This window comes from Gossypium raimondii, chromosome 9, assembly GCF_025698545.1.
Source record: "Gossypium raimondii isolate GPD5lz chromosome 9, ASM2569854v1, whole genome shotgun sequence".
Taxonomy (NCBI): Eukaryota; Viridiplantae; Streptophyta; class Magnoliopsida; order Malvales; family Malvaceae; genus Gossypium; species Gossypium raimondii.
In genome coordinates, this window is record NC_068573.1 from 207428 (window position 1) to 279516 (window position 72089).

Genomic DNA, 72089 nt, shown 5'->3' on the forward strand with positions numbered 1-72089 from the left:
TCATGCTTCCTTTGCCAAATCCCGTCATGGGCCTATCTCGAACTTTGTAGGATTCTAACCTTAAAATCAGAGGACTTCTAGTCTTCGTCTTGTGCACTGCCAAATTGAAATTAACTGAGTTTTATTCCGATGAATGCAACACTCTGTTTTCCCAACTCTTGTACATGAAAGAGAACCTCTCTTGTCCAAGATGGTCATACCTTTTTTGCTTGTATGACCAATTCGTTTATGCCTCAACTGAGTCGAATCTGACTCTTTAACAAACGAGGAACTTGCGGTTTTATCATTTACCATTGATCTTTACAAAACATAAAGATTGTCTGTCTTTCAACCTCTCATCACAACTAGAGCACCATGAAACACCTTAATGTCGTTTGACTCGATGTTGATTCTACAACTTTCTAAATCCAAATTTCCCAAAGAGATGAGATTTCTTTTTAAATTAGACATATGCTTGACATCTAATAGTGTCCTAATTGTCTTGTCGTGCATCCTAATCTGAATGATACCAACACAAATTACCTTATAGGATGAGTCATTCCCCATATGCACAACTCCACCTTCAACTGAACTGTATATGGAGAACTAGTCCCTGTTGGGACACATGTGAGAAGAGCACCTTGAATTAAGGATCCACTCGGACGTAAGTTTGGAGCTTTTGGTTGTTAACACCAATAAAAAATCATCACCATTTTCTTCGACTACAGTAGCATTGGTTACCTCAGCATTCTGCTCTTTATCCTCGTTACTCTCAATAGCCCTCCTGGTTTTAATTTTCAAATTATAACATTCTACCTTTATGTGACCCAGCTTTTTATAGTGGTTGCATCTTTTGTCACAGTTCCTCGATTTTGACCTTGACCTAGATTGTTGCCTGCCTTTGGCAACCAAAATCGAGGCTCTTTCATTAGATTTACTGCTTGAGCCTAATTCATTGTCGAGTTTTTCTTTGTTCAACAAATTTCCCTTCACATCCTCAAATGAGAGTTTATCTCTGCCATAAATTAGAGTCTCCCTAAAAGTTTTATATAAAGGGGAAAAAGAGCACAACAATAACATAGTCTGATCTTCGTCACCTATGTTAACCTCGACGTCTTCCGGTCATTTAGAAGTGTAATAAAATCACTAATGTGAACCCTAATGGACGTTCTTTTACGAAACGTGTACAAGCATTGCTTCAATACCAATCGATTGACCAACGATTTCGTCAAATAAAGTGTTTCTAATTTCATCCATAAAGCAACCACTACATTTTTTTCTAAGTACTTCATGTAGTACATCATTCGTGAGGCATAACTATATCATAGACAAAGCTTTTTCATCAAGCTCTTTCCATTCTAATTTTTCCATACCTTTGGGATTTTTACCGGTAATGACCTTCTTTATGTCGTTCTGAACTAGAAGTGCTATCATTCAAACCTACCATAAACTGAAGTTTGTGATCCTATTAAACTTCTCAATATTGAATCTCTTTGTTGTCATCCTAAATGAATCAATCTGTGGAAGCTGAACTTAGCTCTGATACCAGTTTGTTGGGGATCGACCTGTATGAACAACGAGACAGTGAAAGTAAAGAAGATTGAACACAAGTATTTACGTGAAAAACCCTCACTGAAGGATAAAAAACCACAGGCAAATGAGGCTTCGACTTTTCACTAAACAACAAACAAAGAGTATAATGATGGAGAGTATCTAAAACATGAATACAAAGAGCAAATCCAAAAGAAACCCTAATATCCCAAATACAAAAGCTATCTAAAAAACTCTCCCTAAAAACTCTTTAACAAATCTCACACAAGAGATATTTAATGCAAATATGATTCTCTGAATCTAATGTCTCTAAACAGGGTTCCAAAGGCCCTTTAAATTGGCTTGGGATGTAGGTCCAATATGACCAAAATAACTTAGTAGGAAATAGAGTTCGACTAGGAGAAGAAACCCTGTTGAGAGTAAAAAATTGTAGTTGTATTTGTGCAGGAAACATTGTCTTGTCATGACGTCGCCTACCTACTCATCACGACGTCGTAACTTTGCTCGGTTGCCAAAAGCGTCGCATCGTCCGGATGTCCGAGACCTCCTTGTCCTGACGTCACATAACTTTCTGCTCCCCTTCGATTTCTCGTCTTAGGTGCCCATAATGTATCTGATAAATGTAAGGCACACCCCACAGATTTGTTATTTATATCATTTTTTTGTGTGTAAGTATATTTGTTGCATAATTCTATTTTTCGTCCATATTTTGGATGTGCCATAATTTAGTTATGTAAGGGATTCATTAAGTTAGTGTCATTCATCAACTGAGTCCAAAATCAATTGAGTAATTACCAAAAATCCTTCCTTTTATAAATAAATAAACATTATTATGAGAGTATTTTTGTCAACTTAAGTCATATAAAATCTAAAAAGTGCACTTGATGGAATTCAATCCTAAAACATCATAGTTGTCTATGCCTTAACTTTATCAGTTCTTCCTTTTCTTAAAACACCATAGTTGTCAATGCCTTAACTTTACCATTTCTTCCTTTTCTTTTTGGACTTAAACTTCAATCCTAAAACATCATAGTTGTCAATGCCTTAACTTTACCATTTCTTCCTTTTCTTTTTGGACTTAAACTTCACCATTTCAACTCGTTTGTTCTTAATATCAATTTTAACAAAATATATATTTGGTACATAAATTTTTTTCATCTTTATTGTAAGTGTCATAATTTAATTATAATAAAACCTCTTATAAATCTAGTATCACTCAAATGAAAATTTTTCAAAAATTCTTTTAATAAAATAAATTATACTATTATGAAAGTATTATTTTGTTTTTGTACTTTTATAAATTAATAAAATTTACAATTTTTAATAAGAATATTGGATATATAATTTTTTGCCAGGTACTACAAATCTAATAGATAGATAAAACTCTTCAATCACAAGTCAAAATGACAAAAAATACTAATTTTGGAATAGAAGCAAATTAATAAGATCATAAGTATTTTACTCAAAAAAAAAAAAACTTACTATCGATTTCTTTTTAATATTTTCAACATCCACATTCACTTTTCACATATTATCTTTAAAAATTATTCATTTATCTTTAAAAAAGTATTAGAATTCCCAATCAAACAAATATAATTTCAAACCCACATTGATCCTTTACTAGCTCATCCATATAGCAGGCTTTGTAGTTGTAGATCCAGAGACCAACACCCCTTGCCCCAGCCATTTCAAATTAGTCCCATCAGATGAAATATGGGGGGGGGGGGGACGGTGTCTTGGTCGCCATTACTAGATTACCAGTGTTAAGACAATAAAAAGGGCATTGTACAAGAACATATGTTTAAACCGCAGGCCATTCCCCTCGTAACGATTACAACTGCAAAATGAGATACGATGTCGCTGTCACATGCAGGCATGCTGATAGAGTTTTGTCCTAAATCCCCTACGATACAAGTGATGTGTACGTAGCATGAAATGAAATCATGCTCCTAAGTACTATCCATTAGCTGTTTCAATCAAGTGTAGACACAACCAAAGACCCTATTTTAACTGCAAACAGAAACAAGGAAAGAAAGGATGTTGTGCATTAAGTGGAGACACTCTATTTTAGCGCTTCTTCTTGCTTGCTTTGGATGGGGTTATTATCAGGTAGATGAACAGAACCACAATTGATATCACGGAGATTTGAGACCCATACTTAGCCATCAACCTCTGCATAAACCGAAGGTTCATATTTATTCGAAAGTCAGTAAGTAGTTTATGGGATCTGTAAATCAAACTATGAGAGACAAAAGTTAAGAATGGCCGATACTATGAATTTATCCAAATTGCAAATAATTCCAACAAATAGGCACATGCATGATTAGCTTAGCATACGTAGTAACATTTCATACCTTAGCCTTCAAGTTCCATCATGAACAGAGGGAGTTCCCAAAAAAAAATAAACAGAAAGGCTTTAGTGACGTGAGAAACAGGGAAAAGACACCGAATACTGAATAGCTTGATTGTTGGTTACTGTTAGTCCAAACAAAACTTACCCACTCAAACTTCTTCTCAGGCGGTCTTTCCTCAAGGATATCTAAGGGAAAGATTGGAGTTGAATACGCCTCCTAAAAACAAAATAATGAGTTAGATCATCAAACTCTTTTCACCCTCTTATCCCTTATATCTTGAGGGAGGGAAATAGAACTCTGTTATGAATCTCAAACCTGTTGAACAGACTTGGTGGGAATTCGGAAATATATGACTGCTGGAGCACCATGAAACATTCCTTTCCTTTTGGCCTCTAATTCAAATGAATGTGATAGATGACCACCGCTGCGGTTCATAAAGTTTTTGCAATTTAATTAATTCAATCAACACAGAACATATCAAATAGAATTAGAGGAGGGAAATACTAACGCATCAAGCTTCTGCCATGAATGTGAAGTGTTGCCATTGACAATATCAAAAGCATCTTGAGGCCAGCTATTATCAATGAGACTCAAATCATATGCCGCCCTGAAATTTTTTCCCCCACAGATAATTTCTCAAGTAAGGTAATATCCCACAACATAAAATGCACAAGAAAAAAATTCACATTTGAGTTCAAAGGAACACAGGCAGAAAAGGGGAAAATATACAATGCTAGGTCTTCATATTTACCACAGCAGAAGTCCATGAAATCTTTCATCAATATTATTCAAGCATCATATGGATCATACTCATAGAGTAAATTAACCTCCAAGTAAAATCATATAATCAACGGGGTTAGTAAACGAATTGACAGTAAAATTTGAAAATTTAAGAAACAGGCAAACTGCTAGAGCAGGAAAATTATACAAAGAAAGAAAGAAAATTTAACCATGCACGCTGAAGAAGAGTAGCAAAATTCTCTAGTCATAAAGGTTAAAAACAATGAAAATTTTTGTAAATCTTCTTCTATTTATTAAAATAATTGTAATTTGATCCCTTTTCTGTCAGAACACAATACCTATAAAATGAATTACGCTTCAAATTTGCTTCTTGTCAATTTACGTTTAATTTGAATCACCTAAAAAGAAGAATCTCTTCTCTCATGTAAATCAGCTGCTTATCAGTATCATGCAGTGTCTAAAACCACATTGTAAGTGTTGACACCATTTTTTGATAAAACGGGGTCGACTTGAGTTTTAAAAAATGAAGACAAAAATGGGAGTCGCCACCAATCCTTTTTTTAATAAGGTGTGATCGGATCACCTTGAAAAGTGGTTGTTTTTAATAAAATGATTTAATTTTATTAAAACAACAAGTTTGGTCCACGAAATTCAGAAAAACGGGTTCGGGAGTCGGTTACGCACGAGGAAGGATTAGCACCCTCGATACGCCCAAAATTGGTACCTAATTGATTACATAATGTCTTAATGTCGAAAATAAAAAATTTAAAGAAATTTAAAATACGATCCTTTATTTTAAAATGACTTGTATAAAATAGGTTGCTTGTATAAAAAAAACTCCTACGATAAAAATTAAAAAAGGATATTCAATTATTCGAATTAGATGAGGAAATTGTAACCCAATACGTTAGGGCACAATTTCTCAACATTTCAAACATTGAACATTGCCTTGGTTGTTTTTAAGAAAATCCTCATCTCGAAAAAGCAACATGTCACATCCAAAACGTTAGGACACGACATATTGAATTCCCGATAATGAGCTTTTATTTTTTTTTTAAAAGTAACCTCGATTATTTAGATTCAGCAAAGAAAATCGGAACCCAATACGTTAAGGCTTGATTCTCTTGAAGATCTCAAATACCGAGTGTTGCTTTTATTTTGAAAATTTTTTGTTCTTAATAAATTCGAGTAAAATGGATGTAAAATAATAATGGTGACAATGTAAATAAAATGATACAAGCCAAACAATAAATAATAAAAATAATCAGGCAAGATAACAAATAATTAGGAACTAAAGAAAGAGAACAAACAATAATAAACGTGCAAATAAATCAACAAAATTAACAACATTATGCAAATATGAAATATATATAAACACATATATATAAATAAAATAATGAGAATATGAAAAAATGTGTGTAAGTGTACATGTTTCGAATTATTATATATTTAAAAGTCATGTAAATGTATGTACATACATATATACATATATAATAATCATTAAATATATAAAAATACATATGTGTAGGTATATATGAGTCATAAAACGTAAAGAATATGTACAAGATATATTTTGGACGATAAAGTGTATGTAAATGTATATATTTAATAAAGGTGTATGAAAGTATATTTTATATACGTGTATTTATAAAATGTATAGAAAATATATATTGATTTACCAATACATATGGATATATAATTATAGAATATATATAAAATATTTACATATATACGTTTATGCATATATAAAAGTAAGCTATTATAAAATATGAGCAAGCATAATACATAAATATATATATAAAAAATAAAATGAAGTTGAAAATAATATAAACTACTTAATATATTAATATAATAGTAACAAATTAAATAAACAGAAAATAAAGCCAATAATAATTAATAATAGCAGTAATGATAATAATAATAATAATAATAATAATAATAATAATAATAACACTAAAATAATTATTAAACAATAAAATTGCTAAAAGAGATTAAATTGAAATAAAAACATAAATGGCGATTTCAAATAAATAAACACTAAAAGGATTAAATTGCAACACGCGCCAAACATAGAGGGACCAAAACAAGAATAAACCAAAGCCCCAAAACGCAGCGTTGAAGTGGACCAGATTGAAGCAAAAATAAAATTATGGGGCTAAATTAAAATAACAAAAAGGCAAAGACGATCGAATTGCAATGCGCTTCAAAGTCGGAGGATCACAGAAAATAGACCCTTAAACGAAAACACGCGGATCCTTGGTAGGGTCGGTCGACGCACGGATTCCTATTACTCAAAACGGTGCCGTTTTAAAATTACTATAAATACAAAAAAACACTAAAATACAATTTTAAAATCATTTTCAAAAAAAAGAGAAACTCTCTCTGTTTTCTCTCCTCAGCTCGGCCCGAGATAGCCCTACCAAAGCTTCATGAGTCTCCACCGCAGAGCCACAAGATGTGGCGGCCGGAGGTCCCAAAATGGACCCTTTCGTCCCTTTTTTGAAGCCGATCGTCCCTAGAGTATAGATCTAAGGCCAAAACTCGCGAAAGACGGACCAAAGACGCAAAAATGGGGGCTAAACCATTCGGCTTCCCCTCCTCCTGCGGCACTGGTAAGGTTTTCTTCTTCTTTTATTTTTCATTTCCCTTTATTTTTATTTATGTATATAAAACAAAAAAAAGATGAAAAACGAAAAGAAAAGAAAGAAAAATAAAAGGATTCACTTTAAATCTTTTTTTGTTTCTATATTTCTCTGCTAATATGAGTTACAAAGGTCGGAAAAAGAAGAAAAAAAAAGAGCCCCTAAAATTGAGTTACAATCGGCTTTTATAGCCCATTTTTGTTACTGTTTTTGATATATATTTTTTCCTTGCTTCTTTCTCCTTTGCAGATGCCAGTGGTGATGGGAGCAGGTGGTGGTAGGTGCGGCGTGGAGTGGCGATGGCAGAGACCAAAGGTCAAAGAGGGCGGCGCCTAGGGTTTCATCTCAAACCCTAGGCGATTTTTTATGAAATTGGGCTTGGGTGTTTTGGGCTTCGGGTTTTGGGCTGTATTTGGGTTAGTTTTAGGTTAATTATTGTTTTATTTGTTGGGCCCAGGTTTGGGCAAAATTGGGTTGTACAGCTGCCCCTCTTTGCTCGTTGTCGTGTAACGGGAATGAAGCAAAGACTAAGAAAGACCAATTTTGCCTGGTCTCACCGAGTTTTGACTTCTTTTGACGCTTCTCCTCTTCAAGTAGCTTTATCCTAGTCCACTGTGTCTCGTCGCTTGACTCCACTCCACTGCACTTCAAGGAGACCTGACTTGTAGCTTCAATCAACTTCGGGGACGAGATTCGTGGTTTTAGTCTATTCCACTGCAACGTCAGGGAGATAAGACTTGCCATGATCTGTTCTACTGCAGTTTCAGAGTGATACAGTTTGCCATCTTCAATCTGTTTAAAATGTCAGGGAAGCGAGATTCGCCATTGTAGCTTCAATCTGTTCCACTGTACCTGCTTAGGAATAAGATTTGCCGTTGTGGCCTCAATCTTTTAATTGCAATGTCAGGGGAGTGAGATTCGCCATTGTAGCTTCAATTTGTTCCGCTGCATTGCTTGGAAGTAAGATCTGCCGTCGTGGCCTCAATCTTTTAAATTACAATGTCGAGGGAGTGAGATCCGCCATTGTAGCTTCAATTTGTTCCTCTAGATCGCTTGGAAGTAAGATCCGCCGTCGTGGCCTCAATCTTTTAAATTGTAATGTCGGGGAAGTGAGATTCGCCGTTGTAGCTTCAATCTGTTTCGCTGCATCGCTAAGTAAGTAAGATCCGCCGTCGTGGCCTCAATCTTTTAAATTACAATGTCGGGGAAGTGAGATTCACCGTTGTAGCTTCAATCTGTTTCGCTGCATCGCCTGAAAGTAAGATTCGCCGTTGTGGCTTCGATCTTTTTAATTGCAATGTTAGGGAAGTAAGATCCGCTGTTGTAGCTTCAATCTGTTCCGTTGCATCGCCAATGATGTGAGACTCGCTGTTGTAGCTTCAATCTATTTGACTGCAATGTTGGGGAAGTGAGACTCGCTGTTGTAGCTTCAATCTGTTTCATTGCATTGCCTGGAAGTAAGATTCGTTGTTGTGGCTTCGATCTTTTAAATTGCAATGGGGAAGTGAGACTCGCCGTTGTAGCTTCAATCTGTTCCGCTGCATCGCCTGAAAGTAAGATTCGCCGTTGTGGCTTCGATCTTTTAAATTGCAATGGGGAAGTCAGACTCGCTGTTGTAGCTTCAATCTGTTCCGTTGCATCGCCTGGAAGTAAAATTCACCGTTGTGGCTTCGATCTTTTAAATTGCAATGGGGAAGTGAGACTCGCCATTGTAGCTTCAATCTATTTTGCTGCATCGCCTGAAAGTAAGATTCGCTGTTGTGGCTTCGATCTTTTAAATTGCAATGGGGAAGTGAGACTCGCCGTTGTAGCTTCAATCTGCTCACAGATCGCTGGAAGTAAGATTCGCCAGGCTTCGATCTTTAAATTGCAATGGGAAGTGAGAATCGATCTTTAAATTGCAATGGGAAGTGAGACTCGCCGTTGTAGCTTCAATCTGCTCTATTGCATCGCTCGAAGTAAGATTCGCCATTGTGGCTTCGATCTTTAAATTGCAATGGGAAGTGAGACTCGCCGTTGTAGCTTCAACTGTTCACCGCATCACTTGAAAGTAAGATTCGCTGCTCGCTTCGATCTTTTAAATTGCAATGGGAAGTGAGACTCGCCGTTGTAGCTTCAACTGTTCCGTTGCATCGCTCGAAAGTAAGATTCGCCGTTGTGGCTTCGATCTTTTAATTGCAATGGGAAGTGAGACTCGCCGTTGTAGCTTCAATCTGCTCATTGATCGCTCGAAAGTAAGATTCGCCGCTCGCTTCGATCTTTTAAATTGCAATGGGAAGTGAGACTCGCCATTGTAGCTTCAACTGCTTCGTTGCATCGCTGGAAGTAAGATTCGCCGCCAGGCTTCGATCTTTTAAATTGCAATGGGAAGTGAGATTCGCCGTTGTAGCTTCAACTGCTCCACGATCGCTCGAAAGTAAGATTTGCCGTTGTGGCTTCGATCTTTTAAATTGCAATGGGAAGTGAGACTCGCCGTTGTAGCTTTAACTGCTTCGATCGCTCGAAAGTAAGATTCGCCGTTGTGGCTTCAAACATCGCTCGAAAGTAAGATTCGCCGTTGTGGCTTCGATCTTTTTAATTGCAATCTATGGTTACTTCGATCTGCTCCTGTCAACTCAGGAAAGCAAGATCTGCCATCTTCATTGATCTGTTCTTTGGGGAACATGACCTATATGAACCTATTTATGCCTAGTGATTATGATAAAAATGAATCAAAATACCCTGGCTAAATGCATATGCATGAATGCAAAATGATCTTTCAATGTTTGAGTTGTTATTGCTCCTTGCTCAATAAGTCCTTATTGCCAACGCGCCCGAATGCTATCTTGTCCGGTTGGTAATGTTCATCTCTTACTTGGTCGGATTGCCCCCACTATATTCTTCAAAGTTCAACTCATTGTGATTTTCAAGGTTAAGCCCATCGTAATTTGGGACATAAAATTGAAAACCATCATCCTCCTACTGTAAATTAGGAGTACAGGATCTGAATTTTCCTGGCTATTTACACCATTTCTAGGGCGTCGCACCAAAAGTTTATGCATAATTGCAAAATTTCATTTTCCGAAGAACCTCTTCTTATCATTCGGTAATCATTGAAGCCTTGTCACCAACATGACATCTCCTCATTTTGTTCAATCATTGTTTGGACAACAAAGTTTGAAAGGATAGTCCTGACTTAGACTTTTCCCTTGTAGGCACTTTGAATTTGGTGTGCTCTAAACAACAGTCCTGTTCCAGGTTCCTTCATCATTTAGAAATTTCTAGAGTAATATGTAAAACTCCATTTGCTTAAACATTCAGTTCATTAATAGTTGTTATTTCAAATGTTTGAAAAAGATTATCGTAATGGACAAACAAAATTTTATTGGGAACAAATCTCGAAATGAATAAGTTAATCAAGATAGCAAATTTTGCTAAGATAAAATGAGAAAAGACGATGGACAAGATGGAATTTTATTAGGAGCAAAGCTTGAGATGAATACATTAATCGAGACAACAACTTTTCCCAAGATTCAAAATGAATAAGATGACGACAGGTGCCCAGGATATCGCAGCACGAGTTTCCCTGCATAAGCTTTCTGAAAACCATTCTGAATTTGATATGTGTTTAGGAATCTCTGTGGTTTTGTCGATACCCCAAGATGTCGTCTACCCTTTCCTTGTTGATTTAGGTATATCGAGACCACCACATACCCCAGATCTTGATCAAAATTTGAGCTGCTTCGATCACCATATGTCTTCTCAAAATTTGAGCCGCCTTTTTAGGTTTTCAACTCAAATCCCCTTTGGTCTCAAGGCGCCCTTTACGGGTTTTCACCTTGGCCTCTCCTTTTTTTTTTGAATGCCCTTTACAGGTTTTCACTTTGGTCCTCCTCCTTCAAGTGAAGTATTTCTTGACTGAATCTGAGTTCACAGGATTTGGCAAGTTTTACCATCCATCTCGCTCAAGATCAAAGCTCCTCCGTAAAAGGCCTTCTTTACAACATAAGGACCTTCCCAATTTGGCATCAATTTTCCTCTAAAATCTTTTGTAGAGGAAGAATCTTTTCAACACTAGGTCCCCCTCGTGAAATTCTCCGGGACAAACTTTTTGTTATAGGCTTGCATCATTCGCTTTTGATACATCCGACCGTGACGAATAACTTTTAGTCTCTTTTCTTCTATCAAGTTCAATGATCATATCGAGATTGAACCCATTCGGCCTCATCCAACTTTAGTTCAGTTAATACCTGGAGAGAAGGGATTTCAACTTCTATGGGTAAAACTGCCTCCATCCCGTAGACTAAAGAAAATGGTGTTGCCCCAGTAGAAGTCCTAACAGAGGTACGACACGCCAAGAGAGCGAAAGGTAGTTTCTCGTGCCAGTCCTTGTAGGTTTCAGTCATTTTCCCTACAATCTTCTTGATATTTTTGTTTGCTGCTTCCACGGCCTCATTCATTTTTGGGAGGTATGGTGATGAATTATGGTGTCTGATCTTGAGCTGACTACAAACTTCCGCTATTAAGTTGTTGTTCAAGTTTAGCGCATTGTCAGATATGATCCTTTCTGGCATCCCATACCGACATATAATCTCTTTTTTTAAGAATTTACTAACTGCTGACTTTGTAACATTAGCATATGAAGCAGCCTCCACCCATTTAGTGAAGTAATCAATAACCACAAAGATAAACCGATGCCCATTAGAAGCCTTTGGAGATATTGGCCCGATGACATCCATTCCCCACATGGAAAACGGCCATGGAGAAACCATAACGTGAAGGGGTGAAGGTGGTGCATGCATTTTGTCACCATAAATTTGACATTTATGACACTTTTTGGCATAACTAATGCAATCCCCTTCCATGGTGGACCAATAGTACCCAAATCTCATAATTTGTCTGGCCATTGTGAAGCCGTTGGCATGCGTTCCGCAGATACCTTCATGCACTTCTTCCAAAATTTCTTTTGCCTCGACAGCATCCACACACCTCAACAATACTTGATCTTTTCCCTTTTTATACAAAATTTCCCCATTTAGGACATAGTCAATGGCTAATCTCCTTCATGTCTTCTTATCATTTTCTGTCGCATGATCAGAGTACTCACGACTCTTCACATATCGTAATATGTCATGGTACCAAGGGTGATCATCCTTTTCCTCTTCATTGTCAATGTTGCAACAATGGGCTGGAGCCTCATAGAAGCTGATCTGGGTAGGCTTCATATCTTCTAATTTGTTCACTTTAAACATGAAGGCTAAAGTGGCCAAAGCATCTGCCATCTGGTTTTCATCTCGTGGGAGGTAACTAAAGGTGACATTATCAAATTCTCAATCAACTCCATAATCAATTTTCGGTAGCGGACCAACTTCGGGTCTCTTGTTTCCCATTCCCCTTTGAGTTGGTAAATTACTAATGTAGAGTCCCCGTATACCTCTAGCACCTTAATTTTCCGCTCTATGGCTGCCCAGATGCCCATAATGCAAGCTTCATACTCAGCCATGTTATTTGTGCAGTCAAAGTCCAATTTGCTAGTGAAATATTATCTCCACTAGGAGACACGAGTATTGCCCCAATTCCGTTGCCTATAGCATTTGAAGCTCCGTCAAAACTTAACTTCCAAGGACCATCTTCTTGGAAATCTTTCTCTACAATTGCAACATACATCAAATCCCATTTGGGAAATCGAAGTTCAATGGCTCATAATCATCCAGAGCCCTACTTGCTAGGAATTTCACTATTGCACTCCATTTGACCGCCTTCTGGTTCACATAGACTATGTCAAATTCAGATAGAAGAATTTGCCATCGGGCCATCCTTCTATTCAGAGCGGTTGACTCCATCAAGTATTTCAGAGGGTCCAATTTGGAGATTAACCAGGTCGTATGGTACAACATGTACTGTCTCAGTCTCCGAGTTGTCTAGATTAGGGCACAGCATAATTTCTCGATTGGTGAATATCTTGTTTCGCATTCGGTGAACTTCTTACTAAGATAGTAAATTGCTCTTTCCTTTCGTCCTGATTCATCATGTTGACCCAGCACGCATCCCATGGAATTTTCAAACACTGCCAAATACAGTATGAGCGGTTTGTCCAAGGTGGTGGAATCAAGATCGGAGCATTGGACAAGTAATACTTAATCTTGTCAAAGCTTTTGGCACTCCTCATCCCATACTCCCGGATTATGTTTCTTAAGGAGACGAAAGATGGGGTCGCATTTCTCCGTTAACTGTGAAATGAACCTGGCAGTATAGTTCAATCTTCCTAGAAAACCTCGAACTTCATTCTGAGTGCGCGGAGGAAGCAATTCTTGTATGGCCTTGACTTTATATGGGTCAATCTCAATCCCTCTTTCACTGACTACAAATCCTAGCAACTTTCCCGATCTAGCTCCGAAAGTACATTTGGCTGGGTTAAGCTTTAGTTGGAACTTTCTTAACCGTATAAAGAGTTTTCTTAAGACTTGTATATGCTTCTCATCTGTTCTAGATTTTGCAATTATGTCATCCACATAGATTTCTATTTCTCTATGCATCATATCATGGAAAAGGGTCACCATGGCTCTTTGGTATGTGGCTCCCGCATTTTTCAATCCAAATGGCATCACTTTATAGCAGAAAGTTCCCCATAGGGTTATGAATGTAGTTTTCTTCATATCGTCAGGATGCAGCTTAATTTGGTTATATCCCGAGAAGCCATCCATAAAAGAAAATAGTGAGTGTCCCGCCGTGTTATCTACCAGAGTGTCGATATGAGGCAAGGGAAAATTATCCTTTGGGCTAGCTTTATTTAAGTCTCTGTAATCTACACACATTCATACCTTCCCATCTTTCTTAGGGACGGGTACGATGTTGGCTACCCATTCGGAGTATTTAACTACTTGCAGGAATCCAGCATCGAATTGCTTTTGCACTTCCTCTTTTATTTTTAATACGACATCCGCCCATTCTTCGAAGTTTTTGCTGAATGGGCTTGCAATCCTCCTTTATAGGAAGACGGTGAACTACGATATCAGTACTTAATCCAGGCATATCTTGGTATGACCATGCAAAGACATCTTTTAACTCTCAAAGCAACTCAATAAGATCTTGTTTTACTTCTTCAGCTATGCATGTGCCAATCTTCACCACCTTTCCCTCTTCCAGGATCATCGTCTCTATCGTCTCTTCGTGAGGTAGGATTTGTTTCTCTTCCTGCTCTACCATCCTCAACAAGTCCGGAGATAGATTGCAATCTATGTTATCTTCAAAATCTTGAGATTCCTCTAAACACATATCTCGTTCAAAAGGGTTCTCTAAGTTCATAGTAGAGTCATTCATGTCATCGATATCTTGGAACCTGTTATAAGTACCAAAGAATGTACAAGGAATGTATGAATTTAAGGATTCTTATTTAGTATGGCCATGAATGAAAGAATGGTTTGGAATATAAGCATCCAAGATGACTATTCATACGAAAGAATGAAAAGAATTTTAAAAGAATATATACTTAAAAAGAAAATGCGAAGATATATTTCATTGAAGTCACAATGTTCAAATATAAGCTCATTTCAGTTCACAAAAGGTTTTCATTTTCTCTAGGCTTAAAATAATTAGTATGTTTTGAATATTACTCTGGAAAAGCTCTAAAAACTTCAGGTATTTCTTCTGCAGTCCAATTGTTTAAAACACTCCCAGGTTCAAAGGGATAAATGCCTGATGTACTTCCTTCTTCAGATTCTTCTTCAAATATGGCATTGATGTTAAGGTTTCCTAATATTTCCTTTGTGGTCTTCCTTCTTGGAGTCCTCAGTCCAGAATACATAGTTCCTCCAGATACGAAGGTCCTAGATATGTGGGGGAAAGACATAGGTTCCCAATCAACTTCTTCTCCATTCAAACGCGCCTTCCTCCTCTCTTGTCTTTTCTCTAACTCTTTCCTTCTTTGCTTAGCATTTGGTTTAAATCCTAAACCAAAGCGGTCCTGTTTGTCCTTCACCATTGGTGCCTCTATCCTTCCTTGAAGGCATTTTCCCAGTCCTCTTCCAAGCACAGCTCCTTTCCCAACTGTCATTTGTAATCCCATCTTCGTGGCTCTAGACACGCTGGGCATTGGGATCCTCTTTCCCTCAATATCAGAGGTCACATTTACAAACTCTAAGGATCGAAAGGAACATTCGATTGCCTCCTCATCTGTTCCCAAATATGGTGCGTCACTGGTTACCGATGCAATGATGTCTTCCTCAGCGTCGATCGTAATTAACCGGCCTTTTGTCACTAATTTCAACTTCTGGTGCAATGATGAAGGCACCGCCCCTGCTGAATGAATCCATGGTCTCCCCAGCAAGTAATTATACGAAGGCTTGATATCCATCACTAAGAAATCCACTTCGTATGTATTCGGGCCAATCAAGAGGGGTATTTCTATTCTTCCCATCACCTTCCTTTCGGTACCATCAAATGCTCTCACTATATTTTGGCATGATTTCATGTGGGAACTATCCACCGGTAACCTATTTAAGGTAGATAGGGGTAAAACATTCAAGGCTGATCCGTTATCAATTAGCACTCCTGCTAACGTATACTCCCCGCAGCGAGCAGTGATATGTAATGCTTTGGTGGCTCCTCTTTCTCCCGACGGTATTTCATCATCATTAAAGAAAATGAAATTGTCAGCACTGATATTGTTAACCAAACGGTCCAACTTATTCACTGAGATATTGCTAGCAACATAAGTTTCATTTAGCACCTTAACCAACGTATTACGATGTACCTCTGAACTTAGAAGCAATTCAAGCACCGAGATACGAGCTGGTTGCTTATGTAATTGTTCTACCACGCTGTACTCACTATGTTTTAAGAATTTTAGAAATTCTTTAGCCTCATTTTCAATTCAGTTGGTTGACACGTGTCTCAATTTTGTCTGCTTTTGCTTCTCCCAATTCAACCGCTAAGGCTTTTCCTTTTCCAGATTCCACTCTTGCGTTTGCCGGATCATAGCATTTTCCACTTCGTGTATAGAATCCTTCATCCTCTCCTGAAGCATTTACCAAGCTCTCCTCTCCTGGCATTGTTACATTGCAGTCGTAATTCCAAGGAACCTTTTTGCTATCCTTGTAGGGAAAGGATACAGGTTTCTGGATTATGACCTTTGGTGCTATTTGTATTCCATATTCTCTGCTCATTGGTTTTGCAATAATCACCACCGGGTGATTAGCCTTTTGGGCTTTCCCCGTATATCCTTCTTCTGTAGCATAAACCTCTCATTCTTCTAGTCCCTTAATCTCTTCATAAAATTCCAATTCTTTGTTATCCATTAAGTTTTGCACCATGGTTCTGAACTCGGTGCATTCTTGGATGTCATGGCTTTCTTCTGCATGGAATTCACAAAACTTCCTTGCTCCTTCAGGCCTTTCTATTGAACCTTGCTTGATGAGACCTCTTTTCATCATTTGTTTCCAAACCCATTCAAGGGGGGTCTTTATCTCTGCTATGTTGGCTTTGACTCTCCTTCCTTCATACTCAATTATTGTATTTACCCCTTTATTATCATGGTTGGGCAACGGATTCTCTGCTACATTCGGTTCTGATGAGTCACCTATCTTTACGATCCCCAAATTGATAAGTCTTTCAACTAACTTCTTGAATGCAGTGCAGTTTTCAATCAAATGCCCCTTGGTCCCCGAGTGATACTCGTATTGGGCGTTTGCATCATACCACTTAGGGTATGGGGGTTGCATTGGTTTCAGGTAATATGGAGATACCACATGTGCATCGAATAAGTTCTGGTACAATTCCCTATACGTCACTGGGATGGGTGTGAATTGAAGTCTCTCTACATTTGGCCTTGGATTAGATTCCTGTTTCAAAGAACCTTGCCGATTAGCGGTTACTGCCCTGGCTTGTCCCACCGTGATTGTGTTAGAATGGTCCTTGTTAAATATGCTTGTATTGTTTATCTCATGCTCTTTTTTTCTTGGTGCTGACCTTTTAGTACTTTCTCCCGCTTCTATCTTGCCGCATCTTATGGCATTCTCTATCATTTCTCCAGACACCACTATGTCTGAAAAGCTTTTAGTGGCACTGCCTAACATGTGGCCGAGGAATGGAGCCTTTAGAGTATTGGTAAAAAGCATAGTTATCTCTTTCTCTAACAGTGGTGGTTGAACTTGTGTAGCCACTTCCCTCCATCTCTGAGTATATTGCCGGAAAATCTCATTAGGATTCTTTTCCATGTTTTGCAATACAATTTGATCGGGTGCTATATCCATCACATGTCTATACTGCTTCATAAAGGCTTGTGCCAAATCCTTCCATGAATGAATGTTGGCCCGACTTAATTGGTTGTACCATCTAGCCGCTGACCCTATCAAACTGTCCCAGAAGCAATGAATCAGCAATGGGTCATTGTTGATGTATCCCGTCATCCTCCTACAAAACATAGTGATATGGGCTTCGGGGCAACTGGTCCCGTTGTATTTTTCAAACTCCGGCATTTTAAATTTAGGAGGGAGCACCAGATCAGGTACCAGGGTCAAATCTTTAGCGTCTACTCCTCGATGGTAATCGGTATTTTCCATGGCATGAAACTTCTCTTCTAACCATTTACAACGATCTTCTAATTGTTTTGGCAGGTCTACTCTTGTCTTCTCTATTTCTGCCGTGTCGTCGAGATCTGGAACCACAGGATTAATAGGATTATCCTCGAGATTAAAGCCTGAACCTGTTGGGAAGTTCATCGATGCTGGGGCACCAACTTGGTATTGGGATCTAATAGCGACAGGTACCCTCTGTGGGTACACCCCTGGTTGCGTCTGGACATTAGTTGGGGCGAAACTTGGAGGGTAGGCAGGGTCTTCGTGATCATCCCCAGAATTTACCGCGGGGCTCTTCCCCTTATCGTGCCCCCCAGCCGTTAACTGTTTTAATTGATTCAATAATTCTCTTTGGGATGCTTCCATATCTTGCTGCAGTTTGGCTAGTTTTTCTTGCATCTGAGCTTGCATCTGTTCTTACAATTGCTCTAATTTCTCTAGTCTTTGATCCATTTCTTTGGTTCTCCGACGAGTACCGTAATGATATCTAGTTGACAGATTTTCGTTGATTTCCAGGGTAGCTGTCATTAATTAGAGCTCTTATTATTATTATTATTTTTGAAACTTTAATGCATATGATAAAATGAAATGCAGATGAATGAATGCAAAGAAAAGGCATTGATTCTAATTCAATTTCATTAGAAAAACTTAGTTAGAAAACAAATTTCTTTACATAAAGTGGATTACATATACGTCTTTTCCTTTATGCTCAAAGCCTTAACCCTATTAAGGAGCCAAGCTAACTCTCGACCCCGACTTGACTCTGATTCATATTTCAAACTCAGTATATTGGCCTGAACCGCTAAGGTTTGCAGATGGTCAGCCACTTCCCGCACTTGAGTCACAGCTTCGCCCATAACGTAATCTCTATCTCTAATCTGACTTTGAAGATGATGGAGCTGCTCTTGGTACTGTTCATTACGTCTTTCAAGAAATTCTACTCGTAATTTAGAATTTCGCAATGCGTCTTCAAGTTCTTCTATCTTTTCCTTCAATTCTTCACTCTTGCTCAAACTTGCTCTCAGCTCGATCATAGAGTTACGACTACAGCACAAGTGAAGTGACCTTTCTAACTCAGCTATCTGGGCTTTTAATCTTGCTTCTTCATTTCGGCATTCTAACAAATTTTTCTCCAAAACGCTTTCTCGAGCTCGAGCGTCTTGAAATTTCTTTTCCCACTGAATAACTTTGGCCTTTTCTTCTTTGACCTCCTGTCGCCATTGCTCTGATGTTTTACCTAAACCCGCAGTTCTCAGTGACAAACGCAGCTTCTTATAATCTGTTTTTAGACTATCTAAATCCTGTTCAGCCTTGTTCTTCCCTTTCCTCAACTTTTCAGCTTCCAACTTGTGGATATCGACATCTAGTCCCAAACGCATCTTTTCCTCTTCTAGCTGCTTTATCTTCCTTTCCAATTCCAAACTTCATTTTTCAAAGTCCTGTTTGATGATCTCTAATTCTGATGGAACTATTTGCAAATGCTCCTCTATGGATCGAACGCAATCTTCTCTTGGCCCGGGGATATTATCATTAATCCTCTTACTTCACCATCCATGATACTCGAGGGTTGTCATCGCACCCACAGTAAATCGTTTCATCCGATGAGTTTGCCTCCAAGCATTGGTCATCTCTCGAATCTTCTTCTTGTAACCATCATCTTTATACGAAAACTCGCACTGAGCTAGTCCTTGGGTGGCAGGCACGAACTGTCTTGACCCATATTGTTTCAGTACCATCAATGGCACATAGCCAACAGCTCCCCAAATCCCAAGTAAAGGGACCCAGTCGAAATTCCCACATCGATACAAGATTTCATCGGGCACCATCCAAGGAGCTTTCCATTCAACATCTTCATCTTTGAGATTTTGAAGAATCGCTATCCATCTTTCCATGGTAATGTTGTCACGTCTTGGCATGGCTGCTAATTCCTTTAATGGAGAATAATTCTTAGAAAATACTCGGTAAGAGACTTTATCCACTTTCCAGAAGTGATTGTGGAACCATACTAACAAGAGCTGTGTACATCCAATGAATCTTCCTTCCCCCGCGCTTCGGCACGCACTTAAAGATCTAAATGTCTCGGCCAAAATTGCTGGAACAGGTGTGACCCTCTTGTCCAGTCGATCAAACAAATCAGTAACTGCCTCGTCTATATATCCCAACGCTCTAGGGAAAATCATCAGCCCATAAATGCTCAAAGCAAAAACATCGACTTTTTTCTTCGTATCAGGATGAGCTAAAATCAAATCACGCAGACTTCTCCAGGGAATACATTTGTTTTCTCCTTTTTGTTTGACCCGTGCTGAGACCCATTGCTCACTCATTCCCAAGATGTTCACTAGCTTCTTCACAAAAGTCGGGACATTGACGGCTTTAGAATAGACTTTATTTGCCTGAAACCTTGGGCAACGCAGTAAGGCTGTATATTCCTCTATGGTAGGCACCAAGTCTATCTCCCCAAAAGTAAAATAACTATAAGCGGGATTCCAAAATTGGGCCAGGGTTCGAAACAAATGCTCGTCCACGTTAATATCAAGCAAATAAAGCAAGTCACCATAATTAGAGTAAAACAATTGTTTGACTTCATCATCCCACTGGGCCCATATTTCTTTCAACTCCCGGAAATTATTCTAAGTTACATTGATATAAGTGAAGTCCGATAACTCTGATGTGTACCCTTCCGTCAAGCTGTCTCCTTTCTCGAGTTACATTTTTTCTGACCATATTCGGACAACCGCATTATCTTCCACTTTATCAAGAAATTCACTTTCCATGATTAGCTTTCTATCTAGTAACCGAATGTGAATCAACGGCTTTTATAATGAAATGCCATGTATGCCATACAGTCAAAACAAAACACAATAAATCAGTATAAGAATAAAATCCAATACAAGCAATAAATAATAAAGCACCTATTTAGGTATATACTAGGGGTTTGAAGTGATTCTACCTAGGGTGGATTCCTAGAGTTCACTATATGTGGTTTGACTTATAAAGTAAAGGTACCCGAACCAGCAGATTCCTCGATCCTCACCCATTATAGGCTTATATGGACCGAGTTCGGTTCAGGGGAATACATTTCCCTATGGCTGCACGGAGATGAAAATCTCATGAAGACATAGGTACGGATGTATCCCGAAAGCGATCCACTATCCTGCACGGAGGTGAAAACCTCACGAAGGACTAGCTTCTCACTCCCACTTAAAGGGTGTGACCAACGGTCATACAATGCAATGCAAAAGATGCCAAAATTTAAACAAACAGAGCAATTATAAACCACAATGATGAAAACTATAAAGAATGAAATGCAATGAAAGGATCGTAAATTTAAACCAAATTTTCAATTTTCGACAAAAAGACAAAAAATAATCAACTTGTGGCTTGACTCTCTTATTTAAAATCCCCAGCGGAGTCGCCAAGCTGTTGAAACCATTTTTTTTTGATAAAACGGGATCGACTTGGGTTTTGAAAAATGAAGACAAAAACGGGAGTCGCCACCAATCCTTTTTTAATAAGGTGTGATCGGATCACCTTGAAAAGTGGTTATTTTTAATAAAATGATTTGATTTTATTAAAACAACAAGTTTGGTCCACGAAATTTAGAAAAACGAGTTCGGGAGTCGGTTACGCACGAAGAAGGATTAGCACCCTCGATACGCATACGCCCAAAATTGGTACCTAATTGATTACATAATGTCTTAATGTCGAAAATAAAAAATTTAAAGAAATTTAAAATACGATCCTTTGTTTTAAAGTGACTTGTATAAAATAGGTTGCTCGTATAAAAAAAAACTCCTACGATAAAAATTAAAAAAGGATATTCAATTATTCGAATTAGATGAGGAAATTGCAACCCAATACGTTAGGGCACAATTTCTCAACATTTCAAACATTGAACATTGCCTTGGTTGTTTTTAAGAAAATCCTCATCTCGAAAAAGCAACATGTCACATCCAATACGTTAGGACACGACATATTGAATTCCCGATAATGAGCTTTTATTTTTTTAAAAAAAAAGTAACCTCGATTATTTAGATTCAGCAAAAGAAAATCGGAACCCAATACGTTAGGGCTTGATTCTCTTGAAGATCCCAAATACCGAGTGTTGCTTTTATTTTGAAAATTTTTTGTTCTTAATAAATTCGAGTAAAATGGATGTAAAATAATAATGGTGATAATGTAAATAAAATGATACAAGCCAAACAATAAATAATAAAAATAATCAGGGCAAGATAACAAATAATTAGGAACTAAAGAAAGAGAACAAACAATAATAGACATGCAAATAAATCAACAAAATTAACAACATTATGCAAATATGAAAGATATATAAACACATATATATATAAATAAAATAATGAGAATATGAAAAAATGTGTGTAAGTGTACATGTTTGAATTATTATATATTTAAAAGTCATGTAAATGTATGTACATACATATATACATATATAATAATCATTAAATATATAAAAATACATATGTGTAGGTATATATGAGTCATAAAACGTAAAGGATATGTACAAGATATATTTTGGACGTATAAAGTGTATGTAAATGTATATATATAATAAAGGTGTATGAAAGCATATTTTATATACGTGTATTTATAAAATGTATAGAAAATATATATATTGATTTACCAATACATATGGATATATAATTATAGAATATATATAAAATATTTACATATATACGTTTATGCATATATAAAAGTAAGCTATTATAAAATATGAGCAAGCATAATACATAAATATATATATATAAAAATAAAAATGAAGTTGAAACTAATATAAACTACTTAATATATTAATATAATAGTAACAAATTAAATAAACAGAAAATAAAGCCAATAATAATTAATAATAGCAGTAATGATAATAATAATAATAATAATAATAATAATAATGACACTAAAATAATTATTAAACAATAAAATTGCTAAAAAGAGATTAAATTGAAATAAAAACATAAATACTGGGCGATTTCAAAAAAAAAAACACTAAAAGGATTAAATTGCAACACGCGCCACACATAGAGGGACCAACACAGTAAATAAACCAAAGCCCCAAAACGCAGCGTTGAAGTGGACCAGATTGAAGCAAAAATAAAATTGTGGGGCTAAATTAAAAATAACAAAAAAGGCAAAGACGGCCGAATGGCAATGCGCTTCAAAGTCGGAGGGACTGCGCGCGCAAAATAGACCCTTAAACGAAAACACGCGGATCCTTCGGGTCGGGTCGGGTCGACGCGCGGATTCCCTATTACTCAAAACGGTGCCGTTTTAAAATTACTATAAATACAAAAAAAAACACTAAAATACAATTTTAAAATCATTTTCAAAAAAAAGAGAGAAACTCTCTGTTTTCTCTCCCTCAGGCTCCGGCTCCGGAGATAGCCCGGCCCAGGCTTCCGGCGAGTCTCCACCGTAGAGCCACCGTATGTTGCGGCCGGAGGTCCCAAAATGGACCCTTTCGGTCCCTTTTTTTGAAGCCGATCGTCCCTAGAGTATAGATCTAAGGCCAAAACTCGCGAAAGACGGACCAAAGAGGCAAAAATGGGGGCTAAACCATTCGGCTTCCCCTCCTCCGGCGGCACTGGTTAGGTTTTCTTCTTCTTTTATTTTTCGTTTCCCTTTATTTTTATTTATGTATATAAAACAAAAAAAAGAAGATGAAAAACGAAATAAAAAACGAAAAGAAAAGAAAGAAAAATAAAAGGATTCACCTTAAATCCTTTTTTGTTTCTATATTTCTCTACTAATATGCGTTACAAAGGTCGGAAAAGAAGAAAAAAACCCTGAAATTGAGTTACAATCGGCTTTTATAGCCCATTTTTGTTACTGTTTTTGATATATATTTTTTCCTTGCTTCTTTCTCCTTTGCAGATGCCAGTGGTGATGGGAGCAGGTGGTGGTAGGTGCGGCGCGGAGTGGCGATGGCAGAGACCAAAGGTCAAAGAGGGCGGCGCCTAGGGTTTCAGTCTCTGAAACCCTAGGCAGATTTTTTTATGAAATTGGGCTTGGGTGTTTTGGGCTTCGGGTTTTGGGTTGTATTTGGGTTAGTTTTAGGTTAATTATTGTTTTATTTGTTGGGCCCAGGTTTGGGCAAAATTGGGTTGTACAGTAAGCTACAAAGAGAAAGTGATAACTCGAAATCATACTCAAAATTAAAGATTATTCAAAATGTAGAATTTTCTCTTAGGTTGAAAAATCAGAGGTAGATCTGGATAAAAGCTATTAGGGAAGAAAGAAAAGATAGAAGAAAAAGGGAAAGGGAAAGAAAAACCCACGTGAAGCCTTGGTTGTAGATGTCGACGGAAACGGAGACGCGTTCGGCGCCGGATTTGAGTCTGTTCAGCGATGCCTTCTTGTGAGCGATGATGAAGGGGGCGTCGCCGGTGGCGGTGGCGGTGGCGGTGGCGGCTGAAACCAGGAAAATAATAAAGAAAGCCTTGATGAGTGGATTTCCGATAAGTGTCGCCATGAGTCTGCCGGAACTGGTTACATTTATGTTTTTCTCTTCAATAAGAAATGAAAAAATGAATTTAAACAGGCGACACCAGGGTTCGTTCATAACATTGAGCTGCCCAGAGAATGAGAATCAAAATGTCTGCGGGCCGGCGTTGTTTTATTTGCAGGGCCAAAGTCGAAAATTATTTTAGGGGAGGAAGTTAAATTCTATATGTTTACCATGGTAAAAATATAAATTTATCATTTTGATATTTATATTTTATAATTTTTAAAAAATTAAATTAAATTTTTATTAATTTTAGGAGGTCAAGTGTAATTTTACCTTTATTAATTTAAATTTTTATAAATTTTAAAGGAGTCTTAATGGAATTTTTTTATCTTAGGGGGTCGGGATGTAACAACCTGTTTTTTAGTGATGTTGGAAACAGTGGTTTCGGGGCCACCAAATTCATGAGAAAGTTTATAAGTATTATTATTTAATATTTACGAGTCAAATGTGGTTTTTAAAAAGGTTTTTGATTTGATAAATTATAGTTTATAAGCAATTTATTAAGTTTAAGCAGTATGACCCTAAGGTCAAGTGGTTTTAGAAAATGAGGTATTGGGACCTCGTTTCTATAAACCGAGCCGTAAATATTTTTATAAATATTTACGGAGTGTTATTAAGGTGGTATTAAATTTTCGTTGAAAAATTTTAACATTTCGATAGTTAATTAATTAAAAAGACTAAATTGTAAAATATATAAAATTTAATCACTATTTGATTTGAGTGATTAAATGGTTAATTGAATAAGGAAAAGGGACTTAAATGGTAATTAGACCATTCAAGGTGTTAGTGGACAATAATGGACATGAATTTGATGTTTTATTTAATTATTAACTAAGGTTAATATGGTAATTTGATAATTATATTAAATTAAAATAAAACAAAAGGTTAATTGGTTATCATCTTTTTAGTTTTCTTCTTCATCAACCGAACCTCCATGAATGTTTGAGCTGAAGCTTTAGGCCATGGACAAATTGCTTGCATGGTATGTGATTTTGGCTCCAATTTTAATAATTTTTATGTTTTTGAAATCGTTGCAACTAGGTCTAACTAGTTCGTACCTTTGATTTTGAAACTGTTAAAGATTTTGAATATTTCCATTGATGAACCTTGTGATTTTAGATGTTAAATGATGAATTTGAGATATTAGTTGTTATTTAAAAGTATTTTATTATGTGATTTGTGATGAATTTTCTGATTAGGGACTAAATTGTTAAAAATGTAAAAATAAAAGGATTTAATATGAAATTGTTGCATGAATAGGCTGTTTTAGATACCTTGAGTATTCGGCTAGACTCAATTTTGGGTAAAAATGGTTAATTTGCATGTTTTGGGATCAGGGATTAAATTGAATAAAAGTAAAACTTTAAGGGCAATTTTGTAAAATATTAAAAATGACTAAATTGCATAAAATGAAATTTTTTATTGTCTAAATTAATAGATTTAATGAAATTATTAATGTAGATCAAGATCGGGTGGAAAATCAAGGAAAATAAAAATTACCAAAATGCCCCTGAACTTTGGTATTTCTACAATTTAGCCAAGTAAGTTTGTATGAACTGTATTCTGTATAATCTTGATTAAATTGAATGTCAATATCTGATATATTGTGATTAAATCAATATATATATATGTTAGTATGCAATTTATTGTGTTATGAAACGACATAAATCTAATTATGTACGACGATTACCGAGCCCCATTTGAACCTTAGGAATTCGTAGGATACAAGTGACATGTCATTAGGATTTACATGATTCGGGTGCTGGTCCTGAACGTCTTACCGATGGTTGAGGTCCGGCATGTGTTGCGGATACTCCACAGCTCGTGTAAGCAACATCGTATAGCTACGTTTCGACCCACAGCTCGTGTGAGCATGCCCATTTTCACAGCTCATGTGAGCATTATGATTTGCAGCTCGTGTGAGCATTCTGATTTACAACTCATGTGAGCATATATGTATAGGAATTGACGGATTACAATTATATGAGTTAGCACACTATGTGTGAGCTATCTCGAGTATCTAACAGTATTCTAAATGGTTCAACGGGCATTATTCAGATAAGAAATGGTAAGAGAATGATGTGTATTATGACATGTACATATATGAACATCCTTGATATGATGATACATGGAAATTATGTAAGTTGAGATGAGTAATAAACTTAAGTGTTACATGTTGAATTTATATGAAATATGTTCAAGTATGCTAACATGTGTTGTTGTTTGATACTTAGGCATGTGCCAAGCTATTGGTTGAATGGTTTTATGTTTACTTATAAGTTGCATTGAAATGGTAAAAGCCCAAATGGAAATGTGCTTGTGTTCATGAAAGAGTGGTAAGATTTTAATTATGAAATTTCTTATGAAATGATTTATCATGTGGTTAATTCCCAAAAGAGCTATGTTTAAATGCACTAGCTTATGGCTATAGTTGATTATATGCTTATGTCTTCTGTGTTATGCATTTGAAACGGGTGTGGAAAGGTAATGAAATAGTAAGTTCATAGTTGAAGTGTAAAATGATAAAAAAAAAGGGAATGATGAGTTGAATTGATGTTGTTATTTAAGTTAAGGAAAGTAAATGAATGGAAAGTAATGAAATGCAAATGAAAATAAGAAAATTTGAAAGAGTTTAAAGTTATTTAAAATCCTACTTTGCTAGGGATGATATGTATATGTGATGCTGTGGGTTTAGTCACTTTGTGAGTTGTTGAATATGATTTCATGAATCTTGCGATATCGGTATAGGATTATTCTTGATATGTATAAATTTCGTATTTGAAATGGATTGATATGACTAAAGTTTATATGAGCTTACTAAGCATTCATTGCTTATGTAGTTTTCTTTCTTTTACTTTTTAGATTATCGGAAGCTCGATCGGGTTGGAAGCTAGTCAGAAATCCATCACACTATCCATCGTTTATATCAACAGATTTTGATGCTTTATTCATGGTTATAATGGCATGTATAGGTGGACTATGTTTAATGCTTAATTGATGAGTTTGGCATGTATATGTCATTTTGGTTTATGATTATGGCATGAAATGTTGCCTTGGGTTTGAGGTACTTAAAGTACTATTGATGTCTTATTGGTTGTGGTTAATATGGTCAAATTGATGCATGTTTTGAAATGACCAAATTTGGTATATGTTAATGTATCTTTAAATGGCCAAACTGGTATGTGATAAATTGATCTCAATATAGTCAAAATATAGTTTATTTTGGAAAGGTTTTGAACAAGATGTGCATAATGTAAATATGGTATTTAAATGTTGGTTGATTGGTACTATTGGGAAGTGGTTGGTTTATGTCATTTAGGTGGTTATGTTAACATGGATGGATGGTCTTTTAATGGTTGCTATTTTTGGCATTTTGGTGCTTAAGTGATGGTAGTTGGAATGGAGAATAAATATGGATGCTATGAAACGTCGTTTTGATATGCTTGAATGTTGTCATTAAGGTATGGTTTGATATGGAAATAGATAGTGAGTATTTAGTAGATAAATGGCTAATTTGATACATTTGGATGTGGTTGGCATATGACCAAGTTTGCTAAGGTTTAGTGATGATAGTTGTTGAATGGTCAATTTGGTATATTTGAGTATGATTGGTATGTGAACATTGTGGTAAATGTTGGTATAGAATTAGTACAAATGGTTCGTATGTGTGAGCATGTTTAAGGTGAAAGAAATGGCTTGAAATTGGCCTATTTCTCGCCCACACGGCCTAAGACACGGGTGTATGTCTCAGCCGTGTGTAAGACATGGTCACGCGACACAGCCGTGTGTCCCCTATAAGTTTTTATAGGCTGCATTTCGAGAGTTACACGGCCTGGCACGTGGGCGTCTGGCTTGGCCGCGTGAACCAAGTTAGAGAGTTACATGGGCACAGACACGGGTTGGGACACGGCCATGTGTCCCTACTTCAAATGCCCACACGGCTGTGTAACCCCTGCAGTATGAATTTTTCTATCTTTTGCCATGAAATTCTAATTGTTTTCAATTTAGTCCCGAACCGTTTCTAAAGGGTTTCTAAGGTCTCAAGGGTCGAAAAAGGGACGTTATGCATGTGTTTGAATGAATTATGATGTGTTCTATAAATGATTGTAATCAAATGTTTTAAGTTAAAAGTTTTTGGTAATACTCTGTAATCCTATTTCGGCGACAGATACGGGTTAAGGGTGTTACACGGAACCCTTACCACCCCATGGCTACGCTCCTGGTTTTGTGCTTTGATGAATATACAACTTAGCTAAATTGGATTAATATAACCTGTTCAACTGAAAACCAAATGGTTTGACTGTCTCTTACTATTTTTAAATTTCCTATATTTGGAATTTAAATTTTTTATTTTTTATTTTAAAGAAAATACTTTTTTATTTTTTCGATTTAAAATATAAATCTAAATGGTTAACTTAATTAAATTCTTTTGTTAAATTTAGTTTTATTATACTGTTGCATGTTTATCAAGTGACTATTAAATTTATGCATATTTTAACTTATTTAAATGAACTTTTCAAAATTACTCAAATCAATTAAAAAAAAAAGAGAGCGAGAAGGTGGGAATTGAAAAAAAGATTTTATCTATGTTTAATTTTGGAGGGTTTATTCATATTTTAAAATTTTGAAGGATTTAATGAGACTTTTCCAAAATTTTAAGAGAGTTTAATATTTTTTTTTAATTATAGTTGGATTTTTATTGAAGAAATACTAGAAAATAGGCTAATAGCCCAAAAACAAGAACAAACAGCTAACACAAAAAATTCCGCCAAACAAAAAAACAACGAAAACATAAACCCAAACAAACAAACAATTAAATGAAGTAAAAAACAACAAAAGAAGTCATAATCATAAATGGAAGTCATTTCTAGTAATTTGGAACAACGATTTCTTAGAAATCCCTTTTTCCATTTAGGTAGCTTTGTGTATCTTATCAGAAACTTCTTCCAATCAAGCTAACGGTTAGCCAGTCACTGGAAACCCTAGCATTCGTTCGTTGATCTCCACCGATTGTTCAGCATAACCAGGTATTGCGTTACTTAGATAAAATTCTTCCCGTCTTTTAAGACCTTTTGTAGCCAAAATATGGGTCGATTTGTTCTCCTGTCTCAATGCATGTTTAAAGACACATTTTTCAAATCTTTTGCTCATAGATCTGATGTCAGATATGCAAGGCCTGATTTCTGATTTGTCTTCTCTATCTCCTTTCATCTTCCTGATTACTGTCAAAGAATCACCTTCAATCTCCACCATAGGAAGATTCACAGAAAAACCTAGTTCCACAACCTGCAAACATGCAACAACTTTTGCCGCAAAGGAAGTCGGTATGTTTGCATGTAAGGAAACTTTTGAATGTAGGACTTTGACGTAGCCATTTCTGATGGTAATGCCTGAACTTGACATGCTCTCTTTTTTATTATAAGTTGCATCAAAATTAATTTTTACAGTATGTGCTTGTGAAACCTTCCACCATGTTTCCTCAACAATGGTATTGCTTTTCCTCATATGTATTCCATCAAGTTCTTGAATGTAAGAACTAATGAAATTGATTCTTTCTAATACTGGCCTCTGTTTTCCTTCATGTAGAAATTGGATCCTGTCAGTCCATGTTGCCCAAAGCATACATCCAATAACTCTACCCATCCAGTTGGAATGGTTGTAAAAGAATTGGCTCATCCAATCCTTAATGTTTGAATTAGGTGACATCGTTAGCCCTCTAAAATTCATTAACTGCCAAATCTCAGTTGATTTTTGACTGTCTCTGAAAACATGCTCCACCATTTCAACACCACCTGCACATCGAGGACATCCAGGATTGCCAGTTATTCTTTTGTAATGTAAATTAGCCAAAGTAGGCAGAATTTTTTTTTGTTATTGTAAACGAAAAAATATATAGGATTTTTCCTATATAATTTATCACATTTTTACTTAAATTCATTGTTAAAACTAATTAACTGTTTACTAGAGGTGCTCATGGGCCGGGCCGGGCCGATCCCAAAAAAAATTCAGCCCGATTGCTAGGCCCGGGCCTGGCCCGACCCGAAATATGGGCCTGAGATTTTGCCCAGGCCGGCCCGTGGAGAAAATATGAGGCCAGGGCCCGGCCCGACCCATTTTTTTTTACTTACTTAAAACTAATTGTTATTAAAATTATATCAAATATCAAATTATATTTCATACTCAATTTAATAAGTAAGACAAAAGTAGTTAAAAATTACTTATTTTGAGTACCAAATAAAATTAATTACCAAATCTGTTTGTACTCAATCTGTTTGTACCAAATTATATTTCATACTCACAATTTTATACTAAATCAGTTTGTTCTTGGCTATATTTTGTCTTAATTATTTCATTATTTTTTAATTAAAGTTGGTTTAATACAGTGATATGTAGTAAGGTCTTTCATTGCTTTTCATCAAAGGATAGATAAACAAATAAAGTCTGCCATTGCTTCATGTTAACATTATAATATAATGATTTAGCCATATGTTTGTTGTTAACCATAATAATCACAACAAAATCAAGCATTGAAAATTCCAATCTGTAATTTTGCTTCAGTGAAAATCCCAATATCTAATTTTGCTTCAAACTATCTTTGAGATAAGAAAACATAAGTTAAACCCCACAAGTACATATACCTCCAAAATGACTTTGGAAAATTAAGCAACAAACTATAATATTCATACATTAATCCATCAACATATTTAAGTTCATAACAAAATATAAATTGTAAGCTAAATTAAATTTTAAACATTTAGAAAGAAAGTATCTTAAAAAGCTACCGAAGAAACATCATCATCGTCATCGTCCTCATCGTCGTCATCGTCCTTTTTGCAACCAATTTCTAACATGAAATAAGAATAAATAATTAGATAATCAAATTGATGAAAAAATAAGAAAAAATTCAAACAATAATACGAGAATAATAATTACCTGTTGAAAATCCCTTAGCTCGCATCCAATCATCCAAGCAAATAATGACTTGAACCGTTTTTGGCTTAAGTGAACTCCTCAAAGGTGTGGTAACTTTCTTACCCATGCTAAAAGCCGATTCAGAAGCTACAGTCGATATTGGAATTGCCAAAAGATCACGAGCCAATAATGAAAGCTCATTGTATCGAACTGAACTTTTGCTCCAATAATCTAAAACATCTATTTGACTATTCAACTCAAGCTCCGGTTCTTCCAAATAAATGTCTAACTGTGACTTCTCACTCCTAGTTCTAGATTCATTTAAATACCGTTTATAATCATCACTCTCATCAAAATATCCCACAAAATCAGCACTATTATCATTGTGTTCATCCAAACTAGAATCAACAGGATTTTTATCTGAAACATTAGAACTCCCAGCCAAAGAGGAAGACGTGGATTTGGATTTCTTAACATACTCATCAAATAAGAGTCTAAGATTGCAAAGGATGGTCTCAACAAAATCTGAAGCATGAATACCATAGATTGTATTAAAGCAATACTGCACATAATTCAACTTGTAACGAGGATCTAAAATTGCAGCACATGACAATATCAACGAATACTCAGCCCAATACTTATTAAATTTCTCTTGCATTTGCTTAACCATTGGATTTAAAAACGAATACGGACCTTTAACTGTATCAAGCAAGACCTTGTGAACCTTCCAAACTCCTCTAAAATAAAGATTGGCCGTTGGATAATTAGAACCAGAAAAAATACAAGTCACATCATAAAAGACTTTCAAAAATTTGCAAAGAATAGCAACATTTCTCCACTCCTCGTTAGAAAGTGAAAACATTTGATAATCTTTATCGCGTTGGCCCCAATAATCTAGCACATCTTTATAGTAAAGAGAAGATTCAATCATCAAAAAAGTAGAATTCCATCTCACACACACATCTTGACGCAACTTTTTGGTCACATTCAAATGAAAACTTTTGTCGGCCACATCATAAAATCTTTTCCTACGAATTCCCGACTTTTTTTTGTACCTAATTCCATTTCGAATCTTACCAACAACATCATCAGCAAGTTCTAAACCAGCTTTAACTATAAGATTCAATATATGTGCACAACATCTAACTTGAAAAAAAGCACCATCACACAAAATAGCTCGGTTTGCACGAAAACGATTTTTAAGACAAGAAACCATAACATCATTATAAGAAGCATTATCCAAAGTGATGCTAAAAATTTTCTTATCTATACCCCATTGAGATAAACATAAAACAAGTTCATTCGCTATGTTCAAACCATCATACGGAGGAAATAAAGCTCTAAACCTTATGATTCTCTTTTGTAGCTTCCAATCTTTGTCAACCCAATGAGCAGTAATGCAAATATATTCATCATTAGTATGCTCTGAGTTCCAATTATCGGAAGTTAGACAAATTAAACCAGGTGCTTTAGCCAACTCTTCTTTAACACGATCTCTCTCTTTTGCATAATACATTAGGACATCCCTAGCAGCTGTATGTCTACTTATATTCTTAAAATTAGGACTAGCAATTCTCATCATGTATCTAAAGCCCGGTTCTTCAACTGTCCTAAATGAATGCTTGCCACATACAATAAAAGTAGAAATAGCTCTACGACATTCATCAGCATCAAACTTGTAGTTTTTTATGGATGGAACACCTTCGGGTGATGGCTGAGTGGCTATGGTGTATTGAGTGATGTCCTTATTAACTTTGTTCAAACAGCTATTCAGATGACGCCTTAAATGAGAGGTTCCACTAGAAGATTTAGCAGAGAAGATAGTCTTCCAGTGATTACATTGTGCCTTCAATTCATTTTTGTTCTCACATTCAAGCTTTGTCATTTCATCCCACACCTTTGAAGTGGTAGACTTTTGATGTTTGAGAGAACTTTCATACTCATTAAACCCATCGTCCACAGGTATAGGAGTGTTTGAACTAGCCATAGTCATAAAAACTCAAGTCTTGCAATCCAAAAATAATCTTATTTATAACTCGGTTATTGAATATATAATTATATATATCTACATGTATTAAAATTAAATAAACTTAAATTTAATCAATGCCATGCACCTTCAAAATGGCACTACATTTGTGGGTAAATTATGATTTACGACATCTAATCATAAAAATATTGGATTTTAAATTTCATTTTGGGCAATTAAAGACATAGTTTTCTAGTATTTTATTAAAAACGATAAGTAATTATTTTAGATTTAAATACATTAGGACATCAACATTTAATGTGTTACAAATTAAATGTATATTTATAATAAAGATATTAAAAGTTAAAACATTATATTAAAACAAGATATTTATAACAATATATTAAAACAATATATTAAAAAATATATTTATAATAGTATATTAATTGTTAAAATAGTATATTACAAATTTTATAACAAGAATCAAGTATATTAAAATAGTATATTACATTAAAATTATTGTTTTTAATAAAAAATTAACAATATTAATTATTTAGTTAATGACATTATAAAAATAAGCACCAATTTATGTTAAAAATAAAGTATAGAAACTAAAATTTAATCATTTTGGTAAAAAGGATATAAAGATTAAAGTTTAGTTGTAACTTGTAAGCATAATAGAGGGATAAAATGATATTCGACCATTTTCATATAAAAATAAATACATATTACATAATAGTATAATACCGAACTCATATATTGCACGAGATAATAAACTAGTTATTTAACTACGCTAGCCTTGTGATAGCAACCTGACTGGGCCCGCTATTTTTTTGCCTCAATAGCTTGTTTCTGCAATAAAACAAAGCAAAAACAAAAAAGATGAGATTAAAATTATGAATAACATGTACAAAATACAATGGAAAATGTTACTACTGCAAGAAGTGAAGTAATAATGGAATGAGCAAAGAGTTGTCAGCATCTACGCCCCTAGAAGATATAAACTGGAGTTTAATTTCTAGATAAGTGATAGGTGAATACAATACTCGACTAAGCATGGCACATAAAAAAACACACTGCTTTCTTCCTGTTATTGATCAGCCAAAACAGAGAAATATGCTAACCTCATATACTTATATAATGACATATCTTAATTCAAGAAATTATACATGTAAACAAGTATATTTGCATGCTTATTCGAAATTACTTAAACAAGTATAATATACATATTATAAATCCAATCCAAAGGTTTATACATGTATATACCTATGCATTTATTCAACCTTATGTACACATATATATACATACCTTTGATTAAACCAATAATTTATACATGTATATACATGTGTGAATTGAACCTTGTATATATATATATATATATATATATATATAACCTTTATACTTCAACTAAATTCAATAACATTTTAAGCATTTTAAGCTTCCAATGAATTAGTGTGCTACATTATGGTAAACATTTTCAAGGAAAAATTCCAAAATGTCATATCATTAAATTGATCACTTTTAGAGAAATAATAACCATGGATTGATAGTTTTGGACTAAAATGAACAAGTGGCTTGACTGATGAAGTGTGACCAGAAAAAAGTAGTATATTTTGTATTGAAGAAAATTGGTTACTATTTTTATTCCAGACCCTTTGTTCTTTAATATTCACTTTCTCTGCTTTTATCCTCATCGAAAAAATCTTCTTGAGTATGAGCAGAGTTACTAATAATAATGGTAAGAACATATTTTTGTTTGTTATTTTGGTGCCTCAACTGTTTCTCATTCATGTTATAAATAATAAAGTGAAACAAAAAAAATGATGTTATGTTTTTTAATCTTATGGATATAGATACAATTAAAACATTTAGTAGTTAAAATATTCATTTGCAGCTGAAGATGTTGAAGCTAGAACCTATAAGATAAAATTTCAGACAGAACCCACTTTGCCAATATATCTTAAGGTAAACAACCAATGAGTGATGTTTTGTTCTTTGGTTCATCATCATCATCATTTAGTTATATATGCAAACAACAATCTTCAGGTCTTGAAAAGCAAAATAAATAAATAAAGTGTGTGCTTGTTAATGGTGCATGGATTAATTTTGGGTACTATATGTATTTGGACAGGCAAGAGATGGAGAATTGTGTAAAGATCAACGAACATGGCTAACATTGTCAGGTTCTGTCTTGTACGAAGTTTAATCTCATCTTAGCATGGACAAGACTCTCCCCAAGATTTGGTTTCATGTTGCATAAGATGTAAAGTGTAAACACAAACAAACAAAATGTATATGATATGTTGAATCAAGGTTTTGTTTCATGTCTTGTAAGTGCAGTCCACAGATGTAAAGTGTAAACACAAACAAAATCCCCCAAGATTTAGTGTTTCAAAATCAAAATCAGAACACCGTTAAAAGCAAAAATCAAAATCACAACCAACATCAAAAAGCAAAAAAGGGAGAAGACGTTAAAAAATTAGGAAACCGTTAATAGCAAACTCACCTTTGAAATTCAAAGGTAGAAGATGTTGAAGGCTAGATTCGCTGGAAGCACCGTTAGAGCAGAGGTGGAGTCGTGGAAGGCCGGTCACCGGAGGTGGAATGGTGGATCAGGCGAGGTGGGTTTCCGATTTGGGGCAAAAAAAAGGGAAGGGAAGGCGTTAGGTTAGGCATTTATCAGGGACAGGAAATGGGGAGGGGAATTCGGAACGGGAAATGTTAAATTGTTATTTGTTAATCTAATAATAAATTTAAAAAATAAAAAAAATATATTAATTAGATCCGGCCAAAAAATTTTTACCCGAGGCCCAGCCTATTTTTTAAACGGGCCTATTTTTTTGCCCAAGCCTATATTTCGGGCCTATATTTTTACCTGAACCCTCCCATATTTCGGGCGGGCCGTCGGGCTGGGCCGGGCCGCCTGGCCCATGAGCACCTCTACTGTTTACTAAATTAATGAAATATGTGAAAATATGAAATTAGGACATAGAAATTATTAAAATGTGATTTTATGCTTTATTATATAGTTTTCATGCAATAAATGACTTATTTTATATTAATTTTAATATATTATATATTTTAAGACTTAAAGTGGGCCATGCATGATTAAATTAAATAATAAAATATAAAATTATATTTAATAATTCATTTTAAAATATTTCATTAATAATTTGGGTTTTAAATTAATTAATTAAATTGGATAAATTTTATTCTTTGGTCCTTTAACTTGTTGATTTATTCTGGATAGGTATGATAGCTTTGCTAGATTACAAAACCATCCAAATTGGAGACCAAGTCAACCCAATATTTGACTACACATGGCTGTCTATTTAAACCATTCTTTGGTTTAATTACACAAGGTCCTTGCAGTGTTGAAGAAATTAGAGATTTGCCCAAAGATTTACGACTGACCGAGTCTCAGTCCTGAGTTGTGTGGCAACCAAAATTGCTTAAAAATCAAGCAAAAAATCAAGTCAAAAGCCACTAAGCATGGCCGGCCACAATTTGAGGAGATTTGAAGAGGTTAACATCCACTATTTTTAGCAAACTATCCCCCTCTCCTTACCTATAAATAAAACCCTCTTATTCCTTCATTCATCATCCCTCAAGCATCCCTCAATCATTCCTCATTCATTCTCATCATTCATCACTCTCTCTTTTCTCCAAATTCTCTTAGCCTTTTCCATTCCCACGCCTAGCATCATCTCTTCATAGAGATTTTAGCAATTAAGCCTCTTAAAGAACCCTTGGTCGGCCACCTTGGAGAGCCATCAGCAAAGGAGCAAAGCAAAGGAACAATGGAGCCTCGCCAGTCAGAGTCTTGGGTGACAGCCACGCTGAATTGGGTTTAATCTTCCTTTTCTTTAATTTAATATAAAGATGTTTGCTATGTGTTTTTTGTTCTTATTTACAACAATGTTAGCTTAATTTTATTTAAGTTAGGATGATTGCTTTGATTAAATAATATTTGTTTGATTCATGCTTATAATGTTTGTGCCTCAATCGATCATGTTTTCAATTAAAATCAAGTCTATATTTCGTTTATACGTGATTGAAATGCACCTGAATTAGCTGAGTGATCCTGACCAGACAACGGCTAATGGACACATAATTGAAATGTGCATGCTCAATTTAGATCCTGACCCGATTAAATTGAAGGTTGCACAACAACTCTGACCAAGTTTTGTTATTTGCATAGGTTTTAGATTTGTGTGATTAAATTGTTTCAAACCTGACACGTCCCTGTTACCTCACACGAATGCTAAGAAACCCTTAGTAAATAAGGATCAATAAAATGCGTATTTACTAACTAATGGATTCCGAAAGGACCTAATGTGGTTTCCAAACTCATGAAAGATCGAGTTGCCATGGAATGTTTTTTCGAATGTTATTAAGCATGTTGATAATAAATTGAGTTTGATTAAAGTAATTATCGTAGTTTATTTTTGTTATAATTGTTGCAAATTGTGTTTAATTTTACTAAAATCTATTTCATTCATATAGTTTGCATACTTAGGATAATTTGCATTAGGGATCATTGCATTTAGTTTAATATACCGCTTCTCAACTATATTGTGTTTTTATTTACCTAATTATTAATATAATTTTACAAGTTACAAGTTAAGTGACTTAGCACTAATACAATCCCTGTGGAGACGATAACTCGATACTTATTACTTGATAACGACTGTGTACACTTGCACAAACCTATGCGTTACAATTATTCACCAAATTGTAATTTTAATTTTTTTGGGCAAATCTAGCAGCCAAATTTTCTTGTGAAGTAAGGGGTTATTAGGAGATTCCCCCTGTTCTTCTTGTAAAAGCAATCTATAGGCACTTCTCACTGAATACTCGCCAAAGGCTTCCCCGTTCCAGACAAGAAAGCCATCTTTTACAGTCTTCGCCAAAGGAATTCCTAAAATTCTATTCGCATCATTTATCATAAATGTACTTTACACTAGATTTACATTCCAGTTTCTAACGTCTTGATTGATCAAATCAATTACATTATGTAACATTTGAATATCCACCAAATATTGATCTACAATTCTACCTCTCCCAGGTATCCAATCGTCATTCGAAATCAAAACATTTGTTCCCTTTCCCATCCGCCATCATAGCCCCGATGCTAACAGGTAACCCATATACTTTGCCAGGTATACAAAGGTAGACTTCCTAAACTTGAATTTAGAAAATCCATATTATGAAAATATTTTGCCATCAACCATCTAGTAAGTAGGGAATTTGGATAATTAAGTAATCTCCACCCTTGTTTCGCCAACAATGCTAAATTGAATTGTGCCAACTTGCGAAAGCCCATTCCCCCTGCTATTTTAAATCACACATAGACTTCCACGCACACCAGTGGATCCCCTTCTTAGTACTGCTTCTTTTCCACTAGAAATGCACAATGATACTCTCCAATTAAACATATAAAGAACTTGGTAATAAAAAACATAGCATAGAGTGTAATAGGCCAATTTAGCCCGGGCTCACAAAAAAATAATAAACCCAAAATAATAAAACAAAGTCCAAGTCTAGTCCAAAATTATATCATTTGGCCTGATCGAAATGACCCATTACTTGAAAAGGTTGAAGGTCTATCTACAAGCTTGGTGCATATGGAAACATAATCTTCAAGGATATGCAATTTTAGATATGATATGCAATCTTAGAAGATATGATTTTGTAATCTTAGAGATTTAATTTATAGATACCCTTTAATCTTAGCAGTTGATGTAATTGATCTGTACCATTGGATTTGGGGAGGCTCAACTATAAATAGAGATCTCTCCCTTCATTGTAAAATACTTGAGTTTGGAGCAACAATAATTCTTAAGAGCATTCACTCAAATTTCTCCCTCTCTTGTGTTCTTATTTTTCGTGACACTTGAGTTTGGAGCAATAATAATTCTTAAGAGCATTCACTCAAATTTCTCCCTCTCTTGCATTCTTATTTTCTGTGGCTTGTTCTTATTTTGTTCTTCATTCAACTTCGTTTCTTTTTAAGTTGCTTTCATTGGAGTTGGATTTTGGTGGAAGAATTTCGTTGAGAGTTAGGTTGACTTAAGCGTTTTTTTAACTTTTTTTATTTATCCATTTAATTGTTTAATCATTAATTATTTTTTTACTTTCATTTGTTTATTTATCCATCAACTTTCTTATTTACATATTGTTCATTCATTTAACCATTCTTATCATTCTTTTATTTTCTTCCATTAATTATATACTTTATTTGTTTTTAATATTATGTCACACATGTTGTTTATTTTTTAAAACTCGTGTTATAAATCATCCATTTTGAATTGTTTAATTATTTGCTTTAAAATTTTATTCCATATATTATCAATTGCAATTTTTTATACTATCTATTTTATATACCATTTATTTTAAGTTGTTCGTGTCTAACTTGTTCTAAATTATTTTTTTATATTATTTATTCCAAACTTATGCATATATTACCTACTTTTTATATATAATTTATTTATTGATTTGTATATTGTTGATTTCAAATTTCTTTTTCCCTTATTATTCATTTTCAAATTCATTATTTTTAAATTTGTTTACATTTTATTTTGCCTTATATTTTTTTTTATTTTGTACTCTTTGTTTTAAATTCATTGGTCTTTGATTATTGATGCTAGTATTTAAATAATTGCCATTATGTGTTTTATAAATTGTTTATTTGTATTTTCATAATACCGTTTTTTTATCAAAGTTTTTACGCATCGTTTTAATATTGCTTCAATTTTCCCCAATTTTAAAAAAGAAAACTTTTAAAAATAAGACAATATTCGGTACTTTGAAGCTTTGAGAAAATCATGCTGTAACTTATTGGGTTTCGATTTTTTTTTATCCAAATAATCAAATATCCTTTTTAAACTTTAATGCATGAGACAAGCTTAGTTTCGAGGGTTAAAATGTCGTATCCTAACTTACTGGATGTGACATCTTATTACTTCGGGACAAGGAGGTCTTCACATCAAATTCGATTTATTCAGGTTTTTAAAGAGGACCATATTTTAAAATTGTTTCAAATTTTCGACATTAGGACATTAATTAATCAATTAGGTACCAACTTTTGGGCATTACGAGGGTGCTAATCTTTTCTCGTGCGTAACCGACTCTTGAGCCCTTTTTCTCGAATTTTGTAGACCAACATCATTATTTTAATAAATCAAAATGTTTTATTAAAATGATTAATCTCGAGGTGACCCGATCACACCTCGAAAAAAGATTGGTGGCGACTCCATTTTCATTTTAAAAGTCGACCCCGTTTTTCAAAATAAAAATAGTTTCGACAGCTTGGCGACTCCGCTGGGGACCATAAAAGAGTCAAGGCGTAAATTGATTAATTTTTTTCTTTTTTGTCGAAAGTTGAAATTTTGGTTTTTAACATATGATCCTCTCATTGCATTTCATCTGTTTTGAGTTATAGTTTTCATCATGTTTTGTATTTTAAATTTTTATCTCTCCACAAATTGCATTGCATGACTGTTGGTCACACCTTTTTAAGTGGGAGTGAGAAGCTACTCCTTCGTGAGGTTTTCACCTCCGTGCAGGATAGTGGATCACTTCCGGGATACATCCGTACCTATCTCTTCGTGAGATTTTCATCTCCATGCAGTCATAGAGAAATGTATTCCCCTGAATTGAACTCGGTCCATATGAGCCTATAATGGGTGAGGATCGAGGAATTTGCTGGTTTAGGTACGCTTGCCTTAGAACCAAACCGCATATAGAGAGCCCTAAGAACCTACCCTAAGTAAAGCTGCGCCAAACCCTAGTGGTCACCCAGATAGGTGTTCTATTATGTTGTTTATTTCTTCTGTACTGACGTATTTTGTTTTATTTTGTTTATGATTGCTTAGCATTTTCATCATAGAAAAGAGGTGTTGATTCAAATTTAATTGCTAAATAGAAAAGCTTGTCATGGAAAATGAATTTCTTGATAAAGTGGAATATAATGCGACTGCCCGAATATGGTCTAATTAAACACAACGAGAGAAGGCTGGAAGTTTGTGGAGGAATATACGACTATGCTTCGTTGCCTGAGGATTCAAACCAATAAAGATTGTTCGAGAGCTGTCACGTCTCAAAGAAACTAAAGAGCATCGCGGGGTGAGCAATGGGTCGTGGCTCGGATCAAACAAAAAGGAGATAGAAGAGACAGATTTTGGAAAATTCGCAAGATTTGATCCTAGCATCCAGATATGAAGAAAAAGATTGATGTCTTCGCCTGGAATATGAGGGTTAAGCCGCATATATAATCCGTTTTATGTAAAGAAATTTGTTTTCTAGAAAAGTTGTTCTAATGGAATTGAATTCAAAATCAATGCCTCTCTTTCTTTTTGCATTCATTCCATGCATCTGCATTACATTGCATCATATGCATTTGATTTTCACAAAATGACCCTAATTATGTAAAATTATTTCAGTTAACCTGCGAACCAAAAAAAAGTCTATCGACTAAGCATCGTTACGGTACTCGTACAAGAACAAAAGTAATGGACCAAAGATTGGAAAGTTTAGAACATAATCAAAGAGAAATGAAAGACCAGTTGCAAATGCAAATGCAGGAACAGGAGCAATTGACCAAAATTTAGCAAGATACGAGGCACCAGATGTTAGAGTTCCAAAAGAATATGATGGATCAATTGACCCAATTGTTAACCAGGGGCTAGAAAAAGGAAAAGCCCTATGGTCAATTCTGGAGATGATAATGACGAACCTTCGGGTTTCACCCTGATAAATGCTCAGACACAACCCGAGGTGTACCCACGAGGACCATCTGTTACGATTAGGCCTCAACAATATCAGGCCGGTACCTCTGTACCAATAAACTACCCGATACGCTCAGTTTTTAATCCGGGGAATAACCCAACTAATCCCGTTGTCCTTGATATCGATGAGGTGACAGAAATGGAAAAGGCAAGGGTAGATCTGCCGAAACAACTTAAAAACCGATGTAGATGGCTAGAAGAGAAATTTAAAGCAATGGAAAATGTTGACTACCATTGCGGGGTTGACCTAAGGACTTGATCCTGGTCCCAGATCTAGTACTCCCGTCAAAGTTTAAAACTCTAGAGTTTGAAAAGTACAATGGGACTAGTTGTCCTGAAGCTCACATCATGATGTTCTATCGAAGGATGACAGGATATGTTAATAATGACCAGTTATTAATACATTGCTTCCAAGATAGTCTGATCAGGTCAGCAACAAAATGGTACAACCAATTGAGTCGTGTTAAAATCAATTCATGGAAAGACTTAACACAAGCTTTTATGAAGCAGTATAATCATGTAACAAACATGACACCCGACAGAATTACTTTATAGAATATGGAAAAGAAGCAAAGTGAGAGCTTCAAGAAATATGCCCAAAGATGGAGAGAGGTAGCAACACAAGTCTAGCCACCACTTTTGGAGAAAGAAATGACGATGCTTTTCATTAATACTCTGAAAGCCCCGTTCATCAACCACATGTTGGGAAGCGCTACCATGAGCTTTCCAGATATGGTAATGTCCGACGAGATAATAAAAAATATGACAAGGAGTAGGAAGATAGACGCAGGAGAAAGCACCAAAAGATCAACTCCGAGAAACAGGAAAAATGAAGTGAATAACCTAAGCACCAGGCATTCCAAATCAGTCACTGTAGGTCAACCGAGGACTGTAACCACTAGCTATCAAGGCTCTTCAAGGCAAGAATCCAACTTGAGGCCAAATACAGAAAGGCTCCAGTTCACACCCATCCCGTTGACATATAAGGAGCTGTATCAGAATCTTTTTGATGTGCATGTACCACATGGGAATAACGAGTCACTCAATTGAAAACTGCACTACGTTTAAAAAGTTGGTCGAAAGGTTCATTAAAATAGGAATTGCGAAGTTTCACATTTCATCAGACCTAATCACTTTGACGAGGCAGTAAATGCGATAATTGAAGAATGAGGCAAGAAAGTTGTGACTCCTTGAAGAAGTCAAAAGCCCAGAGGGAATATCGGGGAATCTGAACAATAATGATGTACCCGAAAAGGGAACCGGGGAATAAAGTTTCCAAGCCTTTGCATACTGAGGAGTGTTTTGAACAACGGGACTGTGGAAGAGATCCCTGTATTTTTAGAGATAATTTGGAGTAATATTCAAAACACACTTGTTGCTTTAAAGCCTAGAGGCAATAAGAATCCTTTTGTGAAATAGGCTTGTGTCCAAAATCTTTATTTTAATAAAATACATCTTTTTGAGTAAACATTCTTTCATTTTTTTCATTTATAGATTCGTTTGTTCTTTGGACTCTCTTTTAAATATTATTTTATTCTTCATTCATTCAAATAATTGTCCTTAGATTTATTTATTCTTTGGAATCTGCCTTTGTACCTACAATAGATCTTCAAATATCAACGACATGAGCGATGTTGCTACTAACTCAGAATCTCCTTTTGAGTAAGATATGTGTCTAGGGGGATCTCAGGACTTTGAATATGACTGAGATTGTAACCTATCTCTTGATTTGTTAAGGATGGTAGAACAAGATGAAAAAACAGATCCTACCTTACAAAAGTCAGTGGATAGTGAGCCTAGGAGAAGAGAAAAAGGTTGGAACTTGTCTTACCATCGAAACAAAGCAAAACATCATTAAATTATTCCAAGAATTCAAAGATGTTTTCGTACGATCATATCAAGATATGTCTGGCTTACTAAGACATGTGGATGCTGTTAAGGCTAAAAGGTCCATAAGTGTGTCAGAAGGACACATACTAATGGTTTTACGATAGCCAAGTTAATCACAAGGTTACAGTACTGTTGGTCTACCATAGAAGGGGATTACATCAGTTATGCCATAAATACCAATTTGAGGAAGATAAAACCTATGTGCCTCATCCATTTCTTCACAAATTTTCCATATGTGGGGCATAGATGTGATGGGGCCAATATCGTCAAAAGCTTTTAGCCAATATCGATTCATCTTTGTGGTCTTTGATTACTTCACTAAGAGGGTGGAAATAGCTTCATATGCCAATATTACAAGGTCGAAGTCATTAAATTCCAATTTCAAAAAAAAAAGATCAGACGCTGATAAAGAATGCCGAAAAGGACAATGTCAAAAGTTTGTAGTCTGTTCAAAGATCAAACGCCATAGGCAGCAAAAAAAAAATAAAACAAGGATCGTAGGAAAGATGACTTATACTTGTAAAGATTGGCATAAAGAAGTTACCATTTACCCTCTATGCTCATCAAACATCAGCCAGGACCTTTACCGGGGCAACACCTGCCCATTGGTTTATGGAATGTTGAACCCAATCAAAGAAAAAAAAGGGTTAAAAGCTATCCATCACGGTCAGATGATGAGAGCTTACGACAAAGAGGTTCATCTTAGAGAATTCCACGAGGGGGACCTGATGTTGAAAAAGATCCTTCTTGTATAAAAGGATTTTAAAGGAAAGTGGATGCCAAATTGGAAAGGACCTTATGTTGTAAAGAAAGCCTGTTCTAGAGGAGTATTGATATTGACCGAGATGGATGCCAAAGACTTGCCCAATCCGGTAAATTCAGATTCAGTCAAGAAGCATTTTACCTAAAAAGAGAGAGGCCAAGGTGAAAACCCGCAAAGGGCGCCTTGAGACAAAAAAATCAAAAAAATAAAAAAAAAAGAAGAAATAAAAAGAGGAGAGGCCAAGGCGAAAACCCGCAAAGGGTGCTTTGAGACCAAAAGGGTTTTGAGTTGAAAACCCAAAAAGGGCGACTCAAATTTTGATCGAAAGTGGGGCATGTGGTAGTCTTGTTATGCCTGAATTAACAATGAGGAAATATGCTACATCTTAGGGCATTGACAAAGTACTCCAGATCCCCTAAACACATATTAAGCTCAAAATGGTCCTCAAGAAGTTCGCATAGAGAAGCTTAGGCTACGATATCTGGGGCACCTAATTTTCCATCTTACACATTTTTGAATTTGCTATCTTTGATTACCTTATTCTTTTCAAGATACGCCCCAATCAATTTCTTTTTATTGCCTTGGCTATCTTGATTAATTTAATTATTTCGAGCTATGCTCCTAATTAATTTCCTTCTTATCCATTGTTATGATCTTTTTCAAGCATTTTATATTGAAATAACAATTATTGGACTAATAATACTTTCATAAAAGAAGTTTCGCATATTACTCTAAAAGTTTCTAAATAATATAGAAACCTGAAGCAGGACTATTGTTTAGAATTCACCAAGTTTAAAGGTTGAAATATCTGAGAAGGAAAAAGTCTAAATTAAGACTATCTCTTTGAATTTTATTATCAAAAGTATTGATTGAACAAAACGACAAGATATCGTGTTGGTGATAAAGCTTCAATGAACAAGCAAGCAATGATCACCGAGTAATAGGAAGAGGTTTTTTCTTGGAGAATGAAATTCTATAATTGTGCATAAACATTTAGTATGACACCCTGAGAGGTGTAGGAGATTCACATTCTGTATCCTTGAATTGCAGTAGGAGAGAACTGGGAAAGAACCAGATCTTATACTCTTGAGCTACAGTGGGAGGAAAATGGCACAAATTTTATGTCCCAAAAGTACAGTGGATTGAACCTTGAAGATTACAGTGGTTTGAACCATGAAGACTACAGTGGGGGAAATTTGATTAAGTAAAATATGAGTGTTTATGTGGAAATACCCGCCGAACAAGATGGCATTCTGACGTTTTGGTGATAGAGCCTTAATAAACAACGAGCAATAACAACTCAAACATTAAGATATCATTTTCATGACATTTTGCATTCATGCATACACATCTAGTTAGGAAATTTTGATTCATTCTGATCATAACATCCTAATCAATAGGAATAAATAGGCCCATGAAATGGATTCTACAGATCATGTTCCCCAGACAACAGATTAGTGAAACCACAAATCTTATCTCTCTGAGGTTGCAATGGAGCGGATTAAAGTTACAAGTCTTATCTCTCTGAAGTTACAGTGGAGTAGACTGAAGAAAGCAAGTCTTATTCCCCTGAAGTTGTAGTGGGGTAGACTAAAGATGGCAAATCTTATCTTCCTAAAGTTGCAGTGGAGCAGATTAAAGCCAATAATCCTATCTCCCTAAAGTTGCAATGGAGCGGATTAAAGTTACAAGTCTTATCTTCTTGAAGTTGCAGTGGAGCAGATTGAAGAAAGCAAGTTTTATCCCCCTGAAGTTGCAGTGGGGCAGACTGCAGATGGCAAATCTTATCTCTCTGAAGTTGCAGTGGAGCAGATTAAAGTCAATAATCCTATCTCCCTGAAGTTGCAGTGGAGCAGATTAAAGTTACAAATCCTATCTCCCTGAAGTTGCAGTGGACCAGATTAAAGTTACAAGTCTTATTGAAGAAAGCAAGTCTTATCCCCTTGAAGTTGTAGTGGGGTAGACTGAAGATAGCGAATCTCATTTTCTTAAAGCTACAATAGAACAGATTAAAGCTATAAATCATAAATCTTATCTCTCTGAAGTTGCAGTAGAGTAGATCATGTTAAACCTTATCTCTCTGAAGTTGTAGTGGAGTAGATTAAAGCCAATAATCCTATCTCCCTGAAGTTGCAGTGGAGCGGATTGAAGTAAAGTCTTATCTCTCTGAAGTTGCAGTGGAGCAGCTGAAGATAGCAAATCTTGTTTCCCTGAAGATTGCAGTGGAATAGATCAAAGCTATAAATCATAAGATCTTATCTCTCTGAAGTTGCATTGGAGCAGATCACATCAAACCTTATCTCCTTAAAGTTGCATTGGAGCAAGTTGAAAATACCAATCTTATCTCCCTAAATTTGCAGTGGAGTAGATTGAAGCTATTAATCCTATCTCCTTGAAATTGCAGTGGAGCAGATTAAAATGACGAATCCTATACCTCTAAAGTTGCAAATCTTGTCTTCCTGTATTGGCAGCGAAGTAGATCGAAGACACCAGCCTTGCCTCCCTGAGTTTACAGCGGAGCAGATTGAAGATAGTAGATCTTGTCTTCTTATATTGGTAGCGAAGCAGATCGAAGACACCAGCCTTACCTCCCTGAGTTTGCAGCGGAGCAGACTGAAAATAGCAGATCTTGTCTTCCTGTACTGGCAATGAAGCAGATCGAAAACACCAGCCTTGCCTCTCTGAGTTTGCAGTGGAGTAGGTTGAAAATTGTAGATCCTGTCTCCCTAAGTAGTAGTGGAGCATATCAAAGAAGGCGAATCTTATCTTCCCAAGGTAGTAGGGAAGCAGATTTAAGCTACTAGTTCTATCTCCCTAAAGTTGCAGTAGAGCAAGTTGAAATTATCAATTTGTACATCCTTGAAGTTCCAGCGGACAAGATCGAAGCTACAAATCTCTTCTGCCTAAAATCACATTAGAGCAGATAGAAGCACTAATTCCTATGCCCCTAAAGATGCAGTGGGATGGAATGAGACTACTTGAAGAAGATGAGCACTCAAAGAAGTCAGAACCCGGTAAGACCGAGCAAAATTGGCCCTTTTATAATCTTTGCTTCATTCTCGTTACACGACAATGAGCAAAGAGGGGCAGCTGTATTAGGCCAATTTAGCCCGAGCTCACAAAAAAAAAACCCAAAATAATAAGATAAAGTCCAAGTCCAGTCCAAAATTATATCATTTGGCCAGATTGAAATGGCCCATTACTTGAAAAGGTTGAAGATCCATCTACAAGCTTGATGCATATGGAAACATAATCTTCAAGGATATGCAATCTTAGATATGATATGCAATCTTAGAAGATATGATTTTGTAATCTTAGAGATTTAATTTGTAGATACCCTTTAATCTTAGTAGTTGATGTAATTGATCTGTACCATTGGATTTGGGGAGACTCAACTATAAATAGGGGTCTCTCCCTTCATTGTAAAACACTTGCGTTTGGAGCAATAATAATTCTTAAGAGCATTCACTCAAATTTCTCCCTCTCTTGCGTTCTTATTTTCCGTGACACTTGAGTTTGGAGCAATAATAATTCTTAAGAGCATTCCCTCAAATTTCTCCCTCTCTTGCATTCTTATTTTCTGTGGCTTGTTCTTATTTTGTTTTTCGTTCATCTTCGTTTCTTTTTAAGTTGCTTTCATTTGAGTTGGATTTTGGTGGAATAATTTCGTTGAATCTTCATATTGTGAGAGTTAGGTTGACTTAAGCGTTTTTTTAACTTTTTTTTATTTATCCATTTAATTGTTTAATCATTAATTATTTTTTTACTTTCATTCGTTTATTTATCCATCAACTTTCTTATTTACATATTGTTCATTCATTTAACCATTCTTATCATTCTTTTATTTTCTTCCATTAATTATATACTTTATTTGTTTTAATATTATGTCACACATGTTGTTTATTTTTTTAAAACTCGTGTTATAAATCATCCATTTTGAATTGTTTAATTATTTGCTTTAAAATTTTTTCCATATATTATCAATTGCAATTTTTTATACTATCTATTTTATATACCATTTATTTTTAAGATGTTTTGTGTCTAACTTGTTCTAAATTCCTTATTACACAATATTTATTTTAAACTCATTTATATATTATTACTTTATATATTACCTATTTTCATTTTTTATAAATTATTTATTCCAAACTTATGCATATATTACCTACTTTTTATATATAATTTATTTATTGATTTGTATATTGTTGATTTCAAATTTCTTTTTCCCTTATTATTCATTTTCAAATTCATTATTTTTAAATTTGTTTACATTTTATTTTGCCTTATATTTTTTTATTTTGTACTCTTTGTTTTAAATTCATTGGTCTTTGATTATTGATGCTAGTATTTAAATAATTGCCATTATGTGTTTTATAAATTGTTTATTTGTATTTTCATAATACCGGTTTTTTATCAAAGTTTTACGCATCGTTTTAATATTGCTTCAATTTTCCCCAATTTTAAAAAGAAACTTTTAAAAATAAGACAATATTCGGTACTTTGAAGCTTTGAGAAAATCATGCTGTAACTTATTGGGTTTCGATTTTTTTATCCAAATAATCAAATATCCTTTTTAAACTTTAATGCATGAGACAAGCTTAGTTTCGAGGGTTAAAATGTCGTATCCTAACTTACTGGATGTGACATCTTATTACTTCGGGACAAGGAGGTCTTCACATCAAATTCGATTTATTCAGGTTTTTAAAGAGGACCATATTTTAAAATTGTTTCAAATTTTCGACATTAGGACATTAATTAATCAATTAGGTACCAACTTTTGGGCGTTACGAGGGTGCTAATCCTTCTTCGTGCGTAACCGACTCCCGAGCCCTTTTTATCGAATTTTGTAGACCAACATCATTATTTTAATAAATCAAAATGTTTTATTAAAATGATTAATCTCAAGGTGACCAGATCACACCTCGAAAAAAGATTGGTGGCGACTCCATTTTCGTTTTAAAAGTCGACCCCGTTTTTCAAAATAAAAATGGTTTCGACATAGAGTATGTTGGGATTGCTTGTAAAACAGATTTGATGAAATCCTCTTTTCCCCCTTGTGATAAATACCTGTTACTCCAGCCACTTAGTTTCTTGCGCATCCTATCCTTCAAAGATTGGAAAGCCTATTTTTTCCCTCTCTCCACCATGTTTGGAAAGCCAAGTATTTTTCTGGATCTTCAAAAACCTTCACTTTTAGGACTTATGAAATCTCCCATTTATCCCTAGTAGAAAGGTTAGAACTGAAAAATGTGGTAGACTTGTCAAAGTTTATGCATTGCATAAAATTCTCATCATTTTCCTGCAAAATGTTTTTTTATGACTATCGCACCTCTAGAAGTTTTCTTTCCAAACAATATACAATCATTTGCAAACATCAAATGAGTTATCTGCGGACCCTTCCTACACAACTTTGCTCCACTAATTTGACCCATATTTAAAGCCCTTCTAATCAAGGTTCAAAGGACTTCGCTACAAAAGAGAAATAAGTAAGGGCTCGAAGGGTCACCCTGTCTCAATCCTTTATTTGGCCTTAAAGTATCACTTGGTTCTTCGTTAATAATGATAGAATATGAAATAGAGGTAATATAATGCATTATAAATCCTACCCAAGAACTTGCAAAGCCTATTTTCAGTATAAAATTTTCAATAAAATGCCACTCAAACAATCATAAGCCTTGCTTATATCCAATTTTAGAGCCAAGCATCCTTTCCTCCCTGTTCTCTTTTTTCTAAAAGCCTATACAACTTTGTAGTCTAGGAGTACATTGTCTGTAATAAGTTCGGTAGGCACAAAAGCAGTTTGAGACTCAGCGGTGCATGTTTCAAGAGTCTTTTGTAGTCTATTTGTAACAATCTTCACAATAAGTTTATAAAGCACCATATATAGGCTTATGGGTTTGAAATTTTTTAAGTTGGTAGGATGACTCACCTTTGGGGTTAAAACAATATTTATTCTATTCAAAGGTTCCAAAGATTTACCTTTGATCAAAATATCAAGGCAGAACTGGCAAATATCCTTTCTTATAATGTGCCAGTACTTCTGCTTCAAAAATTTATTCTCCATTGTATTTGGCCGTCAATACTCTATTTGTATCATCAGTTAAAAGTTTTGACGTCTGCTAAAATCTGACTAGAATTGTTTTCGCCTCTAGTGGCAAAAATGTTCAAAAAATAAGCTCGAGCAACCTTTTCCATTTCTGCTTGTTCAGTGACTAGAATTCCCTCCTCATTTTGCAATCCGTTAATCTGATTTTGTCGACGCCTTTGTGGTGCAAAATTATGGAAAAAATTAGTATTCCTATCACCCCATTTTAACCGATTCGCTCTCGCTCTTTGCTCCCAATACTTTTCCTCTTTGTTAGCCTCCATATTTATATGCAAATTAACATCTAATATTTCTACCAACACGTCACTCGTTCTATCCTGACTATCCAATTTCTCTAATTTTTTCCTCAACCCCAACGTTACCCCATTTTTTTTTTGCTTTTACCCTATCAGCCCATTCCTTCAAGCCTACCTTCATACATTCCAGTTTATCAATTAGCTCTCCAGAGCTAGAATCCCACAACTTCTTAACTACTGTTTCGCAAGACTCTTTCATGCACCACCAAGCTTCGAATCGGAATTGATTTTTTGCTCTTTTATTTGGCTCTTGATCCGTTTAAATAAATAAAAGGGCAATGATCGAAAAATGAATGAACAAGATGCCTCAGGGAGAAATTCAGGAAATTCTGTATCCAATCCACATTAGCAACACCCCAATTAAGTCTTTCTCTTATATTGGTTTCTGGTAAGTTACCACATTCCCAAGTAAACCATGGGCCTGTAAAACCAATGTCCTCCAAGCCACACTCATCCAATGCCCTCCTAAACTCTTTCATTCTTCTCTAATCTATAGGAGCGCCTCCTTTCTTCTGATAATCAAACATAATTTCATTAAAATCGCCACTAACGAGCCATGGAAAAATGTCGAATAGCCCTCAAAATTTTTAATAGCGTCCATGTTTCCATTTTGTTTTTACTATCTGGAGTACCATAAAAATCCATAAAATGCCACACCTGACTATTTGGGGTTTCTTGTATAACCACTTCAATGTGATTTTTCGAGTAGTTTTGAAGGGAAATTAAACAACCCTTTCTCCATCCTAAACATAAGCCACCTCTCGTGCCCTTAGCCGACACGTCAATTCCACAAAAATAACCACAATGTCTTCTTACCCTTTCCATTTTCTTCGAATCAAATTTGGTCTCCATAAAGAAGACGATTTGGAGATTATAAATTTTCAGTAGATGCTGAAGTCTCCGAATTGCCCTCAAATTCCCCAAGCCGCGAACGTTCCAACATAACAGTTTCATGGCGTCCGGTCGACCTGCCAGCTGCCGACTGTGTTGGTCTCCTCAATCTAGACTAGAAAACTTGACCCAGTTGAACGTCCTACCTCAGACCGAGGCCTTTTTTTTTTCCTCCATTAATTTTAATGGAATTTCATATAAGTCTTGGTCCATTAGCTTTTGGGCGTCTATATTGGACTTTCTTCCGGTAGAATTTTGGATTTTGGAAAGTAATCTCATATTAACTCCTCCATTCATGGGGCCAGATTGTGTCTCCCTTAGATTGCTCACTCCTTTCTTATCCATGGTATTTCCATAATTAGGATTTCTACCACCACTGTCTTCTACCAACCACTGACTCCTCCACGCCGCTATTTTTTTTTTTTTAAATTTTGAAAGGTTTATTAAAATTTTTTAAAGATTTTGAAAGGTCTAATTAAAATTTTTACAAATTTAAAGAGCCTAACCAAAAAAATTTTTTTTAAAAAAAACTTAAAAGTTGAATACAATTTTTTTCATTGCTGTGTTGGTAAAAGAATAGGAAAAGAATAGATTGAAAATGATAATTTTACTGTTACAAAAATAGTATTTTATTTTTAGATTATTAATAATATCTCAATAAAATTTTAAATACATTAAATTTATTAATAAAATAAAAGATTATTATGATATACTATTTGTAAAATATTTAATTATTATAAAATTTTAAATTATTTATATATTTTATTTTTAATTTTATGTATTTTTATAAAACTTTAGAGTGTAAAAGAGGTAGGTTTACATTTGTCAGAAGGTTTTATTATATATATTATACAAATATTTTATATTTTATTATACTTAAATAATAGATAGTATGTATTAAAATATTATAAAATAATAAATTTTATATATTATATGTTAAATATTTTATTTTTAAATATTATGTTTAGAATATTTTATTATTATATAGTTTTATTGTGAAATATATTATATAGTTTAATATATTATTTTGTAAAAATATTTTAATAGCATTTTAGAATTATTAAATAAATTTATTTCATATAAAATATTATATTTTATATAATTTATATCATAATTATAAAAATATTTTAATAAATTATATTATAATAATTATAAAAATATAATAGGTTTATTTGAAATCGTTGAAGCCCTTGCTTGTCAAAATCCAAAATGTAACATTGTCTTTTCCCTTAAAAATGATCGCAAGTCCATCTGATTTGACGTTGAAATGAACAAATTTTGAAATTAAGGTTAAGTTTAAGGAGTATTTGACCAATTTATAATCTCATATTATGGAATAGTGTCATGATGTTGTGATATAGGGTGTAATTATGAATTGGTCTCAAAGATTTGACCAATTCGTTATTGCCCATTTCTTATGTTATTTTAAATTACGGTAAATCTTAAAATTTAGACCAATTTTTTCTTTAAGTTTTTTCTTAAATAAAGTTTAAGACTAATTAAAAATTAAAAAATATTTTTTCTTAATAATGAACCAATAGATATCATACATTACAATTACAATTATATTTTATTTAATAATTTATTTATTAATATATTAATTATGGTTATAATTGTAATTATAGTTGTTACAAGCACTTTTTATAAATTATTATAATTATGATTTATAAATTTATTTCAATATCATATATTTGCTTATTAATATATAAACTATAATTAAACTTGTTAAAATAAATAAATTCTATAACAAGGACAATTGAGTAAAATATGCTTCTAGGTAATCTTAAATTTGATAAATGAAGCACTTGAATCTTATATTCCAGCCAAATGAACCAAAAAAAGTAATCTCATAATTTACTCTTAATTCTATTACGAAGCGTAATAGAAAATTCCACCAACCAAACATACACTTAATGTAATACAATTGTTTTTTATGTGAAAAACAGAAAGGTATGTCCTCATTTAACACTATAACAAAAGTATATTGGTTTCTTTTGTTGAAAAAGTTGAGTTGTACCAAAAGTGAAACTTTCGCTTGGTCAACATGTTGAAGATCATCTCGAGAGCTGATAACAATGCAAACAAGATTCAGGGGAATGTATGCGCTGTGGGGCAATTGAGGAAATGTAAACACATGCATTGTGTTCTTGGCTTATGTAAAAGACCACAGGATCTACGCTTCCTTTTATTTTGGCTAAATCTTTGAGGCGTGAATTGCAGAGGCTTTGGCAATAGTGGAAGCCATGGAAGTTGCAAGGGAATTGGGCAACTCTTTTATTATCATCGAGGGAGAGCCCTCCAGGTCATCTCTAATCTTCGAGACAACAAACAAGACTGTGATCACAAAAGGCAGAATGTTGATAAAGCAATTCCATATTTGCTGTGTTCAACATGTGAAAAGACAAGCCCACAAATTGGCTAGAAATGGCTTAGTTTGTACCAGAAATGTAATTTGGGGGAACGAACATCCACATTGTCTTCTTGAAACTATAATTGCTAATGCTTTTAATCTTTAAAGAAATGAAGCATATCGTCTTTTTAAAAACAAAAACAAAAACAAAAAACAGCTTTGGTATGGTCAACAGTTAGATGGCTAATGGAACTGCCTTTAGAAGGAACAAGGTCCCCTAACTTGGCTCTAAATTGGTTGATGAAAATATAAGTATAACGCCCTAATTTTTGTTGGTGTTAAAAAGCTGGTTTTGGGTCGATTTTGTGAACCGAGCTAATTGGAGAAGTCAAATAAAAAGATTTTAGAATTAGTGTCGAATTAATCATGGGTGATGGGTGTTGAATCATCAAAAACAATATTTCTACCCCCTAAACAATAAATAAATAGTAGTATAGGAATTAAGGGTCGATCTCCGACGAGCGAGTTAGTATTTTGTTATTTATTTAACATTTACGAGTATTTATTAGAGTCGTATTAAATTTTGGTTAAGAAATTTTATGTTTAGATACTTAATTAAGTGAAAATGACTAAATTGTAAAAGTTAGAAAAATTAGCTTCTATTACTTAATTGTATCAAATAGTTATGAAAAGGTAATTAAATGGATTTAGTGGGTAAATATACCATATAGTATGTTAGTGGATAGTCATGGACAACATTTAGTTGAAAATTTTAAATTATAATAAGGGTAAAATAGTAAAATAGTAAATAAACATAAAATTAAGTAAGCTAAAACCATCATCTTCTTCATTTGATATTTCCAAAATCAATTTCTCCATGGTTACCAACCTAAAGCTTCGGCCAAAGCTTAATCCTTGTGCATGGTATGTAATTTTGCCCTATTTTTAGTAATTTTTATGTTTTTGAGCTCGTATTAGCTTAATCTAGCTAGCCTATTAGCTTAATCTAGCTAGCCTAAGGGAAATTTGTAGAATTGTTAAAAGTTTAGGGACTTCCCATGAATGAGTTTGAGGTGTTTGAGAATTTAGTTGATAAATTATTAAGGTTGGTAGTTAAATAGAAGTATTTTGTTAAGTGATTTTTGATGATTTTGTGTTTAAAGACTTATTTGAGAAATTAATAAAATTCAATGAAAATAAGGTGAATTAATGAAAGTTTTGGGCTGTAGTGAACCCTAGGAAAATCGACTAGCATGATGTTAAATTATTTATGGTTAATTTGCAAGTTCCGGGTTTAGGGACTAAATTACGTAAAAGTTAAAATGTTAGGGTTAATTTTGTAAATTCACATTAAAATGGGCTATAAGCTTGAATTAATTATTTTAAGCTATTTGAATTATTTAATTGAATGAAATTATTATTTAGATCAAGACACAAATCAACTAGACTTGAATCGTGGTAAAGTTAAGGTTTCAGATCAGTCATCAGCTTTACTTTTGCAACTGTGTTAGTCGAGGTAAGTTCGTATAGAGATTAAAATCGTTATTTGCTATTTTGGATGAGTTATTTATGAATATTTATGTGGAATATAGTATTGAATAGTAATTGTTTGGTAATTGACATTGTGAATTAAATGGTAAGGTTAGTCTATTTAAAGGTTGTGTTTGACAAATGTGAAATTCATGAAGATGTATTGAAATGTTATAATGAAATGGTAGTAAAGGATTGGAGATGTAAAGGTCCCGTTTGAACCTCGTGAATACTTAGGATATAAATGAAATGACATTAGGGATTATACGGTTTCGGGTGCTAGTCTTGGATGTCCTACCGATGGCTGAGGTCCTGCATTTGTTTCGGATTCTCCACAGGTCGTGTAAGCAGCATCGTGTAGCTTAACATCTCGACCCACAACTCGTGTGAGTACGCCCATTTCACAGCTCATGTGAACATTATAGATACGGTTACAATTACCTGTATAGGCACACTTTGTGTGAGTATAGTTCCCGAGCATCCGATGTTGTTTCATTTGGTTCAACAGGTAAATAAAGCTTTAAAGAGTATATGATTATATAAAATGATCCATGATTTTGAGAAATGATGTGGATTATATTGATATGTATACTTGAAAAGAAAAGAATGTTCATTGAAAATATGTGATGGATGAAATATGAAATTGAAATGTTTGTTTTGCTATATGTCATGATTTGGTTGGATTTACATGTGTATTATTACATCTACTAACCTTGTGAGATGGTGCGTATAGGGAAGAAAATTTTGCTTATGGTATAATGAAATTATGCATGGTTATTTGATATAATGTGATCGGTAAGTTTAAGTTTCCTTTATACGAGCTTACTAAGCACTAGTTGCTTATATAGTTATTTTCCCTTGTTTTGTAGATCATCAGAAGCTTGATTGGCTGGAATCATGTCAAAACACGATCACACTATACAATCATCATTTTGGAAGTTTTTGGTTACTTTGGTATAAGGTTATAAATGACATTTAATAGGGCTTGAATGTTATCTTGGCAATTTAGTTTGTTTTGAATTTGTTCTAAACTTAATTGTGTCTTAATGTTCTTTGCTGATGGCTTATAAATGAAGATATATATATGTTTTGTTCGGAATTTATGCACGCCTTATGAAAGTAGGTAGCTCATGGTTGAATGATATGTTTTTGAAGTGGCTATTTGGTATGTTGTATCTATTCTTAGTGGTTGAACTTGAGGTGTTGATTGGATTAATTTTGATGTGTGAATTATGGCGTCGTTTGATGGAATACTGGTTAAACCTAGAATGGATATTTCTGGCATCTTCTTGGTGCCTTGAATGTGTTTTTAGCCATGTAAAATCAGCTAGGTATATTATGTCTTGGTGTGCTAGAATCGAGTGCTTGTTTTGGCTTGCATTAGGGGCTAAATGGGGAGAAGACAACCTAGGACATGGGTTGCCACACGATCGTGTGCCACACACGATCACCCCACACGGCGTGTGTCATTTAAATTTTAAGTGCAGAATGAATCACATGGTTTTAGAGAGTTACACGGCTGTGTGATCAAACTTCAAATGCATATACAATCTGGTACACTGTCTGCAACACGGTCGTGTGACCCTATTTCGAATACCCACATGGGCAGACACACGGGCTAGGACATGGACGTGTGTCCCGTACTTTGAATACTCACATAGCCTGGGCTGTCACACGGCCTGGTCACACAGCCATGTGACCTCTTTTTCTTGAAATTTTCAATTTTCCAAATTTTTTTGATTTGTTTCAAAATGATCCCCAAATGTTTTCAAACTATTTTTAGGGCCCCATAAGCTCGGGGTTAAGGCCCGTAAGTGTATTTTTACTTTATTAAAAATGAATTATTGAATCTTATTGTTTAATTTGTATAATTGTTTCTTTTTTATATTAAATGTTTCGATTTGTATAGTAACACTTCGTAACCTTACTTTGGTAATGGGGATGAGTTAGGGATGTTACAGTAAAAATAAGTACAAATGAAAATTAATTAAATAAACCAATATGGTGAAATTCTAGCTTCAGGCTCAATTTTGTTTCGATTTTGAACCAATCCTTGATAATTGAGTCTTCTCCTTCACCCGATAAGCTAGTTATAGTGATTGAGGACGCTTCAAACCACCAATTCTTCCATGTGTAAATTAATTGCGAAAACACCAAACAACTAACCCTCCACGAAACACACGTCCACAATTTAGCTCTCTGGTGGCCTTACAAACTAGAGGGGCCCAACTTGAACCAACAACCTCAATCATGCAGGTCGTTTAGATCTGATTGCTATTTCCCTTGATGAAATCTAATCAACTATTTAATTGGACATGTCAATATTGGGAAATGTGTCCATATTGTAGTAAACATGTAATTATTTTCTAATTATTTGAACAATGAATGAATAAATAAATAGAACTAATTTCAAATTTCACTATTATGCCTTTTTTATTTCTATCTTTCATATTTTGCATGAATAGCAAAATTGTGACAAGTATATATTAGCTAATCGATTGAGTAAGTTCAAACTGATGATAAGTGACATTGTAAGAACGTTTACATTGCGAGAAAGACAACTTACTTCAGTAAATAATCTAAATGAGTCTGTAATATCGAAAAAAATCAAATTGAGCATTTGATTCAAATACTGAGAAGGATTATTATGTCGTTTACAATTCCAATTGAGGAGATGGCTAGTATTGACTATCAGAGCAGTTGACTCAATAGGTAGAGACATAGATGTATCCATTGGCAGAATGACACATTGGACTAGGCCAAAGATTAATTAATTCCTAATCTGTTTGTGAATTAATTCACTTGTGACGTTCATGGTGTAATTTACCTAAATCTTGAGTTAGTCACTGCCCATACGTATGTAACTTATGTGCTTTGATATAAGTGGAGGCTTATGCTTTAAAGATGATTGAGCCGATAGCCAGTATGTTGGGTAGATGACTTGTGGATGGCATGCCTTTAGTAGAAATAGTACAATTCATAGTTCGATTAAAGAGTTAACGATATCCTCTCATTGACATTGCGTGGATTGATAAATATGGAATGTGGCCACGGGTTGCTTGTTCTCGAACGAGCAATTTATCACAGCCATTTGTTGTTAGTGATTATATTAATCATTAAGAAGGCAGAATGGTAACAATGAGATAAAATAGAATTGTATTGAATGAACAAATTTAACTTAAAGGAATCGAGGATATCATATGAGGGTAACACTCACATGACAAGGTCATTGGACAAAGCAGTTGGATGAGTTGCTTTCGTAAAAAGTATACAATAAGAAGTTTTCAATCATGGTACTTCTTGTGGACTGACTCTATGATTAAATAATTGCGAATTATTAGAATGATGCCTCTGGACATAATTGCAATTACTAGAGATTAATTGTATATGTTTGATTGGTCCCTCCGCTAGCTCAACAAAAGCACAATCAAACTGCATTTGAATCAAAAGAAAATTCTACAACTTTGGAAATAATTTAATTGAGTCAATTTGTTTGATATGAAATTAAATTAGGCTGTTGTAAGAATTGTTTAACTAGAGAATTTGATTAAAGAATTTTCTTGAAAAATTAATTTTGAAAATCTAAATGATTTTTGGGAAAATTAATTTTGATCAAGTAAAATTAAATTAATCAAATTAATTAAAATTAATATGATTTTTTTGGAAAATAATTTCAAGTTAGACAATTGGTCCAATGGGTAATTGAACTTGAAAGTCAAACCAAATAACTACTCGATGTTTCTAAAATAGTGAATAAAAACCTTAAAACTTCTCACTCTAATGAGGGGTACCTATGACAATTAAGACTTGGTCATAGAAAGAAATACCAGACTCGTGAAAGATGGTGCCTTAAGTATGCTTAAGGAAGTTAGTCTAAAATGACTAAGAGAAGTTAGTCTAAAATGACTAAGAGGTCTTTTAATGCGAAAGGTACAAGGGCCAACCAACCTTTAGAACTTGTGCACACTGATGTATGTGTTCACATGAGCATTAGTGCCCGAGGAAGTTACGATTATTATGTGACTTTCATCGACGACTATTCTCGATATGGATATGTTTATCTAATGCATCGCAAGAGTAAAACATTTGATAAATTTTGAGAGTTTCGTGTGGAAGTGAAAAAGTAATTAGGTTTATCCATATAGAATCTTCGGTCTAACTGAGGTGGGGAATACTTGTCCCACTAGTTCTTAAGATATCTCATGGAAAATGGGATTTTATCCCAGTTGACTGCACCGAGCACTCCAAAGAAATATGGCATAGCTAAGAGAGGGAATAGAACATTGCTTGATATGGTTTGTCTAATGTTAAGCTATTCACAACTTACTTCTTCTTTCTGGGAATATGCGATACAAATAACTTGCTATATTCTGAATGATGTGCCAACCAAGTCTACTTGTAAGACACCTTATGAACTGTGGCATGGAAAAAAACTCAGTCTAAATAACACGTTCTGGATAAGGATGCAAAGAAGTTGGATGAATAGACAAAATTGTGCAAGTTTGTAGGATATCCAAAAGGAACAAAGGGTGGATTATTCTACAATTTGAAAGATAATACGATTAAGGTTTCTACTCATGCTACTTTCATTGAGGAAAGCTACATGGATAACTTTAAGCCTCAAAGGAAAGTGTTACTTGAGGAACTTTTGAGAGTTGTAAAACAATCATCAAGTTTAATTCTTGAGAAAGTTGTAGAAAGACCTGCAAACAATCAACAACATAGGGGAATTCGCCCTAGTGGGAGAGTTTCTAAGACACCAGACTTCTTCATCTATGATGGCAGTATTTATAATAAGGAAGCCAATTATGAGGATGATGATCCACTCACTTACGAGGTGGTTATGTAGGACGTTGATTCCAAGCTCTGGAAACAGACCATAGATGCCGAGATGGATTCTGTGAAATCCAATACAGTGTGGGAACTTGTAGACTTACCGATTGGGATTAAACCCATAGGGCATAAGTGGATCTACAATAAGAAGAGAAATGCAGAAGGGAAAGTGGAAACACATAAAGCTAGACTTGTCGGGAAATGTTACACATAGAAAGAAGACATTGATTATGATGAGACCTTTTATTTGCATACTCTTATCCATTGCCACTACTCTTGAATACGAGATCTGACAAATGGATGTCAAAACAACATTCTTGAATGACTATCTTGTTGAGATCATTTACATGGCTCAACCCACTGGCTATGTTGTCAAAGGAAATGAGTAGAAAGCAAACGGTTGAAAAATATGGGTTTGGAAAACATAGTGGAAAATAAATTTAAGGAAAATAGAGTTTTAAATTTTTTTTCCAAAACAATATCTTGGATGTGATATCTAAAGTCATAAACCCTTAATCAAATTTTTACCTTTTTCAATTAGTCTAGGATGAACGTTTCGATCAAGTAGTCTTCTCCGCTATCCTCAAGCTTACGTCTGCCAAGTGTGGGATCATTTTGGATCAAAAAATTTTTCACAAAAATTACCAGTAGGGTAATTTCGTAATTTCTCTAAAATTTAGGTCAATTTGTAAATCAAAAAAATATCTGTAGAAATTTTCTGAAATAATCTCTTCAGAGAATTTTCTCTCTACAACTTTCTCTTGAATTCAAGTGTGTGAAAAATAATTACCCAATACTCTCTTTATATATGGAGAGTTTAGAGAGTTCAACTATGATTAAACTTAATATTTTAATATTAAATTTAATCTAATAATTATCAAGATAAATATTAAGATAATCACTTTACTATTAAATTAATAAAATACTATTAAGATAAGTATTAAATTTAATTTCATATTAAACTATTAAAGTAATATTATTTTTGGAATAGTTAATCTAAAATCAAATTCTTAGGTAGAGTTCCAGTAGGAGTATAACGCTTCCATTGCTTAACCATCGAGGACCAACCGCTGTCCGCCACCGAAATGCCGCCATTGCAGCTGCCGGTACCCCCGTGTCTGGTTATGCAAGTGCGACACCCTTACAGCACCCCAAACCAGTTCGACTACTTCCAGTTTGGTCCGGGACAACGATAACCCGACCGGTCTGATCTAGCCACCGGTTTGACCGTCAGCCCAGTTTGACTAGTTTTTGGGTTTTGGTCACGATTTTGGGCTCCCAAGCCCAATTTACGATCTCAGATCCAATTTTAAAGTTCAATTACCCATTAAGCCAATTGTCTACCTTGAAAATTAATTTCAAAAAATATCATATTAATTTTAATTAATTTGATTAATTTAATTTTACTTGATCAAAATTAATTTTTTCAAAAATCACTTAGATTTTCCAAATTAATTTTTCAAGAAAATTCTTTAATCAAATTATCTAGTTGAACAATTCTCACGACTACAAATTCCACATCGAATAAATCAACTCAATTAAATTATTTCCAAAGTCGTTGAATTTTCTTTTTATTCAAATGTAATCTGATTGATCTTTTGTTGAGCTAGCAGAGGGACCAATCGGACATGTATAATTAGGCTATAGTAATTGCAATTATGTCCAGAAGTATCGGTCCGATAATTCCCAATTACTTAATCATGAAGTTAGTCCACAAGAAGTACCATGATTGAAAACTCCTTATTGTATACTCTTTACAAAAATAATTCATCCAACTGCTCTGTCCAATGTCTTCGTCATATGTGTGTTACCCTCATATGATATCCTTGATTCTTTTGAGTTAAATCCGTTCACTAAATACAATCCTATTTTATCTCATTGTCACTATTATGTCTTCTTATTGATTAATACGAGCACTGTCAATAAATGGTTGTGATAAATTGCTCATTTAAGAACAAGCAACTCGTGGTCACGTTCCATATTTATCAATCCACTCAATGCCAATGAGAGGTTATCATTAACTCTTTAATTGAGCTATGAATTCTATTGTTGCTAGTAAAGCTATGCCATACACAAGTTATGTACCCAACATACCGGCTATGGGTTTGATCATCAAAGCACATGAGTTTCATACGCATGGTCAGCGACTAATTCAGGATTTAGGAGGTAAATCACACCATGAACGTCACAAGTGAATTAATTTACAAACAGATTCAGAATTAAATCATCTTGGGTCCAATCTAATGTATCATTCTACCAATGAAGACATCTATGTCTCTACCCGTGGAGTCAACTGCTCCGATTAATGAGCTAATATTTGCTATTTACAATTTCACTATGCATGCAAAATATAAAAGACAGAAATACAAAAGACATAATAGTGAAATGTGAAATTAACTTTAGTTATTCATCATTCAAATAAATAGAAAACAGTTACATGTTTACTACAATATGGGCACATTTCCTAACAAGTTCCCAATTGCCCTAGTGAAGTAAATGTTTCATATTTCGTATTCCCATATCCTAGACGTGTTTTTTAAAACTGCTAGTTACAAGAGTCTTAGTAAAAAAAATCCACAAGGTTATATTCAGAAGTTACTTTCATCACATCTACAGTTCCTTCGACTACTGCCTCTCATATCAAGTGATACTTCCAATGAATGTGTTTCATCCTCTTGTGACTTCTCATTTCCTTCATATTAATTATTGCAGCACTGTTATCACAATCCAGTGTTATAGTTTTTTTCATACCAGGAATGACTTGAAGATAGGTTAAGAAATTTTGAAGCAATATTGCTTCTTTCATTACCTGAGAAGTAGCCACATACTCAACCTCTAAAGTTGAGTCAACAGTGCAAGTTTGTTTTACACTTTTCCATATTATTGCTCCACAACCTAGAACGAATATATTTCCCGACGTCGATTTCCTCAAATCGTTATATGTTTGAAAGTCTGAGTCTGTGTATCCAAAATGAGTAAAGTTCTTTCTAGAATACACAAGCATATGATCCCTAGTTCTTTTAAGATACCTTAATATAAGCTTTACAGATTGCCAATCCTTGAAACCTGGATTTGCTTGATATCGACTAACCATTCCTACTATGAAACATATATTTGTGTATCCAACTGCCAAAGCATATGGAACCTTACTCATACACTCTCTTTCTTTCACTATTTTAGGACAGAATGATGAAAACTTGATGCAGTCGGCTGAATGCCTGGCTTCGCATTGGTCATTACAAAACATTCCAGAACCTTTTTGATGTATGAAGCTTGAGATAGAGCTATCGTTTTATTCTTTCGGTCCCTAAGGATTCGAATTCCAAGAATATAACTAGCTTCACTCAAGTCCTTCATGCTAAACTATTGAACTAACCACAGTTTAACCGATGACAATTCTCCTACATCGTTTCTGATAAGTAGACTATCATCAACATACAAAATAAGAAAGACCACTTTTTTGTCCTTTATATGCTTATAAACACAAGGTTCATCAGCATTTTGCTCAAATCCAAAAGTCTTAATTGTTTGATCAAATCTTTTATTCTATGAGTGGGACACCTGTTTAAATCCATAAATTAATCTTAGCAGTTTACAAACTTTCTGCTCCTTTGCTTTGACAACATAGCCAGTGGATTGAGCCATGTAAATGGTCTCATCAAGATAGTCATTGAAGAATGCTATCTTGACATCAATTTGCTAGATCTTGTAATCGAAAGCAGTGGCAATGGATAAGAGTATGCAGATAGACTTGAGTGTGACTACTGGTGAGGTCTCATTGTAATCGATGCCTTCTTTCTATGTGTAGCCTTCAATCATGCTACTTCTTGTGGACTGACTCCATGATTAAATTATTGCGAATTATCATAATGATACTTTTGGCCATAATTGCAATTACTAGAGTTTAATTGTATATGTTCGATTGATTCATTCGCTAGCTTAACAAAAGCTTGATCGGACTTTATTTGAATAAAAGAAAATTCAACAAATTTGGTAACAATTTAAATGAGTCGACTTGTTCAATGTGGAATTAAATTGGGCAGTCGTAAGAATTGTATAACTAGAGAATTTCATTAAAGAATTTTCTTGAAAAATTAATTTGAAAAATCTAAGTGATTTTTGGGAAAATTAATTTTGATAAAGTAAAATTAAATTAATCAAATTAATTAAAATTAATATGATATTTTTAGAAATTAATTTTCAAGTCAGACAATTGGCCCAATAGGTAATTGAACTTGAAAGTCGGACCTGAGATCGTAAATTGGGCCCAAGAGCAAAAAATTGAGACCAAGACCCAAAAACTGGTCGAACATGGCCTGGTATGTGAAATCGGGCTGACAGTCCAACCGGTGGCTAGACCGGATCAATCGGGCTGTCATTAGCCCAGATTGAACAGGAAGAAACTGAACCAGCTCGGGTTGTTGGCGGCTGCGATGATGGCATTTCGGTGGCAGGAAAAATGGTTGACAGTGGTGGTTTTTCAGTGGTTGAGTAGTGGAAGAATTACACTCCTATTGGGACTCTACTAGAGAGTTTGATTTCAGATTAGTTATTCCAAACATAATTTTATTTTAATACATTTAATATTAAATTAAATTAAATACTTATCTTAATAGTATTTTATTAATTTAATATTAAAATGATTTTCTTAATATTAAATATAATTTAATGTTTATCTAGTAGATAACTATTCTATTAATTTAATAAGATTTATATTAAATTTAATCTTATATTAATTTAATATTAAATAGGTGAAGTTTAATCATAGTTGAACTCTCTAAACTCTCCTATATAAAGTGAGCATTGGGCCATTATTTTCACACACTTGAATTCAAGAGAAAGTTGTAGAGTGAAAATTCTCTAAAAAAATTATTTCAAAAAATTTCTAGAAATATTTTTCTTATTTACAACTTGGCTCAAAAGTTTAAACAAATTGCAAAATTACCCCACTGGTAATTTTTTTTAAAAAAATTCTGATTTGAAACGAACCCACACTTGGCAAACGTGAGCTTAAGGATAGTGGAGAAGACTACTCAGTCGAAATGTTCATCCTAGACGAATAAAAAAGGTACAATTTTGATTAAGTGCTTATTACTTTAGATATCACAACCAAGTTCTAGTTTTGGAAAAAAAATTAAAAATCTGGTTTTTCCCTAAATTTATTTTCTGCTGCGTTTTCTAAAGCCGATTTTCTAATAGTCAATGTGTTATTCGATAGACTGAATACGACAGACAATCGACTCAGTACTTCAAACTATATGCCTATCAATATCGAATCAACAAGCTCTTTTTATCTTGATGCCAATACAACTTTTGAGACAATGAAGTCTATCTTCTAAATCGAAGAAACAACAAATGTTGAAATGAAGGTTTTTAAGTACGAATTTTGATCTCATGACTGTTTGCCGCATTATTTATAAGCTTAAAACTAGATAGGAAATTTAGCTACTAATGAAACTATATGAAATAAAGGTAAATATATGAATGGTAATCTTTCAGATGTATCCTGTCCATCGAGAGGTATACATCAAGGCTGTCCACTTTCACCATATCTTTTTGTTCTTTGTATGGAAAGGTTTGGACATCTTATCCATAAAGGTGTGGATGATAAGACTTGGAGGCCTATTTCATTAAGTAAGAATGGACCTAAAATTTCACACCTCTTTTTTGTTGATGACTTTTTCTTATTTACTGAAACAGATGTGGATCAAGTAAGGATGATTAGGGAAGTTTTGGAAATTTTTGGTTTGGCATCGGGACATAAGGTTAACGCTAAAAAAAAAGTTTTCTTTTCCATAAATGTTGACTCTAATGATGCTTTTGAGATCTATAGTGTTCTTGGGTTTAAAGCAACATATGACTTAGGAACTTATTTGGGCATGCCTTTGTTCCATCAATGGGTGACAACTAGTACTTTCAAATGTGTGATTGATAAGGTTTGGAGGAAATTGGATAGATGGAATGCTAAATTTCTTTCTTTGGCAAGGAGAGTTACTCTTGCTCAGTCTATTATTTTAGCTCTATTTCATGCAAACTGTCAAGATCCCTGTGAGTGTTTACGCAACCATAGAAAAAATAGCCCGAGACTTTATTTGGGGAAAATCATCAACCAGACATAAGTTTTCCTTAGTTAAATGGTTAGACTACTGTCAGCCTATGTCAAATGGGGGTTAGGTATTCGTAGCCTTAAGACTCAAAATGATTCTTTCTTGTTGAGATTGGGTTTTAACCTACTTACGAATAAACATGCATTATGGGCTAGGGTTCTTCGATCCAAGTACAAGCTTACAGATGAGGATGCAGTTGAAATTTCGTAAAGTTAGTGCTCATTTGCTTGGAGATCTCTTGCGAAAGTCTAGCCACTTTTTATGTCAAAACATTCGATGGTTTATGGGTTATGGAACTCTTGTTAAATTCTGGACAAATACTTGGATTACATATATTGGTTTTCTAATTAACTTCTGCCTTAATACTAATCTTATTGATTACTCAACTATGACTCATAATATAACTACAGCTGATGGTAAATGGCATTGGACTTATCTAAATAGGAATATGGATAATATTACTCTTTCTTATATTGTAGGTATCCCATCCCCGAACCCATTAGTTGGGCCTAATGATTTGGTTTTGAGTAGGGGTGAGCATTCGATCGAATCGAATCTAATCGAAAATTTTCGAGTTAATAGAGTTTTCGAATATCATTTTATCATCGTAACTTTATTTGAAGTTTTCTCGAATCGAACCGAGTGAGATGGAATTTGAATCGAATCAAATCGAATATATTTGTTCGAGTTAAATTTTAAAAAATAATTTTGGGTCCTTGTAACCACTGTCACCCATCGTAATAAAATTTGTCCACCTTAATCAAATTTTTTCTTAACTTTCACCGCCTCATAATTTATTTATTAATTTTTTATATATTGGTTATCTTCTTTGCTTGCTTAGTTGTTTCAATTATCTTGATTCTTGTTATTATGTATTTTGGAATTAAAAAATTATTAAATGTAAAAATATGATTTTTAATAAAAGTTATTTTAAAAATAAAATGTGAAATTGATACCAATATAAAATTTTAACATGAATATTTTATGGCATAATTAATAATTCAATTTTAATATAAATATTCAATATGACTAAACAATTTAATTATATAAATAATATAAAATGTGAAATTTAATTTAATAATATAAATAGTAGATATAAATAAAATTATTACTATTTATGTTTAGTGATTTTTTTTAGATAATTTTGATTTTTTATTTGAGAGTACAGGGTGGGAAGTAAAAGTTTAGGGGGGAAATAAAAAATTTTGAGGAATAAAAGTTTGAGGGAAAGTAAATAGGGGGGAGTAAAATTTTGGAGAGAAAATATTTAAAAAAGAAATTGGAGGGGGGAGGGTTTGGGGTAGATGGGAGGTGAGATGGGAAGGGAATAAAAGTTTTAGGGGAAAAGTAGGAGTGAGTAAAAATTTTGGGGGGAAATAAAAGGTTTTGAGGGTTTTGGGGAGTAAAATTTTGAAGAAAAAAAAAGTAAATTTGGTGGGAAATGGATTTTGGGTAGATTGGGGGGTTGGGAGGGGAGGGGAGTAAAAGTTTTGGGGAAAAGTGGGAAGGAATAAAAGTTTTGAGGTAAAAGCAAAAAGGTTTGGGAGTTTGGGGTAAAAATGTAAAATATTATAGTTTGATATTCGAATTATTCGAATTATTCGAGTTATTCGAATTCGAAAACTCAACTCGATTCGAACTCGAAATTTGAAAAAAAAACTGAGTTGATTCGAATAACTCGATTAACTCGAATAACTCAATTCGTTTAAGTTGAAAGTCGAATTTTTTTCGATTTTTTCGAGTCGAATCGAGTTTTGCTCACCCCTAGTTTTGAGATGCTCGACTAATGGAGTTTTTACGGTTAACTCAGCTTATAATTCTCTCATGGAAAATATTTTACATCTTATTGAGGGAAAATGAAGGCTTTCTTGGCATTTCGATGGCCCATAACCTGTCAGACAATTCCTTTGGTTGGTTATTAAAGAACGGTTACTTACTAATGTTGAACACTACATAAGAGGTATGTCTGATAACGCTTCATGTAAGCTTTGTGGTAATGCTGATGAGTCCATTATCCATGTTCTTCGGGATTGCTATAAAGTTATAGAAGTTTGGAATCAATTTATTCATTCAAGGATTATGATGCAGTTATTTTCCTATCCTTTGGAACACTGGGTAATTGCTAATTTGGAAAATAAATTTGGGCTGGTTTTTCATGAGGTTGATTGGTGATCCCTTTTTGGGATTTTATGTTGGAAAATTTGGAAACAAAGAAAGCTATGTGTTTTCCAAGATAAGCAATTTAACAATACTCAAATTATCCAATCCAGTTGGTGTTGGGCGAAAGTCACAAAGCATAGCTTGGGGCAAACAGTTGGTTTAAATATGTGCCAAATCTAGAATCATCAATAGAAGCCACATACTCTAAGCTCCATTAATAAAATACGAATGGGGCACGTAATCTTTATTTGGTGCTAGCATCTTCGACGGTTGTGGCTATGGATGAATGCGACAATTGGCTTTGGGGAACCAAAAGAAACACTGAGAGATGTAATATTGAGCAAACTGAGTTATGGGCTATTTATGATGGCCTCCTGTGTGCATAGAAGGCAAAATGGAAAAATGTCATTGTAGAAACGGATTGTGTTCTTGCTATTGAATCCATTAAGGGTAGATTTCAAGGCCATCAGAATAGAGACTTAGCTTCAAGAATATGGAACTGTGTCAAAGACAATCAAGGGTAGAGATCCAATATGTTTCGAGGGAGGCTAATACAACTGCACATACTCTTGCCGGATTAATGAAGCAATTTCCTGTTGGTCCACATGTTTTTTAGAATATCCCTTTAGTGGGAGCTGATCAATTATGAAGAGAGAATTCTTCATCTAGCTTTGGATACGATGGTTAATATGTAATTGTTATTATTTTATAATTTTTTAAATAAATGACAATATGATTGCACAAGGAACAAAAAAGAAAATAGAAAGAGAATTAAAATTACTTCAATTCAATGGAAAAGTATCGACCCCTTTATTTTTGCATATTATATATACGAAACCCTAATTCTACTTAAAGTCATCAATCTAATATTAAGGAGTTATATAAAAATAAAGTAAAAATAAAATAGTAGAAATTAAAATATTGAAAAATTAAAAATATTAATTTTACAATTAAATTCTAAAATAAAAGTTTTCCAAAATTGATCATTATCCATTAGCTTTGTTCTTTGGCCCAAAACATTTACGACAGATTATTTCTTCGACTCTTTTTTACTCGGGTTTGCTTTTGCATCTAATCAAAAATCAAAAAATAAACTTAAAATTAGTGACATTTGATTTAAGAATTTATCAAAATTAAGCATAATAAACATGTAAATTGGGCGTTGGGCGTGTTATCAATGGGTTATTAATTGGTGGTTGATTATTGTAATTATTAGGTTTTAATTAGAGTTAAATAGTGGATTTAGTGGTTAGGACTAAATTGAAAAGTTTACAAATTTTTGAGACAATTTGTAAATACGTAAATGTTAGATTTTAAGTGTTTGAGGGTTTTAAAAGGAAATTTAATCAAGGACCCAATAACAATTGGATCCTCGCTAGTTTTTGAAAGGGATGAACCCAAAGGTGGATTGTTGATTTTCTCATTTGCAAGAACACCACATCGTCTTTACACTTTCTCTCTCAAATCTCTCCACAATTTTTCAAGGCTTTGATTTCTAATTATCAATCTTGAAAGGTAAATTGATTTTCTAGTAAGATTCTTAATGTTTTCAAGATCAAAACGTGATTTCTTACCCTTTTTTTTTCTTCTATTTTCTCCATTTTTGTAAGAACATGGAGATTAAGAGACAGAATTCTTTCTTGATTTTTTATTTGAGTTTCGGAAGTCCAGTAAGGTAATGTAGTTTCTAACCCTAATTTATGATTTTTCTAATTTTGAAAATGTGATTTCAATGATTTCTCATTTTTGTTCTTGATTTATACTTTAGTGAGAGAAAGATGAGATTCTTTGAGCTTTTGTTGTTTCCAAGTTAGATTTGAGTTGTTAATGAGTATAGAATGTTATTAGAATGTTGAGAATTAAATTAGAATGGAGATTGAACTTAATTTCTAAAATTTGCCATTGACGAGTGTTTTAAGAGAAATTGATGGGGAATGAGTTTTCAGTTGTTATTTTGATGTTTTTAGGTTAGATTTAAGTTTCTAAGAATGATTCTAATTTGGCTAGAGTTATCAATAGTGGCATTGTAGTGGTTAAATGTCATATCCCAAAAATTGGGTCAGTAGAATATGGTAATTAAACCAAGAGTTTGTGTCAGATATCGAAACTTAAGGTCGTAAGTAAGTCATAAGTAAGTAATTAAAGTATTGAAATAATATAATCGGGTTTTTATTTTATTAACTAGCTTAAAATGAAATTTAATTTTGAGGTCTAATTTGAAAAAAAAATTGAGTTAGAACCTAATTGGAAAAAGGGAGAATTAGGGAGTGACTAAAAGGGTAAATAACCTAATTTTTTGAAATTAATCTCCTACAGGAGAACACCCATTGTCTTCCCATTCTTTTCAAAACCCCAAACCATTCAAAATTTTCCTAAACCTAAAATCAAAGAGTTATTTCGAAATTAATTCATTCCTTCAGATTTATTAACCTCCCAAACACCAAAATAACCTCCAATTTCAAACGAAAATCTCGTTTTCTTTCCCAAATTCGTCATTGTTCTTCTTGAGTTAAAATCCTAAATTAGAGTTGTAGATCATCGTTTTCATTAAATTAAGATAATATTTTGACTTTTTAAGGTTAAATGAAGAGTGTTATTAATTCAAATCGACTTTTAAACGATTATATTCAAATTTGATGTTTTTAAAGTAAGATTAGATTAAAAAATGACAAATCTCATAATCTTGAGTAAACTCGTGTTTGCAATGGTTTGTTGCTTGGTTAGAGGAAGATCTATGTTGTTTCTATATGACTTTTCCAACTTCAATTCAATAGGGAAAACCAAATCTAACCCCTTTTTAAAGACAGGATGAGTTTTGAAAATTGGACACATGGCCATAATAGTGTCCTTAGATATTATGCATTGATTGGTGTTGAAATCATTGTGTGATATGTGTTCGGTTAATCAAATGGAATATCTGGTTCAAAGCATAGCCTACCATGCAATTTCGATTAACTTTAACATGTTTTCACTAAGTGAAGGTTCAATCGTTAGACACCTTCATTTATGTAATTGATTTCCAAGATTATCAAAATCTAGAATATTTTGAAAATGAAGGGAGATTGTTGGAACATTTTCAAAATATTTATAATGTTCCAATAGTTATAATTGAAAAGTTACAAGTGATACAAAAAATAATGTCACTTGGTAATTAAG

General features: G+C 34.2%; 1 protein-coding gene and 2 long non-coding RNA genes across 8 annotated transcripts; 1 reads left to right on the top strand and 2 right to left on the bottom strand.

The window, feature by feature from the left end:
* Positions 1-3328: 3328 nt before the first annotated feature.
* Positions 3329-24394, bottom strand: LOC105798013 (uncharacterized). Its single transcript, XM_052621510.1, has 6 exons — positions 24111-24394; positions 4393-4491; positions 4200-4308; positions 4029-4100; positions 3885-3890; positions 3329-3702 (listed from the first exon to the last, which is right to left on the bottom strand). Exons 1-6 carry the CDS (start codon positions 24392-24394, stop codon positions 3598-3600), a joined length of 675 nt encoding a protein of 224 aa, XP_052477470.1. The 3' UTR covers positions 3329-3597.
* On the top strand, positions 23161-27499 carry LOC105798015 (uncharacterized). Of its 6 annotated transcripts, XR_008189140.1 has the most exons (6): positions 23167-23419; positions 23707-24514; positions 25249-25322; positions 25802-25881; positions 26575-26676; positions 27203-27499. It is a non-coding gene; the product is annotated as an uncharacterized LOC105798015 (long non-coding RNA). The 6 variants fall into 6 exon arrangements; XR_008189139.1 differs by having other exon boundaries at positions 25802-26676; XR_008189138.1 differs by having other exon boundaries at positions 26575-27499.
* A 6401-nt stretch (positions 27500-33900) lies between these two features.
* On the bottom strand, positions 33901-35894 carry LOC128032416 (uncharacterized). The gene is made up of 2 exons (XR_008188530.1): positions 35725-35894; positions 33901-34070 (listed from the first exon to the last, which is right to left on the bottom strand). It is a non-coding gene; the product is annotated as an uncharacterized LOC128032416 (long non-coding RNA).
* Between the last annotated feature and the right edge of the window lie 36195 nt (positions 35895-72089).

Bases quoted from the DNA above. Each gene is read 5' to 3' on its own strand.
- LOC105798013 (XM_052621510.1), bottom strand. From the start codon at position 24,394: ATGAACGAACCCTGGTGTCGCCTGTTTAAATTCATTTTTTCATTTCTT. The intron at 4,309-4,392 runs GTTAGTATTTCC...TATGAACCGCAG, and splicing joins TCATGGCAGAAGCTTGATGC to CGGTGGTCATCTATCACATT. The intron at 4,101-4,199 runs GTTTGAGATTCA...TTTTGTTTTTAG, and splicing joins CCACCAAGTCTGTTCAACAG to GAGGCGTATTCAACTCCAAT.